A 71,288-nucleotide genomic window follows, 5' to 3' on the forward strand; every position below is an offset into this window, starting at 1 on the left:
GTTGTAGAGCCTTTTTATAGGCAACTGAGGATCACCGTGTGAGCTGAAGATAACAATATCTCTCATTCAAATTCAAATTTGAATATATGATCAAAGAAGCAACTAACTCATATTCTCAGCCTTGAAATTCTGGTGGCTTTTGTTATCCTTGTTGGATAGATAATTTAACATCTCTTTGCTTGCCGTTTGAAACCAGTCAAAGCTTTGAATAGCAATATATCTCATCTGCTTGCTGTTTGAATTTGGTCAAAGCCAACCAAACTTTGAATGGCAATTATCTTCATTCAAAGCTAACAAACCGTAAGCTTATCAGTAGAGATATATGAATGTGTTCCCTTTTCTTTTTTTTTTTGGTCTCTCAACAGCTTGTACAAGCGTATAATTGTGCACCGACATTTGTTGTAATGGGCTCCCACTTTTCCGATTTATTTTGAAAGACCATCACCATGTAATTTTTAGACTCGTGATTTTTTTCAGTTTCAACATTAGGACCTAATACCACTCCAACACTCTTCTTCTACACTCCATACATTTCCATCAAAGGAGCTAGCTGCTCCCTTTGCTTTCCATCATCATTTTACACATCTTTATTTCCCTATATAATAAACTTATCTCCCTAAACGTAAGAACATCTCATTTCTCTCTCCATCTCCACCTCCACTTCCCAAAATCCAAACCCTCCCCATACTACTGTTAGCGCTAAAAGCAAGCGCGCAATTTAACCCTGCAAAATGTAGTTGTCAGTATAGATTAAGTAGGGATCGTTCTAGCCGGGGATTGAGGGTACACTTGTAATTGCAAAAACAAATAAAGAATTAATAAAAGTAAAAATTATTATATTTACAAAATTCAAACAAAGAATTAAAATATATACAAGTAAACACGAATAGGGGGTTTAGGATTATTAAATCAAAAATTAAATAAATAAAATAAATAAAAAGTAAAAACATATATACAAGAATGAAACGTAAGAAACAAAGATCAAAACCACATCCATATGCACGAAATCCAATTACAATTCCTATAGTTGATTTTCTATGTCATGAGAAAGAAGTTGACCATGTGAAACGTTAAAAAGCAAACGATTTCTCATATTTTACTTTCCTTCAAGTCTTCATGAGAATTTTCTATTAATTTCCTAGGAATTTTCTGCTCATACCACACAGCTTCAACCAATCAAATAATGCCACATCAGCTTTGCTATGTCATCCAACCAATGAGAAGCCTCCAATTTAGCACCTTGATTTAGGGAGATTATTTTTTGATTTATCTCCTCAATTTTGGCCAATAATGAATGTGGAAATCAAGGAATGTATCTGGACCTGTTTTCAACTTTTCTGCTTGTTGCAATCCCTTGAAATTCTCCTTCCTTATCTGTCGAAATCTCCCTTTGGCCATAATCATGCATTTAGGATTTAATTGAGATGTCATTATCCATATATATTCTTGAAATTCGGCCAAAATCAGTTTGCATCTAATACGGACCCAAAATCTGATTTTTAACCATCTTTTCTTGCCAAAAATGACTCCCAATCCATATCACCTTTGTAGAGGACGTTTTGAGCTTGTTCTTGGGCTCTCCTAGTCCACCCAGGTATCCTATTCTCATCAGAACTCCTAGTCCAACGAGAATTCTTCACATGAAATGTTCTTGAACCTTTCAGAATCTTCTTTTGCTTTCCTAGTTCAACTGGGACTCCTTGTGTCATGAGGATTCCTTTTCCTGGCAGGAGTAGGTTTCCTAATCGGACCAGGAAAACTCCATTTCTTCATTTTAGGACATTTATGCATCCCTTGTGCCTTGCCTTTGTCATCTCCAATGTTTTCCTAGCTTCTCTTTCTCCTTTCAGCTTATTTCAGCTTCATTCCCTCCATGAGACCTAAAAATAGAAACATTTATTAAAATTCCTAAAAATAGAAACATTTATTAAAATTCCTAAAAATAGAAACTTTCTAAAGATAGAAACTTTCCTAAAAACTTTCCTAAACAAGAAGGATTTATTTAAGGAAATAACTAAGTAAATATGAGGAAATAACATTTAAAACGTCGCAGAAAAATGCTCCTATCAACTAGTCCATCTCTTCCACCAACACCACCATAACCACCATTTTCCACCACCACTACTCCATCACTGCTACTTAAAGTGAGCCAAAGGAGCACCATATCTTCATCACCATTCCATTCATCATCACCAACAACAAGTTCATAATCCATACATTTCACTATCAAGGAGGATCCAAGAAGCAATCAAGGAGGACAAGGAGGAGCTAGCCATCAATTTGTCAAACTTCAACTAGTTCATTCTTTCCTTTAACTCTTTAATTTACCTTGATGTATACTATCAATTTGATGCTAATTTGTATGATTATGAGTGAGTAGCTACGTACTTTGTTGAGGCTAGGGTTGAAATCCATAAAGAATCTTGTATGGATAGATGATATAATATGATGTGATATGAAGCTTTGATTTACATGCCTATATGCTAGTTCAAAAGTTGAATGCATATGCTTTAGAATTTACCACTTTGAATTTGTGTATTTGCCATGTCATAGTTTAATGTTTAGAGCTTGATAACTTTTGAATGTTAAAGTATGAAAGCACACTAAGCGTGCATGTAGGGGTTGTGAATTACAATCACTTAGAGATAAGCTTGGTTGGTTTGCATGATTTCTTTATCTCCAAACTTTATACACTTATGGAAATGCACTAGATACCTTCCGGATTGAAATGCATAACTTAAGTGGTTAAGTACTATTCCTGAGAGGGGTTGCTTGATATCACAAAATGAGCATGTCCCTTGTCATACCAGAGAGAGATGCAAGGAAAGAAATAAGTTAAATAACTTTGCATCATTCATATCGAAATGCATCAATACTTGCAAGGGAGGTTAGTGGTAGACAATCTAAATCCTAACTTTCATCCATTGATCACTAGTTTAGTTTAGAGTAATTTAGTTTACATTTGAGCCTCTAGTTGTTTTCAATTCAAAACTATATGCAAAAACCAAAATCAAATAACTACTCCATCTTGCACATACTCACCATGAGCCTAGATTTTCTAGTGATTCTAGGTTCATGATTGTACATTTGCATATTATAGCTCTCCTTATGCTCACACCTTAACTAGTCAAATGAATCCAATCCTCGTGAGTTCGACAACATTTCTTAAATCTTTATACTATTACTTGTATTCTTATACTTGAGGTGGCTATTTGGCTGACATGGAGCCAAAAGTAGATTTCAAGTGGAGCACTCGAAAGTTTAAAAAAAAAATTCAAAACTTCAAATATATCAAAACTTTAATAAAAAATAATAAACTAGAATAAGATTATAGAACGATCAATATTCTTTTTAAAAAATAAAAAAACTACATATTGTATCAATCAAATTTATAGTTTTTTAGATTTTTGAGGAACATAATTTATCTTTGAATTTTAAAACTATAAGAAAGAGTTGTGTTAATGTTAAAAATAGGAAAAAAAAAGTTAAGTCTAATGTTGGAAACATGTTTAAATTTTTTTTTTTTTTTCTCTTTTTAAAAAGAGGATCAAATGATTTCACTCCTACCCCCATGGTGACTCGAACCCATGACTTCGTACATAGGTAGTGGGTGCTCTAACCACTGAGCTAACATAAACAAGCCCCTACCACTACAACAAATTAGCTTTTAGTTATATTAGGAAACTTTAAACTCTTTATACACTTATCCCGTACAAAAATTTTAAAAATAAAAAATAAAATATCTCGTTGAGGCATCAGATCCACCATTTGCCACTAGTTATACCCGCATACGTGATGCTCGTAGTAATATAGTAGAAACTTGATTATTATTATTTTTTTTATTGAAATTGTATTTCTAACCCCACTCATTTTTTTTTTATCAGATAAACAACTCAAATGCTACAACTAGTTTTTTGTGAATCGAACTCACAACATTCCACTTACGAAGGAAAGCCTATGCCACTAGATTCAAGATGAGATTCTTTGCCATATTCATTCCTTCCTTTCAACAAAAGATGCTTTTGTATCCATATAGATGGAAGAATGTGTGGACATTTGTTCACACATCTAGACCTAGATGTAGACTCAAAAGAATTTGGTTCAGCAGACTTTGTGGATCGAGTACTTCTATTTCGTGGCTCTTCAAACATTCGTAAATTACGTCTTAATTTACAGTGATGGATATGAGGAGCATGCATGTTTCTTGCGTTGATTCTTGGATTTGCACTGTCCTTAGACGTAATGTTGCTGAACTTGAACTTGCTGTCCGGGCATGGGAATGGGAGTATGAAATGAAGTGTACTTTGTTTTGTAGAAGCCTTTTGACGTGCAAGGCGTTGGTAGAGTTGAAGCTTGACATAGGGGAAGGTGTTAATGCCATTACTCCTACCTCTGACTGTTTTCCAAGTCTCAAATTCCTCTATGTTGTCTTCAGATTCAATAAGCCTGATACGTACTGACACAATCCAGAGTCTCTTTTCTTGCTGCCCCGTACTTGAAGATTTGAGTGTGGATGTTGTAGATTATGAAGAAGCATCATTCTATTTCAATGCCTCTGCACCTAAACTAAAAAGACTACGAATGAGTTTGAACAAGAGTCGGTGCAATTTTTTTGCTGTTTTTGTTGGTGAAGATTACAGCAATAACAAAATTTGTATTAATGCTCCAAATACCAAAGAGTTTGACCTCATCGGGAATTTTCTGGCGAGCTATTATTTGAGCAATGCAAAATAGTTTAGCAAAGCCAAGATTGATGTGATGAGGGCAGCAAGTGAATCTCAGTGCTATAACTTGAATATCGCTCATGAGTACCGCCACTTTGTTCTTGATTCTGCTGATCGTATAGACAGGCTTTTTACAGTAATTCATAGTGTTGGATATCTGCTTCTTTCAGCTCCATTTTTTGGGGTAAGTAGGCTTTAACTTCTTTGGTGGCTGACTGCCTATTTCCAATTATCATTAGACATGCATGTGATATTTAATCATGTTGAGTCCATGAAGGATCCTGAAACATTGAGCCGATATCATCATCTACCTACGTTTAATAATTTGAAACAATTGGACCTACTTCTTGAAATCTGCTGCTCTTGGGAATTTTTCTGACAAAGTTGCTGGAGTTATCCCCCAATCTGGAGTATCTGGGCTTTGAAAATGTATGTATACATAGATTTCCCCTTATTCTAAATCACCACTATGTTCAATTTTTCCTCGATTTTGATTAATTTGTCATTATTCTTTAGAACGTTAAATTTTCTGTGAAGCATTTGGAGTGAGTCAGCACAAATGGTTTACACCGGTGCAAGTGCCTGTTTGTTTGACATCATGCCCCAAGACTATTTGTATGCGGGGATTTCAGGGGCGATCTGATAAGATAAAAATGGCAGTGTACCTCTTGGAGCATGGTGAGGTTTTGAATAAGGTAATGTTGATACTGGTGATTTTTATGCTGGAACTTTATTGGAGAAACTCTCAAGGACCCACCACATTGAAATTCAGATAAGGAAGTCCTAGGTTCTACAATGATTCCTTTGTCCCTGTTTTGTAATGGCTCATATCTTTGCGGCTTTGCCCATAAAATTTTGCAGTACTTTTGTTTAAACATATATACAATGTATATATGTTTTCTTTAACTTTAGAAGACTAAGATTATGGCTTTATCTCAACATATCTTAAGGATCATGCTCTCATTCAGACCAAAAAAAAAAGGATCGTGCTCTCATACCGTGATGTTTGTCATTAACACATTATTTGCATACCTAGAACATTACTTAACTAGTTGCCACATTGAAATTCTTAAAATGAAATCCTAGGTTCTACATTGATTTCATTGTTCTTTTGAATGGATCAATTTTTTGTCTGTAAATGATGTATTTGCAGTACTTGTATTTTTAATGTTTCTTGGCTTCTTTAATTTTAGAACTCAGTTATGGCTTTATTTTAAGGGACAATATCTTATGGATCATGCTCTGATAACTGATGTTTGGCTAGTTTTGAAGTATCCTTCCTACTAATGAAGTGATTACATGTTTGGCTAATTTTGAAGTACATATTTCGAGTAAAAGCGTAATGCTGTTTTGTTGGACCTACTTCTGATCTATACTTAGAGTTGTGCAAGTGCAATAGTTGTTTCTTCGCCTGTATCCGCATTGATGATCCTTATTTGACCACAAGCCCCATGTGTTCATACTTGCTTCTAGCTAGGACAGGTTTTGGGATCATAGTGTGACGACTGATCATTGGAATGATCTTAACCAAGAATTTTTCAATTCTCATCCTTTGTCAAATCCATTTCTACCATCATGTAACACTGTCCTTGTCATTTTGCTCATCATGCATTATTTGTTGAGTTGTTGTTCCTTTTAAGGTCGAAGTATCTTCTTCAAGCTTCATCTCTTGGTTCATATCTCTCAACAGTACGGGGTCATAGATATGAAGGTCCCTTCCGACGGTCTTGTTTTTTAATTATAGTGAAAGCTCACAAGTTTCTATCTTTGCCATTTGATACATGCTCATGGGTTTTACATGTTTCTCTATGAGCATCAAGTCTTGCAAAGTCCATTAGAAACTAGCTCAACTCAAATTGAATCATAGTATTTCACGAGGAAGAGAGAATTGATGTGCTTACACTTTTACCAAGTAAATAATTTAGTTTTAATGTTTTAGTGCGAAGGAAAGTTTTCAGCAGAGACGTGCATATATATCTTGTGGTGATCGAAATTGAGTTGTTAACAACTCGCAGACTCAGAGATGCTTTAAACTCTTTAATAAAGGCTCTCTATTGGAGTTCCAGAGAGATCGAAATCGATCAACTCTTTTCTTAGGGCTAAAGCAAAACGAAGAGCACGTTTACTATTTGTTCTTAATTATAAAATTGTATGCACACTTTAAAAGGATAGTTTATCCAGTTTTACATTATAAAATTGGTGAGTTGATAAAATGATAACTCCAGATTTAATATGAAATCTACTGTAATAATGTAATCATGCTCTTAAGTGGACAGTGGAGCCAATAGCAAATGAGGCCTAACCCAAATTTTTCACGTTTTATGTTAGTTGGATGATACAATATAGAAGAACTAGGTAACTAATGAGTAATCCGAACAATTTGTTATCATGGTGGTGTTAGGATAAGAAAATGGTGAAATACCTGAAATGCTTCTTTTTTGTTTTTATATTACAAATAAACAAAGTAACAAACACGAGATGAAATTCCTAGCACATCCTTCCTCCAACTGATCAAACTGGAGAGCAGCCGAGACAGCAAGAGAAAATTACTGGTTCTAACTAGAGATATCAAGAAAATGGCCTGGTATGTAGCAGCGATGAAACCAGCAGCAAAGTTGACTTCTCCGAAAATGTGTTTGAAAGAGATTTGTTAGCTTCTCAAATGCTACTTCGAATATTATGGTTTAAACAATTTTGTACTTGAACAAAAAATGACAATTTGGTATTTGTGTATCTACTCAGTGTCTCAGTCGGACCACTTGGTAGTTATACGATTTTTGATCAATTATGAAAGTAATTGTCATTTCAGACTCATTTTCATACCATCCACAGAAGATCTCCATCTCCCAAAGGATCTCTTCACAAATCATAGAAAATTCACAAATCCGTAATTAATCATGTAGATCTCAAAGAGTAAAAGATACACACACACACACACACACATTTATAAAAGGTTTTCTTAGACTATGGTAGAAATCACCGAAAAATGGAGAAAACCAATCGAAACCACTAAGAGTTTCCAGGCTTTGATTTTCCGTCATGAGTCACCAGTTAGACAAAAGTATACCATATCAATGAAAACTCTGCGAGACAAAGCTAAAGGCCACGCCAACGACAGTGGCCGGAATATGGAGATATTGTTGGGTCAAGTCAGGAAGGTGGTTTGGGTAGTCTGGTGGTGAGAATGGACGTCCGAAAACAATAATTTTTACTTTTTTTTTCGTCAGATACCAAATTATCCAAAACCACAATACTTTAATTAATATTATTTTTGGTCGAAATACTTCGATTAGCAGTTACCCTAACAAAATGAGGTACCTTGTAACCAATAACTAACAATATTTCTTTGGTCAGAAGAAGTCGATCCATTTCTCATTTATAAGATTGCAAGTGAAAGACTACGTACCAAACCCTTTATATTTAACTTCGCAAATTTTAATTTTGATAGATGATCGTTTATTCAAACATATTATTAGTCAGCATCACTAGTATTGTCCGAATATACGTCACTGTTAAACAAGCATGGCCAAATTTTCATCTACTAGGCCCTATATTGTTAACCAGAACATACTATTCTACCTCACTTGGGCCAATTGAGAATGTCTTTTGTGAATACACCAAAAATGAAACTTGTCTTTGGTGCTGTTTGTTCAAGAATGATTGGCTTGATCGTTGAAAACTAAAAGTAAAAATATTCATTCCGACAAGACCGAATAGTATACAGGTGCCGCGTTGAAACGCATATACTCTCATTTTAAGGGTCAAAGAGTTAGGACTTACACGAGCAACTCAAATTCCATGTTCCCAACTCAATCAAACAACGCTACAAAACAGCATTCCTGATTGATCATATCAAATCTCTAGCAATTCTGAAATCTCCCCTGCTGTTGTGAAAACGTTGTACCAAAAATCCATGCAGTTATCGTACATATTTGAGCCACTAAACCCAAAATCGACAGGAACTTCCACAGTTGCGTTCACTTGTGGATCTGCTGCTGCACCAATTGCCTGATCAAAATCGCAACTCACCGTCTCGTTGGAACAGTTCTGATCAGCTGATAGTACTTCTGACCAAAAGCTCTCGTCCGCTTGGGGTAAATTCATTTCGTAGTCTACTTTCATGCCCATATTAGCACTACAGGTATTGTTCTCACTGGTGGTGAATGAGGAGGTGTCATCAGCACTCGTAGTACATTGAGGTGGGGAAACCGGCCCATATTCGAAGCTTTCGGATTTTGCAAAACATGAAGTATTTTCAGGTTCGGGTTCGGGTTCGGATTCCTGACCTTGTGCTTCTGGTGTGGTAGAATTCTGCTTGATGCTGAGCTTCTTTTTCAAGTGGGTGTGCCAAACGTTTTTTATTTCATTGTCTGTGCGACCCGGCAATCTTGCTGCAATTGCTGACCATCTGAGGATTCGAGTAAGTAAAAATCAGATTAGGATAATGTTAAATATGTACATACACAAATGGCTATGAATTCAAATTGTATTGTTCTGTCACATGAATGATTATGTGCACTAAGCAAAATGTGATGTTGGATATGTACTACTATTTTTAAACGCTTGAGAGTTGAGAAACGTGTTCCTTTTGTTTTAGACAAAGTACTACATGAGAAAGTTATGCACAAGGAATCTGGCCAGTCCCACATGTCTCACTACTAAGCATGTACTTGGCCATCGCAACGTCGGCAGCACAACGACTTCATGCGACTAATTATTTTTACTCAACTTTAACTAGCATTTCGATAAATGATAATACAATTTTCTCAAATGAAGTGTTGGTATAATGTCGGCAATACAAGATTTACTTGCTAAGTAACTTCTTTTTTTACAACATTTTGTTTAGCAATAAAGTGTCGGTATATGTATCCGAACTTTAACTTCTCAGTTCAAGAATTTTTCATCTTGTAGAATCGAAACAAAGTTCTCAAACACTTTTAAAAAGAAAAGAGCTGTTTAATCTTGAGTAAAAATACTTCCATTCATAAAGGCTTGGAAATTATTGAAGAAAAATAAGCTCATAAAATACTCGATTGTTTGTACAAGATATTTTATCAAACAATTTACGTGATAAATCAAACAGACTAATCATCTATGGAGAACCATGAAAATGAAATCATACCCCATAACAGATCCCCCATTAACCATCTTCATGAACTTAAGAAAAACCTAAACAAAAGAAACTTGATCAATCATGAGAGGTGGGTCAAGTTCATACCTATTCCCCAACATTTGATGCAAGTTGATGATGGCCTCTTCTTCCTCCCTGCTAAAATTCCCTCTCTTGATATCCGGCCTCAGGTAGTTCGTCCACCGCAGCCTGCAACTCTTCCCACACCTCAACAACCCTACAAAAAACCCCAACACTCAATCAACCAGTTCAAACACTACATATCAGATCTACAATAACAGTGGCGCAACTTATCAGCAAGCAACTCACCTGCCAGTTTGGGAAGCGCCCTCCAGTTTCCATGGCCGTACTGCTGAATGTAAGAGACGAGTACGTGATCCTCCTCCGGCGTCCACGGCCCTTTCTTCAACCCCATCTTCTCGCAGCACGGAGCTCTCACCATTCTCGAGGGTTGTAAGATGTTCTTTGAGTTTCGCTGAGGACAATGAGGAAAGTAGAAGGAAGGAAGCAAGCTAAGGGAAATGGGAGCCGGGAGGGGAATATATATAGATACGGCGAGCCGTGTGACGTCCCCAAAGTTGAAAGTGCTGTACGAAACGAACAGTCCAAATTTAAAGTACGGGCATTAGCTGGATCCTAAAGGCGGACCCGACCCACTTCATACTTTTGTTCAGGAAATCTCATGTGGATGTCATTCCCCCGGGGGGGGGGGGGGGAGTGAAATTAGAACACGTGGGGAATATATGTGTTACCTGAAATCGATGTGAAAATTATGTGTGTGCTAGTCAATGGAGTGAGGAATATGCTACTCTTCTTTGCTCTTGAATATTCATCATTTCTGACTTTTAATCAAGAATATCTGTGCAGTTAGGTGGTAAAAATGAGGTGAATGGCTTTGGAATGATGGAATGCTAAACTATTGGGTTTCAAATGTGTGTTTTGTTTATATATCATATTCGATAATTCTGTCACATTCGGGTGTCTGTCATATTTAGATACTTTCATTCTTTAATTTGGTGAAGAAGTGAGATTGATGCTTTAGACTGCAATCTTCACAGAGTCGTGTACATTTTCTTTTGAAAGTATTGAAGATTAATAAAAATAAAAAGATAAAAGGTCAAAAGGCGCATTTACCATGAAAATCTAGAAGATATGCATAATAAACATCAATTAAAAGAGAAAAATTAAAGCAGAATAACCTAAGATGTATTACATCACTAGGTTGTCTGATTACAATGAATCTCACATCTAAACATTTAAGGATCGAGACATCAAAAGAGTACAAACATTGTCAATAAAAATTAAAAATAGGCATCACGTACAAGTAAATGTAAAATCTACAATATGCCAAAGAATATTTCGGTGCTACATGCATATATGCAATCCAACTGTGAAATCAGAACCAGAAGTACGATGATCTTCAGACTTTGTGCTCCAAGATAGGGAGAATAAGACTATAACTCTAACCGCCCTTGTGAACCATGTTTGTAATATGTCCCTAAATCAACAGATTTGATTCAAAACCATTATCATTAATTGTAGTAACTATTGAATCATATGATGGTTCTTATTCATTACTACGAGTCATTGTATATCATTCTTTTCAGAATCTATAGTTTATAACATACACTTAAGTAACTTAAACAGTTAAAACATGAAATGATTACAAGAGACGAGCTAATCATTTATGCATACGAATGGTCGACAGCCGATTCTAAACGAATATTTACATACCTTCACATTCAAAACTAGCCCTCCGACAACCTATTGATGCATCTCAATATCCATCTGTAAGTTCAATGTTGGAAGTCTATTGAAGACAAAAGTTTAAAGAGTGTAAACCAAGTTAACATGATTTGATTAGCTTGTTAATGTTAAGCAAAATGACAAACGTGTGTGGCGGCAAATCTTTGTGCTCCAAGATAGGGAGAATAAAACTATGACTAATTTCAGTTTACCCCCTTGAGGTTTGGGGTCGTGATCATGTTAGTCCCTCTAGTTTCAATTTAATCAGTAACACCCTTGTACTCTCCAAATTCATCAGCCGTGTCCAATTTTTGGACCTCCGTCCAAATTGGACGTTAAATCTGACGTTGGGGGCCCATTAAGGGGTAAAATAGTCATTTCAATGTAAAAAAAGTAAATAAATAAATTATAAAAAAAAATCCACGACAAAGAAACTCTTCTTCTTCTTCATCTGATCCGCCTCTCCTCAAAGCCCGAACCCTACTCTTCCTCTCCCTCCCTTTCTCTCTATCTTTATCCACTCTCGCCGCTCCACAAAAAACCTCGCCGCCACCTCCACGGCCCCACCAGGTGACGAAGCTCTGATTTACCATACCTACCACCACTCTCTCAAATCGTTCTCACTCTCTGTTTTGCCGACCAAATGAAACTCCAACACCAGCAGCAGCAATACCACACCAAACATCGATGACTCCCCGGTAACCATAGTCAACAAGATCAGCGCCTCAATTCTAATCTTCTCCAAACCCTCGTCGCCGTCGTTGATCCCTAAAGACACCGCACGTCCGATCTGATGACGAAAAGGCAAGTTGATTGACTATGGATCGGGTCAGACCTAGGAGGTAGTGAAGGAATGAGATTGTGAGAGGGCGGCAGACGACGGCGTCAATCCAGAACCACCACCCGACACGAACATAGGATCAACGACGCCTGGCCCGAAGATTTCCCAAAGCTCCGGCAAATCCATATGTGGTTGCCTCGGTTTAATCTACTTAGGCACTTTGATGGTTACCAGTTCGCGATTATGAACCCGATTGAATCTGCTCGCCGGAGTTTTGCAAATCCAAGCTTTCAAATTTTGGTAGTGGAGGTGTTTGGTTTGGGACTGGTTTAGTTGGAATTGAAGAGTAGGACGATGCGTAGAGAAGACGGCGTTGTTTTCCGGTCTTCTTCTTCTCAGTTCATTGATTTGCAATCGAAGAATGGGTTTAGATCTGAAGCGGGCGAAGTCCTATACCCGCTTATTTGATGTGTCTAATTTAGGGTTCTATAGCCACCATGATCGAGGTTTTGGTGGTTTTGTGAAGTGGGTATAATTATGTGATGGTTTTGAAGAAATTGTAGTGGGTGATTTGGTTTTGTGCTTTGTGAAATGGGCTTAATTCTGTGATCAGTTTCAAAACGAGAGAGAGTTTCAATTATGTGTTTTACTCCTTCAGGTATAAAGGAAGAAGATAAGGGTTAAAAGTGTAATTTAGCTCCTCAGGTGGGTCCAAAGTGGGAAAGTCAACGTCCACGTCAGCAATTAACGTCCAATTTGGACGGAGGTCCAAAAATTGGACACGGCTGATGAATTTGGAGAGTACAAGAGTGTTACTGATTAAATTGAAACTAGAGGGACTAACATGATGACGACCCCAAACCTCAAGGGGGTAAACTGAAATTAGTCCATAAAACTATAACTCTAACCGCCGAACCATGTTTGTAATATATCCCTAAATCAACAGATTTGATTCAAAACCATTATCATTAATTGTAGTAACTAATGAATCATATGATGGTTCTTATTCATTACTAAGAGTCATTGTATATCTTTCTTTTCAGAAACATACCCTTAAGTAACTTAAACAGTTAAAACATGAAATGATTTCGAGAGACGAGCTAATCATTTATGCATACGAATGGTCGACAGCCGATTCTAAACGAATATTTACATGCTTTCACATTCAAAACTAGCCCTCCGATGTTTATAAGAGGTTGGTTAAACACTAGAGTCCACCTTGCACGGTTTAGGCAAAATTTCTCTACTCTTTGTCCACTTTGTAGTATTGAAAATGAAACTATTGATCATCTGTTTCATAAATGTCAGTTTGCTTCTCAGGTATGGTCTTTTTCTTATCTAGTTAAGCCTACTCTTTGGCAAGGAAATCTTTTAGATTGGTTTGATCAGTTTAAGTCAGAAGAAGGAAAATAAGACTTTGTTATGTAATGCTTTACTTATTCTGTGGTCTATTTGGAATTCCAGGAATAAGTTTTTATTTCAACATAAACATATATCTCCTGCTACAACTTGGTTTGAAGCTTTCTCTTTTGGTTCCGGTTATCAAAAAGTTAATGGGAAGACCATAAAATACCCTGTTACTAGAGTTATTCAAAGAACTATTCGTTGGATACCCTCGGATACCAATTTTGATGGCTCAGTGAGGAATGATACAACAACTATTGAGTTTCTTATTCGTAATTCTGATGGTAATCCTCTAGTAGCAGCTTGCAGGCCGTTGGGTTCTACGACTACTGTAGTGGCAGAAGCTACGGCATTACGTGAGGCTTTGCATACTGCTTTCCTTCAAGGGTTCAACAATATTATTATCGAAGGAGACTCTAAGCTAGTTATTGATTGTGTTTGAGGCTCAGCCACTATTCCTTGATGTATCAAGACTTTAATTCAAGATATCAGAGAGTTAGCGGCAAAAATTCAGTTTATCATCTTCCGGCATATTTATCGGGAAACTAATTTTGTAGCAGATCATCTGGCTTCTTTAGCCTATAACTTTCATACTCCACTTGTATGGTTTTCTTGCTTACCCATTTCTGCGTTCCTAGCGTTCCATTTGGATCAGCTGGGAATGGGTGTTTCTCGGGGTTTTTTTTTGGGTTAATTACATATAAGTGCATCTTTGAATGTTATTTTAGCCATAAGGCCACCAACTAGTTTTTTCCCTCATAAGGCCACTAGATTAAAAAAGGTGTTATATTTTAGATATAAAAACCAACATATTTACATAAATGCCACTAGAGTAAAAAGTCAACAATCATTCTCTCTCTCCTCTCCGGCGAGGTCTCCGGTCAACTCCGGCCGACCTCCGGCCAACTCCGGCGAGTCTCCAGCAAACTCCGGCGACCACAAAAGCTACTGTCACTAACACCAAAAGCTACTGTGGCTAACAACAAAAACTACTCTGATGAGATTTCGGGCAACCTCCGGCGAGGTCACAAAAGCTATTATCACCAGCAACAAAAGCTATTGTCACAAACAAAAGCTACGCTCCCCAAAATCAAAAGTTACTGACATACGTACAAAAAGCTACTATATCACGTACAAAGCTACTGGACCTGTAATAAAAAACTACTGACATAGGTACAAAAAGCTATTATAAAACATGTACAAAGCTACTGGACTAATAATAAAAAGCTATTGACATAGGTACAGAAAACTACTATCACACATGTACAAAGTTACTAGACCAGTAATAAAAAACTACTGACATAGATACTGATTGCACAAAACCAACTGATTGTACATGTTGATAGTGTAACACAAATTCCAAACAAGAAATGCTAGAGATACGAAATCACAACAAGAAGAAAATTGAATTTCATTCAGAATCATGCTTTTCCAATTTGATAAGCCATTAACAAAAGACAACTTGTAATCAATCAAAATGAAAACAGAGAACCTACTGACATCAGCTTGAAAAGATACTAACATAAGCATAGAAAGTTACTATCACAGTGTTGAAAAATCACTATAACAGTTATTAAGAGCTACTAATTTGAAATTAATCAAAACAATAATAGAAAAGCTACTGTTATCAGCTTGAAAAGATACTAATGTAACCATAGAAAGCTAATTTCTTTGTATTAAAAAGACACTATAACAATTGTAGAGAGTTACTGACTTGAAATCAATCAAAATGAAACAGAAAAGCTACTGACATCCGCTTAAAAATATACTAAAATAGGCATAAAAAGCTACTATAATTGTGTTGAAAACCCATTATAACAATTATAGAGAGAACTAAACAAAATATGCACAACTGAAGGAAATTGAACGAATTGGATAAGTGATTTCTACATATTCGTTAACAAAATGCACAAACCACATAATTTGAACAATTAATGTTGTCAATTAATCTAAGCAAAAAGTACATTTAGTCTCACCTTGCTATAATTACCACTACTCGTTGCAACTAAAGGAAGCTCAGGAACTTCTTGACCAAAAACACGAATAATTGAAGTTGATACATCAGTTTATTTGCAAAAGCAACAAATGAGTTTTATGAACCATATCACAAGCAAAGTGCAAGATCATAAATCAAACAACTACTTTTTACTTGACCATCAAACTTTGCACAATTCATAACTGCTAGAGATACAAAATCACACAACAAGAAAATTGAAATTCAATTTGTAAGCTCCCTAATCATGCTTTCCCGAGGCCTGGAGATCCAAGAGGGAGCACGATAACGCAAGGCAACGTCGACGACGCTCGAATCTACACCGAAAACGCAATTTGGAAGCGCACCAACACCAGATTCAAAGGGCAGCAGCGTCGGCCTTGCACGTGACGGAGAGATCAAAGCCGCTTTCTTCATCGCCGGAGAGATCTGAGTTGGACTCCAGTGAGGTAGCTCCGATCGGAGCTTCATCGTCGTTGTCGTCGTCGTCTTCAGGCATGGCGGCGTCGTTTCAAGGTTTTGCAAGCTTTGATCCATTGGAATCTCACCAAATCGGAGGCAGTGTTCATCGGAATAGGGGCGGGGCGGGGCAGGGGTGGATGGAGAGAGCGTCGTGCCTTAATCGGCGATGGGGTGGCTGGGCTTTGGTCGGGTTTGTGTTGTGGTTCAATTGATGGTAACGGTGATGAGAGATGGTGGCCGGAATTGATTCTTTCCGGTGATTGCAGAGGGAAGAGAAGAAGAAGAGAGATCGGGGAAAGAGAGAGAGAGAGAGAGAGAGGAAATTAATTTCTTTTCGTTTTGGCCGGATGATCATGGAGTTAGTGGAAGGGTAAAATTGTCAGGTTGAAAATAATTTAAAGCTACAAGTGGCCTTATGTATACAATAAAACTTTGGTGGCCATTTAAGTTTCAAACTGACACTTGTATGTAATTTTTTTTTTTTGTTGTAAACTTTTTTCTAATCTTCCAAAAAAAAAAAAAACTGCCCTCCATCTGTAAATATCTATCTGTAAGTTCAATGTTGGAAGTCTATTGAAGACAAAAGTTTATAGTGTGTAGACCAAGTTAACATGAATATTTGATTAGCTTGTTAATGTTTTTTTTTGACTTTGTCAAGGGGAACCCAAAGATTTCCTAGGTCCAAGATAAACCCCTTCGGCGCATGTGAAATGCTCCAACTGTGCATTGCAGCACAGTGCCTGGCCAATTTGACAGCTTCGGGGTTCGAACCTAGGTTGGGGAGCACACCCAACGAGGCAAGAACCACTAGGCCACTTGCAGTGGTTTTAGCTTGTTAATGTTAAGCAAAGTGACAAACGTATGTGGCGGCATATATATATATATATATATATATATATATATAGAGTAGAGTGTAGAATTAGCTTAATTGGTTAACTTAATTAGCTACATTTTCATTTGTTAGAATGTCAAGAAAATGACAGAAACTGTAGAATCAATCAAGGATTTAAAGTTCTCCGAAATTGATTATTACTTGTTAATATTTGCCGGTGTTTCAGTCGATATTCAAAGTTTTCATTGAAATTTCTATAAATTCAGAAAACAGAAAAATTTCGAAACTGAAATTGCACATTTTGAAACTAACAAACCGTAAAACCTGCAAAACTTTATGAATAATAATATAGGTGTGGGAATGCCTCCCAGCTTGACTGGGTTCCAAACCCCATTTATCAAAAAAAAAAAAAAAAAACCTGTAAAACTTACTAGCATGACAGAAAATACCACCGATTAAAACATCCGGGAAATATAACTTAACATGCCACTACCTTCATTTTAACATATTTTACTAGGTTGGATTTCTATCTTATGTGCATGATTTTCAAAGAGGATGAGGTAGAATATATATTTATATATATATATATATAGTTAAAAACCCTAATGCCGTCTTTGAACATGGGACCAATGCCCGTATTTGACAATTACCAGAAATTTCAAAGATGGGATCACCGGCCAAGTTGAACTAAAATAGACCGGGCGAGAAGTAATTAGCTAGTGTAGGTTTTCCGTCAACATGGACTAATTTTAAGTAGTAGTGGTAGCTGATGATAACTATGTGTGAGTAGTGGAACTAGTTAATTAGTCAAATTAGAATTGAAAATAATGTACAAAAGAAAGTCCTGATTACTCACTAAGTGATGTCACTAACACTTCAAAGTTACACCAACTTTTGTTCAATTCCTAGCTTTTTCCACCTTACAGAAACATTGCAATTAGAAGTGTTTGGGTTCAATCTTTTGAGAGAGTTGATTGATGTTTTGTTGAAATCCATCGCTCCGTCGGTTTAGACATCTAACTATACTAAAAACACATAATCAGTATTCTGTAAATTCTAAGATGTACATACATATAATATAGGTTTGAACATAAATGCAATTCTAATCTCTGATATTTAAATATGTCTTATGATATTAGGTCATTCACAAGTTTTGATAATCAAGCTAATAATGATGTATTACTAGATCAAGTTACGAACCGATTATCGATCAAATCAGTCTATTAGAACTCTCGAAGTGCAAAAAACTGTCACATTTCAAATTAAAACCAATTGATGTACTATTTGGATCAAGCAAAAACCTTTAAATTAGTATATATCACCATGTGGATCACAATATCCGGGAACTAAATAGATATATAAATCATCATCACATACTCCAAATTAAAGCAGTCCATGCATCCTAATTAAGTAATTAACTCATCGGATGCTCACTCTGAAATCAAGGAGGAAGATGAATATTTCTTTTCTCTTTTCTTTGATCGATCTTTATCTTTGTGCCTCTTTGATAATGTAGATAGGTATGATTGATATGATTAATTAATTTACGAACATTAATCAACTCGAGCATATCGATCTTCCTCAGAGGAATTTACTTTAGCCTGACTCGATCTGAAGGAATAATAAAGTAGCTACCCAGTTTCAAACTTTAAAATCTCTTATCTTCTTCTTCTTCTTCTTCGATATTAGTTGCGTATAATATCCTCACGAGCACCATATTAAAATAAGATTGCATGTGTTAAAAACTTTGGCTACTCTCTCCTCCTGGTTAACTGTATTGAGACATAAATCTACTTGATTAAACATATCATAGCCAAAATCTTGAGTTCTTGACTCTAGTGACTGGTGTATGTCATCACTTTCCTTATACTTTCCTTTTGAATTTAGGGAGCTATGTGCCCTAAACTAACTAAGCTCATCATAAAATAGTTTTAAGACATGCACGCCCTCTCAAATCAAAGCTAGTCTATTCTCAAAAAAAAAAAAAAAAATCAAAGCTAGTCAATTGTGATATATCAATAGAGTCCCGTTCCCCTGGTCAGTAGACCAAGGATATACTTCATGACGTACTTACGATTGGCATTGACATATTGAATATGGTGTTCAACTTAATACTTATGCGTTGGTGATTTTCAGCATACTGTAACTATTCTGAGAGAGAGAGATGATCCAAAGTCAAGGACAATTCAGAACTAATAGGCGTTCTATTGTTCTAAATTCTAAATACCTGCTCTCTTTGACAGAAAATTGGTGTGCATGATTGCGTTCGATTTCAAAGAATTGAATATAAGATCGATGATCTCATTGATATATGTAATGTACTAATGTTACACATGCACGTGTGTTTATGAATGGACAACTTCAACTATTGATCAAAACCAAGAGACAAAATCAAACAATTTCAAGAATTATAATGCATACATGAAGAAAAGCTACTTGTGTCTTCCCTTTTTCTTGTTTTTTGTTTTTTTTTTTGTTTTTGGGAGAGATTCAAACTTTGAATGTACTACAGTTGAAAAAAAAATTAATACGAGTACGTAAGAACTAATATCTTATATATTTCATTCTTTTTCATAGTAGATTGACTCGACCGATATAATATGGAAAAATGTGGACAGAAATTTTGAGTTATCTTTAACACTTTTGTTCATCAAATATTTTACTCCACATTCTAATAATAAATGTATTGAGCTTCTCAAAGCATACTTCAACTCAACTAGCTAGATATTGAGAGTACACATTTATCTTTAAGGGACTGTTGAATCTTAGAGACCGGACGGCAGACGGCCGGACGCCATGACCCTATTGCACCGGTTCAAGCAACCCGTTGGTGCAAAAGTCGATTTTAAAGATAACTTTTTTTTTTTTTTGACTTTGTCAAGGGGAACCCAAAGGCTTCCTAGGCCCAAGATAAACCCCTTCGGCGCATGTGAAATGCTCCAACTGTGCATTGCAGCACAGTGCCTGACCACTTTGACAGCTTCGGGGTTCGAACCTAGGTTGGGGAGCACACCCAACTAGGCAATAACCACTAGGCCACTTGCAGTGGTTATTTTAAAGATAACTTAGTACTATGCTTGAGCGAAATTGATAAGCTGTCCTAAACTCCTAATTCATAATTCCTCTTACTCCATTTCTGTCAATGTTGTATCCTCTATTTGTAGATTTGTAGTTTCTTACATGTTCAACTCGTTTTCAGGGAGGCTGTATTTGTAATATTATTGTAATGTTTATATTGCAAATTCCAACAGGGTTTCCCTAATTCAAAACTCTCCCATTTCTATATTTTTTAGTTTCTGGCTACCTTATATATACATGAACTCAGTCTCCCCTCATATATAGGATATAGGATAGTCTTTGTTACCGAAGTGGATTAGTTGATCGTCACTGAGCTTGTTAACTCATTCAAAGTTGAAGAAGTCAAAATCCTTCAATTAGAAAATCAAGAGGTGGTGGTGGAAATATCCATCCATGTATCAGCAGCCAAAGCCAACCTGCTTACTGATAAATTCTTCAGGGCGGCTGCTATGCCAGTGGCACAGTACACCCACCAATCACAATCCACTCAATTTCTAAAATTACTCCCCACACTCTACCACACACACGTGCAACGGCGGCCCTACTGAGAAACTGCTTCTGCTTACTAGCTAGTACTGTTCATATGGGGTCCTTGTTCAAAACATGATCCGAAAGAATTGTGGCTTGGTTTTCTTTTCAAAGGTTGCCTTTACCTGAAAGTTTCAATTGCATTCTATATTAGACGTCGGCAGGTACCAAAAGATAGGCCGTGCAAAACCAAGGACACGTTTAAAGAAGAATGAAGAGCTTTAGCTTTAGTTTAATCATAGTGAATTAGTGATCGAGCATCTGCAGGGCCTGAAAGAGATTGCGATCTTCTTCAATAATATTATATAAACATAGAGCATGCCATTGCAGCCTTCAACTCGCACTTGATTTATAATTCTAAACAAAAAGCTTCAACCTTTTGATTAGGAGCATGACAATTTCTGAGATTCGAGTTCTCCAATCACTGATCTTACATTTGAAATTGTGACTGATGACAAAGTATTTTATAATAGTTAAATCATAGAATAGTGTAGAGAGAATGATGGGATGCTGATCATGATAGTACATCTCTAGGTTAAACCCTAAATACAACTGAAACCAAAGGGTCATCAAGTACAAAATGTCATAATAAGTTGCTTCTGCTTTTCTAAACAATTGTCTGATTTGTCTTCGAGTTCCTGTATTTGGATCCTAACTGTATCAAAGAATTTCTATATCTTGAAGAAGAATCATCTGCAATTATGTAACTACCAAGCAAAACGACTTCCTGTTCCGTCAAGAAAACGATCAGTGTGCCACCCCTTGGCCTGAAGTTCAGAAACAAATGGACCAAATACATCATTCATCTTCTCGTAAGCCTCTTCGAGTGCAGTTGAAGTTGGAACATGAAAAGACTTCTCCATGTCAGCTGCAAATCCGGCAACAAGCCACCCCCTCAAGGCATCTTCACCGGTAGCACTGTGCTCCAATACCATGTCAACCGATTTTTTTCCAGGATTCAGAAGAAACTTCTCGTCTGGGAATATTTGTTTCAATTCATCAAGTTTTGAAGGCTTAAAAACCTTGCGGAAGGACTTTCCCACTTTTACATTTCCAGCATCTTCTATGAGTCGCCCAGGAAAGAGAAGATCTTCTTTATACCTTAGGTCAGCTGGGCTTGATACTTTTCCTGTCTAGAATGGATTTAAAAGCAGGTTTAAGAGAGAATATAGAGATATACACAAATACGCCCCGCAGATAGAGAGTTTAAACAAACCTTGATGAAATCAGCCACAAGCATTGCGGTCCTCTGAGGATTCAGAGTGTTCACAGGAGTTGCCCGCATTTCTTCAATGACACAATATACATGTACGATTGAAAGAAGAGGCCCAACTACCATCTGCAATCAATAATTAGAAGCTTTTTCTTTAGCAATCATAGTAGAAACTCATGAGTACCCAATGAAATGAATTCTATTTTCTTTTCTACAGATCTTGAAGCATTCAAGTTGTAGATAAGATTACAAAAGAAATTTAACTGCAAAATTATATCATATACCTTTCCTTGAATTGATGAACAGATAGTAGATGCTAACTGGATTCCTAACCCTATTCCAAGAACATTGAACACAGTTGAGATTGCCTCCCCTTTTGCAAACAGGTCACTAAGATTGCCTTCTTTTGCAAAGGAGGAATAAATTGGTAATCTTGTTGCTCTTGCTGCAACAACTGCCATCCCCTGTTAAAGGTAACAAGTTTCAACACTGAGGAATCTACACAATGATATTTTGGAAGTCTAGAAGTGACTCAATTTATTAATTGCAAAGGAATAGAGAAAAAATAAATTACATGACAAGTTTATCTACTTCACATAGTTAAACAAAATGGAAATATAACACCTACAAGCAGCGAAATGATATTAAAATGAAATTTGAGAGTGAGAATACATGGATCTAATGCCTATAAGCTTGAAGGACCACATAAATGCATAAGTACAAAAACTGATACCTTTGCAAAATTGCCTAGGCCTGCAACTTGAAGAAAAAATTGTGGACATAGAGGAGAAAGAACTTCTAAGCCAGTGCCCAAGTCATAGAGTACATCAGCTGCAAAATGGAGGCTTGATTCAATCAGAAGCAGCTTCTAAAGCATTCAATATCACTTCCCAACACAATATCCAACTGCAGCTCTTATGAAGGAAATATGACAGATTGTGTGGCAAACACATAATAAATCAAAAGATGGAGAACCATAGTACAAACCCAAAATTCTCCAGCGTTTAGGCTCTGAATCCATTCTTGCACCCAAATTACTACATATGAGCTTACCCATGTGCTGCATCCCATCCTTTAGGACCTGCATGTTGAGAATGTATAGTATTTAGAGTCATGCTTTGGTTGCAACCTAGATGATATTCTCCAAACATTGACAACTTACCCAACTAACAACAGTTGCTTGTGCAGGGGTAGGTCGCAAGCCTGCAGCAAACAGGAGTGACTGCAAAGGAGTAAGAACGCAGACAATGATTTATAGCACAGTAGTCATAAAGATTGCATATACTGAGGGAGAGAGGAATAGAGGCGGGGAGAGAGTGAAAGAAAGAGTACAAGCATAATAGCAGTTTTTTTATGAATTACCACACATGAATTCTAATAATTAGATAGTGTATATGCATGCATTATATGTATACAAACACAAAACTCAGTATATTAAATATCCTATATTGCTATTTTTATACCACAAGTTTAGATAATATTTCAAACAAGCACTATAAACTTTATTAGAAGTTTCAATCAGTAAACCTGAGGGGAAAAAGAAAAAAGAAGAAAAAAAAAAACTCTGCCATTTACTCATCAATTGCTTTGCATGTGTCAGAAAAAACCTGAGTTGAAAGCACCGAAAGCGCTGCACTGGTGAAGTGTTGCAGTGCCCGAAATTGTGTGTACCTGAGATATCCCTCATTGACACTGCACAGGCAAAACTTGAAAGGTTAAATAACTGATACAATCGTTTCTATGTGCTGTTCAGTAAGAATCAATCATGAAGTTACCTATATGGATATCCTGAGGGGAAAAACTTATTGACGAAGGAATCTGCAACCCTACGGATTACTGGCCTCGAGTCATCAAGAATTTTCACCTGCAGAGAACCTAATGCAGTTAAAGTAATTTAAACAGAGCAATACTAAAATCCAACCGAAAACACACAAAGCCACATACTTTGTCCAGCTAGTTCAAGTAAGCAGCTTTCCAATCCCCAGACCCCGAATTTTGCACAGATGACATATAGCATTTTATCAGGCATTCTAAAACCTCGATGAATCAAAAGCTTCCTCATTTACATCCCACACACTATACCATTGTTTCTGCCAAATAAGCCTGGAAAACTATTTTAAGGCCATTCTTTGAATTTCAAACAGAACTAAACACCAGAAAGAACACGTCTTTCATTACCATTAGTTAAAACAAAAAGCAGCAACCTAACACTGAGTCACTAACTCACTCTGGCCTCAAACTACAACATCCCCAAACACTCGGGCAATAAAAAAAAAGAAGCCAAATTTAAGTGAAACCCATCTTGGGGGTGGGTTTAAGCTACACCAATTAAACCCAGAACCCAGAAATGAATACACACATAGGTGGTGAAGAACAGGGAAACTTACAGAGAGGTGACCGTGGGGTTCAAATTCACAGCGGTATGAGACTGCTTCAGAGGTTTCGATCCAGTACGCCGGCAGCTCAGGCGGCGGCGGCGCTTTATCTGGCTCCTTCTTCTGCATCTTTATCTTCTCCTAACCAATCAAATGAATGGTAACAATTGAATGTCGAGTAAGCAACAACGTAGGAAAGGAGAGAGAGACCGAGTTGCATATGCGCATGTGTTTATGTGAAACAGTGATGTAAATACTAAATACATAGAAACATACATACCAGTAAGTTCATAAGAGGACTAAACCAACAAGCAAAAGTAGGGGATGAGAAATTCGGCGGCAGAATCGGAGGGCCTCACCGCCTGCGCAATTGAGAAATATGGAACCAAAATGCAACAATGGGAAACGATGTCGTACTCCATTTGACCAATTTTTGCTTTTGCATAGGTATTACTCCAAACGACGTCGTCACACTTGAGGTTGTTCATAAGACCAGTGACTATGGTGTTGAACTTTTTTTTTTTTTTTTTTTTTTTTTTTTTTGAGAAGGATCATCATGTTTATTGCGCATTACCCAGTAAAATAAAGTTGGCAAATGACAATTTCAAATGATTTTATACCACTGTAACGGCAAAATGATTCTACAGCCATGCTGCTTGCATATCCAAAGTGCTTACAGAGCATATAGATCTATTCTTGAACATAACTTGAGCAGAAACAACTAATTTTAATCGAGGAGAAATCATTTACAGCCTGACATAGGGTTAAATTACACGAGTGAAAAGGGGAGGTTATGCTTTACTGAGAAGTTCTGCCACAACAAAACTTTGAAATAAAAGCTATATCTCTGTTTAAAACTCTAGCTAACTAGCTGCTCGTGAAGAGCTCGTAGGGAAACGTCACCAGACATTTCCTCGGTCACATCATATCAGGATCATCTTCATAGTCATAATCTTGTTCACTCGACTGCCTGATTCTCTTTGCATCTCTTGGAGTAGGTCTTCCTTTCTTCGGTTTTCCTCTGCAAAGCCATTTGTATATATTAAAACTCAGAATACTGCTGCCTGGGGTAAAACCTCAAAAATATGCTACTTTTGAGCCTCTTTTATACAAGGCAAGTGACTTTCAGCATAACATTTAGTATAGAGAAAACTAGAGGAGTACTTACTGCCCATTCGCGTATATACCCCCTTTAGAACGGCCGGGACCAAAGTCTGATCTCCCATCTACAGTAAACATGAAGGGAGATGAAATAAATATTGGGCACTTTTTCTATATATTTGTTAGTATGGGCTTACCATCTCGTCCAGCTGTAAGTTCTTCAGCCTGAAAAGAGGAAAAAGAGAATTCAGTATCCAGTACAACTAGAACCGTATGCTATGAATGAGAGAAAATACTATTTATCAGTATCTAGCAGCCTGCAAGTCTGTATTATACAAGTGCAAGTTTCTTTGAGCTATCTTTAGTGAAGTGTTTTAAACTGTTTGCTTCCACAAATGAACCCATAATTTGGAAAACACATTCATATATGAAGAAGAAAAGAAAGGCCACCAAATCAAGACATCAGGGTTGAGAATACTTACTGCTGGTGATGTCACGGAAGATAATGAGAAGAGCCTGTCTTCAGGTTGAAATTTCCTAGATCGCTTCAGGCTGCAACCAGAGAGTATTGAAAAATGCCTTGGCATTAATACATATGCATACCATAAATTTGGACAGGAGAAACTTTCAACACACACATATGTATAAAATGCCCAATACATCGATTTACATATAGATTACGGCAACTCACATGACGATTCTTGTATGCCAAAAGATAACAGACAAAGAATAAAGAGAGAGATTATTTGGAGGAAAATTATTGTGTAACAACCATCTATTTTCAAGTTGGAAGTACTCTGACATAAAGTAGCCCTGCCTAGTTATAAATCAAGAATTAAATTATTCCAAAACTACTAATATCATATATAGACGTAATGTTCCCAAATAGGGATTTAACTCTGCAGCAACCATAAATCCTTTGCCCTGGCTTTGGGTTGTTCAAGGCTAGGTGAACTAATACCTAACAATGACAGTTTTAGCTGTGAAAGTGTTCAGCGAATGAAATGACCTTGTTGTAGATGACAAAATTAAACTAATTCAAGTCAAGCAAATGGTGTCTTGCAAGAATGAAAAGTCGATAATGTAATCAGAACAGAACAGTATATTTGTTCTGGCATATATAGCCAGAGTACTTAAACAGTAGTTCTTCATAGGAAACAGAATAAATTTGTTTTGAATGATCAGAGTTCAACTGGCAAAATACATTACGCCAGCTTTGTAGTCAAACATTAATAGGAAACAAAAGTCCTACACATTCAGGCTAAGGAAGGAAGCTAATCTGATAATAAGAATCGAAGGAAAAAGTGAAGGCTTACAAGGCAGTGCTCTTTGATGAAGATAGAAACCCTTCAAACCCTTTTAATACATTGCCACATTGACTCGGGTCCTGCAGATACGTAGTCTCTAGATCATAGACCTGCAGTGAAACAAAGCATTAGTTCCAGAAGAAGAGATAAGACAAGCTCAGCTGAAACTACAGTAGGACCTCATCCATGGCTCCTGCTGCTGCATTTCGCTTCTAAACTATTGGGCATCTTTTGTAAAAGAAAAATGTAACAAAGAGTTGCTAAAAGCATTTTAAGCACAAAAATCACATGCCTTTTAAGAACTAATCAACCCAGAAAGAAAACAAAATTAGTTTTAAAAGAAATATAAAAAGCTTTCCAACCCAGAAACCCAAATGCATGCCTCAAAAAGAAGAAGAAGAAGGAAACACCTGTTTCTCAATTCCTCTGAGTTCGTCTTGAAGCTTGGTTCTCTTACTGAGGAGTGTGGCAAGCACTTGCGATGGATTTTGCGCTGCCAAAATATATATAACAAAAGTACAAAGATCAAACCTTTTAATTCAGAAAGAAATCAAGATCCAATTTTTTTATTTTATTTTTTTCTTTTTCTCCTGAAAACCACGTACCTTCCGAATCCATTTTCACACCCCGAATCGTTTTGACAGCTGCCCCCAAAAACCCAATTTTAAGCACAACCCAGAAAAAAGCCCCAAATTCGGCCAAAAAGAAACCCTACAATTTTCAATCGAAACAAACAACTCTCTATTCATAAAAGAGGGAAACGACGTGTCGTAGGAAGAGGGGACGTGGCGAACAGATAACGCAGATGCCGACGTCACTGTGGTCCAATCTGACGACATCGAAATCCGTCCCCGAGTCCACGTCCGGGTTTGAATACAAATAGGGTAAAAAGGAGCGTTAGTCCTACGCACCGTCGGACCTGTAAAACAAGAGCTGTAGGCACACTCAGTAAATCCGAATCTCCCCTTCTTTCTCTTTCTCTTTCTCACCTCACAAATAAAGATTCCTGCTTTTCTTCCCCCATTCCTATTCCCATTCCCATCTTTCTTGTGCACCCCATTCCCATCTACCATTTCAGCTTGTAACTCTTTTGCTCTTGTTTTCAATTAGCACCAGTTCTGTTTTCGAGGTTAAGATCTTTTGTGCTGCAGTGGGCAATGTCTTTCAGAGGGCTCAGTCGGGTATGTCTCTCTGATCTGATTTGCTTTTCTCTCTCTCTCTCTCTCTCTTTGCTTGTTTGATCTTTGTTGGTTTGGTGAAGAGTTCAAGATTTTGTGTCGAAGCCCATGTTACCCAGCTGAGTTTTTCAGTATTTACCTGGTTACTGTAGAATAAAGCTTAAAGCTTTTTCGTTTTTGTTCTTTGAGCTGACATTAAAGCTTAAAACTTTATGATCTATTGTTTTCTAGGTATATATTTGCATGATCCAAATTGTGGCTAAACAGATAATACATGTCTTAAGGCCAAGTAACTATATAGGTTTGATTGGTGTTTGGTGAAAGGAGTTTAGATGGTGCTGTGTTTATATGACAGAGTTGGGTTTTGTTTGCAGCCGAATGCTTCGTGTGCCATGGCTGCGGCTGAGCACAGCAAGAACACTTTCATGGAACTGCAGAGGAAGAAGGTTCACCGCTATGTGATATTTAGGGTGGATGAGAAGAAAAGGGAGGTTGTGGTTGAGAAGATTGGTGGTCCGGCTGAGAGTTATGATGATTTTGTGGCGGCTTTGCCGGAGAATGATTGCCGATATGCAGTATATGACTTTGATTTTGTAACCTCTGATAACTGTCAAAAGAGCAAGATCTTCTTCATTGCTTGGTTAGTTTTGGTCTATATAATCCCCTCACCACTGATATTGCCTTGTTATATATATGCACTGTGATCCCTGTTGCAATTTTTTGAAAACTTCAGCCATCTTTTGTTTAAACCCCTTTTCTTTTAGTAAGGCGGATTTTGATACCAATTCCTTAATCGTGGATAATTTGCATTTGTACAAAGATAACATGTTCGATATTCATGTTTGAGAAGCTCTTATATGATAGGAATGATGCAAAATGGTTTGGTGCAAGGTTTGGTCCTGATTTCATGAATTATTGTTCAGTGAAACATGTCTTGCAAATCAAGTTGCTATTGGAACTACAAATTATAAAGCAACTTTCTCAACTTTGTTTATCATGCTTAACTGCATTACCCTTGCATACCCTGTTATTTTAACGTCTTGTATTTCAAACACTTGTTATATCATGTATTGGTGATGATTATTTGCATTATAATGATCAGGTCCCCTTCAACCTCTCGGATCCGTGCCAAGATGCTCTATGCCACATCGAAAGACCAATTTAGGCGGGAGCTGGATGGTATCCACTACGAGATTCAAGCTACTGACCCAACAGAGATGGATCTTGAGGTGATCAAAGAGCGTGCGCACTGAACATTGTATGCAGTAAAACATATGCATCTCCCTTGGTCAGTCAAAATCCCAGTGGTTCTGTAAGGTTGTTCTCCTAGCATCATCATGTGCAGAATCCATTACTGGCACAAGACTACTACTTCGCTGAATAAACTAGCATATTTGCTATGAAAAGTATGGTCTAATGTTATCTGTTTGATGTGGAATTCAGTTTCCTAACAGTAATCGCTGAATAAACTAGCATATTTGCTATGAAAAGTATGGTCTAATGTTATCTGTTTGATGTGGAATTCAGTTTCCTAACAGTAAGCTTACTTCCTAGATGAAAACGAATTTGTCACTTGGTAATGTTGTAAACCCTGAAATGTCTTCCTATATAAGTTTCGTTGCTAGTTGGATCTATTATGTTTGAGGAGCAGAAGTGCAACCCATGTCTTTTTAACTAGTTCTTGTTAGATTCTATTGATATCTGCAACAATTTGATTCATGAGGAGAAAATAGTGATGCAAATGAAATAGGGTTCAAGTCTTCAAGAGACTGAGAGAGGTTTCCTAAACCAGCATAGACAAGAAAAATTACAAAATATCTTCACTATAATAGATTAACTACAAATCAATAAGCAAAGAATCCTGCTACTACTTGAGAAACAATAAGCAAAGAATCCTGCTACTACTTGAGAAACAATAAGAAAACAAAAGATAAAAGTGCAGAGGAATGACAACAATACCGAAATTCCTACTACGTTTTAGAAGAACTACACAAGCTCTCTTGGCTGCTCATACGCTTCTACTTCCCTAATTGCTTTCTTCATTGCCCTCACCTGACATTTCCTCCAAAGACTTCCCTTTCGATTCAGGAACAAAGAATGTGAATAGCATACCCAATAAGTTGACCACACCCAAAACAATGAGTGAATTCTTGACGCCTATACCGGCGGGGAACCCTGCTTCTGCTTTAGTCTTGTCCTGAGGTTGAGCCAAATACAAAAACCCAAAGGCACCTACTATTGCCCCTAACTTTCCTGCTGCTGCCGATACGCCATGGCAAGTAGACCTCAGCCTAGCTGGGAAAATCTCAGCTGGTACCACAAATGTAGTAGCATTGGGTCCGAAATTTGCAAAGAAGAAAGTCAGTGCATACAGTATCACAAACCCGATCACATGATCCTTATCGGACCAGTAATCGTATGGAATTGCCAATGCAAACATGAACACTGTCATGAAGAAGAACCCCATCAATTGGATTTTAAATCTTCCCATTCTGTCTATGAAGGCCACAGTGAACCAGTAACCAGGCACAGTGCTGCATAGAGCAATAAGAGTTTGCGCCCTTGCAATTTTATAAACTTCTCCAATGGCATTCATAGTCTTGGCATTAGGAATCCATCCAATGGCACTGAAAATGTCCTTCTGGAACAGATTTTGACTGTAAAATGCAATGTCAAGCAAGAACCATGTGCTTGTGGTTCCGAGCAAGTGAAGTCCATGGCGGCGCAGGAACTCCTTAGAGAACAAACCAAAAGAGACGGTGGGTTGCTGAACCCTGGCCGGTTCAGATTCAATGTCAACCTGCATAACTTTTGACATATCAGCTGCTGCCTGGGAAACATTGTTGGCAACGAGCGCTGTGTAGCGAGCAGTTTCAGGCATCTTCAACCGCCAGTAGTAGGTTAGTGCTGCCGGAAATGCACCAACAATCAGAATAATTCTCCAAAGGTAGTCTGCTTGTGGGACAGTTGAACCAATTGGATCAACTTCATAGGCTGGAGCCTTGAACTTGGCCTCAAATATGAAAGCTGCAAACATTGCAAATAACCCTCCTGCTAAAATTCCAAAACCCTGCATGGCAAAGACCGCGGCAATGAAGGCACCACGAGTCTTCTTGTTGGCGTATTCAGACATGATGGTGGCTGAAAGAGGGTAGTCACCACCAATACCAAACCCAAGCCAGAACCGGAAGAAGCAAAGGGTTGCAATCACAGCTTTCGGGTCATGGCTGAAGGAGAGACCTGAACCAATGGAGCAAATGACCATGATCATCAGAGTCATGCCATACACCTTCTTTCGCCCCATTTTGTCACCGAGCCAGCCAAAGAAGATCTGCCCGGACAAGGTTCCACAAAATGCAACACCATTGACAGCAGCAGACACATTCGGAGGCAATGTTCCGGGCTTGGCTGCACCATCAACATGATAGTATATGCGGCCGAGCAATTTGGTGACAAGGGATATGCAGAAGAGATCATACGCGTCGGTAAAGAATCCCATTCCAGCAATGATGATTGCAGTGAAATGATACCATTGTGTTTTTGCGGTGTCAAGTGCATTGAGCACCTCCAATTGTTCCTTGGCCATGTCTAGCTTGCTTTGTCGGATCTCTTTTTCTCTGCTCCAAAAGGAACACAACTGGTAAGATTACACATACATATATATACCAAAGTTAAACAATAAATCACATTCAGACAGTAGAGAATAGGAAATCGAACGAAAATCTATGAGACTTAATGAACAAGAAACAAGAACATGAAGTATATATGATTCTAACCTGGATGTGATCTCTCAACCTTAATGAGAGATATGAAGAGAGAGATCAGTATATGAGAGTTTAATGGTGTGTGTATGAGATGCACAATTTATATGGGAAGTCTCTGAAATGAACCGGAATATTATAACGGATTGACAGTATATTCCTACCTCCATTTGCGCTAGGCAATGCCTACTGTAAACCAAAAACCAAAATCTGTTCAACAGATTAAGTGAGATCTTCACTGGGATATTCCCATGCCTAAATCTTTGTAGTAGCAGCTAGCAGTAACCAATTATACCACAAAAGCTTTCATTCCCATGTATTGCCACCACAAATAATTCCATGTATGAGTGAAGGTATGTGCTATATATGGAATAGGGTTTGTTTTAATTTTCGAAATAACTTTGGTAGTAGTTAACTGACATTCAGAGTATTTATGCTATAATAACGGCAAGAATATCTGAGGGCATGGAATATGTGTACTAGCTGGCTGTGATGAATTTGTGTGGAGGAGTTACCTCAATTTTGATTTGGGAGAATATTTTGCAATTAAGGTGAAATTAATTGCCTTGTTTGTAAACATGTGGGCCATATGGGAAGCTCGATCCAAGGTAAATGGTATATTCATGTTTATTGAGTTTTGTAAGTTTGTGACTTTTTTAGTCTTGCCGATCTAAGCAAAGCATGATAGGAATTGAGGGGGGCTAAATTACCCAAATGTTGCCAAGTTCATTCTTTTATTGTTTTGTTGTGCATGTATATTACGAATATTGCTCTGAACTAGCCATGGAATCTGATTTGGTGGTGGAATTAAAGGAAGAGGAGCCGATTCTCGGGGGAAAAAAAAAAAAAGAGGAGTCAGAAATAGCCATAGCAAAAAAGGAATGATATCGCGTCGTTGATTAAATTTTTAAGATTCTAATACCATAAACCTAATATGTAATTTGGATGAATTGTCATTTCACTTGTGAGGGTTATCAATATAGATCATTACTAGAGTTGTAAAGGCACAATAAAACTTAAAAAATAACCTCGCTAAACAGAAGCTCAGTTGCATATATCTTCATGTAGAATGTGCAACGCTTATCACTTATTAACAAAACTTATCAAGATTGTAATGGAGAAAATTGGATAGTAAATTGTGATGATGGCTTGGATAATTGTTCATTATCTATTAAATAAATAAATAAATATTGGAGGTGCTAGGATGTACAAAACACCCTTGGTTCCGTGCCATAAGGCCATCTCTAACCCACAAGGCTAAGACTAAATTTCAGCCCTGATTTCTTTACTATTCATCGATGTAACATCAACCGTCTCCAACCCTTCAAGGTTAAATTATAGCACTAAAATATATTTTAAAATTTTGAATATGTTTTATATATATATATACATATATATATATATATATGTAATATATTATAATATGTTCTTCCCTGTTATCAAATTCTTATTTATATTAATTGAAATCATATTTATGATAACAAATATTTTTTCAATTGTACTTTTGTAATAAATAAAACAAATATTGAAAATATGACACATTGTTTAATGCTTCTATCAAACATTTATTTCATAATAACTTAAAGTTACAAGGAAAATTGAATAAATAAAATTATATGAAAACAATCATAAAGCATATTAGATTATAACAATTTATTTGGACAACTTGCACTTTAACTTTAAAGGGCTATAGGGCTAAATCAAGGGGTATATTTAGCCCTTTAACTTGCATTTTAGCCCTCAAAAATAGCCCTTTAACCCTTAACTATTTGGGTTGGAGATGAAATTGTCAAATTTTGGTCATTTGGCCCTTTAACCCTTTGAGTTGGAGATGGCCTAACTACGTACAAATATAAGATTCTATGGAACAGAACTAGAACTAGGAGTTTGTAAAATAATTTCAAAGACCCCTTGAGAAGTGGACTAGCCATGATCTGTTTCTTCACGGAGACACAATGGATTATACAATTCTAGAAGTAACCTCCTCTTCAACATTCTTAGCTTATTCTCTTTGAGATTCCATTTCATTGGTTGCAGTGGAATTGCGGAACCTTGCGATGACAGTCCAACTAGATTCCTAGAACTTATTAAAATACATGAAGACAAAGAGAAAGTGAATTGGGTTAAGCACATTTCAAACCCAGAAGTCAAATATGTAGAAAACATATGTCCAAAATTAGTACACTTTAGGTACTCCAGGTTCAAACCATAAATTGGATTCACACTGAGAACTTGAGAAGCATGAGATGGTAGAAAGTAACAATGACAATGGATTATAAACTTGTAGATACTCACAGGACAAGAAAAATGAACAACCAGGAACTTCTCCATAATATTTGGCTCAAGTTAAATATAGAGATAGAACAGAAAGAGATTGAAAACTACAGCTTCCCCTAACCAAATGACCAAAATTAACTAAAGGCTTACAGCATTATTTTTTTAACACTTGCTTAATCAGTTACACATAACCTAAACTGGAACTGTCCTGTTGTTGCCATAACCTGATTGCTGCTCCAACTCCAACGCAGATTCCGGTTCCTCTTCATTCTCGCCTGACATCTCCTCCAATGACTTGCCATTCGATTCAGGCACCAAGAAAGTGAACAATATCCCTAAAAAGTTAACAACACCCAACACAATGAGTGAGTTTTTCACTCCAATGCCAGTAGGGTACCCTGCATCAACCTTTGCCTTGTCCTGGTTCTGAGCCAAATACAAGAATCCAAATGCACCAATTATAGCACCGAGCTTCCCTGCTGCTGCTGAGATTCCGTGACATGTAGACCGGAACCTAGCAGGGAAAATCTCAGCCGGCACAACAAATGTGGTGGCGTTGGGACCAAAGTTGGCGAAGAAGAATGTCAATGAGTACATCACCACAAATCCAATCCGGTTATCCTTGTGAGTCCAGTGGTCATAGGGAATGGCCAGTGCAAACATAAATACTGTCATGAAGAAGAATCCCATCAATTGAATCGCAAACCTTCCAATCCTGTCGATGAAAGCAACTGTAAACCAGTAGCCTGGGACAGTACTGCACATAGCAATAAGCGTCTGAGCTCTTGCAATTTTGTAAACCTCCTCGATAGCATTCATAGTCTCAGCAGCGGGAATCCATCCAATCGCGCTGAAGATATCCTTTTGGAACAGATTTTGGCTGTAGAATGCAATGTCAAGCAAGAACCATGTGCTTGTTGTTCCAAGCAAGTGAAGTCCGTGGCGGCGCATAAACTCCTTAGAGAACAGAGCAAAGGCATTAGTCGACTTCTGATCCTCAACCTTTGCTGTTTCAGCTTCAATCTCAACCTGCAGAACTCTTGACATGTCTGATGCAGCCTGCTTTGCATTCTTGGCAACAAGGGCAGTGTAACGAGCAGTCTCAGGCATCTTCATTCGCCAGTAGTAAGTCATTGCAGCCGGGATTGCCCCTACCATCACAATAAGTCGCCAGAGATAGTCTGCTTGTGGAACAGTTGAGGCATCTCCACTGACCTCATATGCTGGAGCATCAAACTTGGCTTTAAACGCAGATGCAGAAATGATTGCAAATATCCCACCAGCCAAAATTCCAAACCCTTGCATGGCAAACACCGCAGCAATGAAGGCGCCGCGAGTCTTCTTGTTAGCATACTCAGACATGATGGTGGCCGAAAGAGGGTAGTCACCACCAATACCGAAACCAAGCCAGAACCGAAAGAAGCAAAGAGTAGATATCACAGTCTTGGGGTCGTGCCCAAAAGAGAGACCTGAACCAATAGAACATATGACCATGAGCATAAGAGTCATGCCATACACTTTCTTCCTTCCCATTTTGTCACCGAGCCAGCCAAAGAAGAGTTGGCCGGCTAATGTTCCACAGAAGGCTACACCATTCACCGCAGCAGAGACATTGGGAGGCAATGTCCCAGGTTTTTTAGCACCTTCAACATGGTAGTATATGCGGCCAAGCAATTTGGTGACAAGGGATACGCAGAAGAGATCATATGCATCTGTGAAGAATCCCATTCCAGCAATGATAATTGCAGTGAAATGGTACCATTGTGTTTTCGCAACATCAAGTGCGTTGAGCACCTGTAATTGTTCTCTAGCCATGGCTTAGCTAGCTTGCAGCTGCCCCTTTCTCTGCTCTCAGCTCCACACAAAAGCTTTCTATCTGCAAATTATGAACAGGACAAGAATAAGAACATGAACAAAAGACAAGAATGAGCACATGAACTGCTACAGATAGAAATGAGAGTATTACTACAGTATTGATGAGTCAATCTTCAACAAAACAAATTGAACAAAGCAAGAAGTCAAAGAATTGTGCATAGAGACCAAAGGGCTACAGTATTGATGAGTCAATCTTCAACAAAACAAATTAAACAAAGCAAGAGTCAAAGAATTGTGCATAGAGACCAAAGGGCTATACAAACTTGACTTCATATGTAACAGGAGGTGTGAACTCCCTGTCTTATAGGCAATTGATCTTCCTCCATAATTGGTCATATTGAATTTTATTTTTTTTAATAGCCTCACCTATAATTCCAGGACCACCAGACAATGTACTCATTTTTAAATGAAAATGAAGACAAACTTTTCAACATATGAGGGTGTTTTTGGCAAACCAAGAAATCAAAAGATCCAATAGTCAACTATTCAACGTTTTATTATTTCTGACTTTTTGGACAATAAGAGGGTCAATTAGCTCACAAGTGCGTAGCAGCTTCAAAAACAAACAACAACTAAATCTCATACAGAATGAACAAATATATATTTGCTGGCCAAGAAAGGAAGAACAAATTATATTTGGGTATGAAAAGGTGAAATATTTTTCTGGAAGCTGAAAAGGCAAACAATCTCCGTGACTAGAGGAAAAGAAGAAAAGAAAAGACAAATACAATGACCAAGGACAATCACAGGCCAACTACTAACCCACACAACCAGACAAAACAGATACCATCGATGTAGGATCCTTCTAATTAAGTTCTAACAAAGACAGATTTGTTTATTCAAACCAAACAAATACAGAAGAAAGCTTAAGCTTTACTGGAAAAACTGCTCAAAGTCTCAAACTTTACAGCCTCTACCCTCTTAAATTAACAAAGAAATATGAACTTTTGGCGGAAATTGCATGAGAAAAGATTTGAAAGCCACAATCTATGAAACCCCAACACGGAACAGAGTTGAAAGTCAAAATAATAATAATAATTAAATGGGTGAAACTGTGAAAGTACCTACAAGAAAATTATGATTTGTAAATAATTGACTCTTCAAAAACAGTGTTCTGGGCGAAGAAAAGTTTCCTGGTTTGTTGAACCAGATATCTCTCCCACCGAAAAAACAACCACCAGTTTATTCAAACAAAAAAAAGCACCGGATTTCTTGAGCTTAAATTCAGGGTTGAAATCACAATAATACTTAATTGGCTCCAATCAATATTAACTCTCTTGCTGTCTACAGATGTAGATGATAATGCAATTATAAAAACAGCTCAAATAACTGATAACAAAATTAATAGGTTCATTCAATGCAATATATTATAACACCCAAGAGATGCGAGCAAGATCTCTAAAAATCAGATATAAAACAATTTTAACTAAATTACTAAAAATAAAAAAATGCTAATCCCAAATCAAATTCTGCCCCATAGGCGTTAGCTGAGTCAAAACTTTCCAACTGATGTTCATCTAATCCCCAAAGCGTTTCCCAAGTTCTGAACTTTCTAACTCAAATCTTGCTCAGGACCCAGAAAAGGTAATAATGAAAGAAATGAAAAGCAGGGTGCTTTAAGGTTAAATCACAAAACTAAATTCATATAGGGAAGCTAATCTAATCATAAGACCCATGTAGAAGAAAAGCTCTAAATTGTTTTGTTCCCACTGAAAAGTCACAAGCGAAACAGCCCTTTACACTTTTTACACTTTATACTTTCCAATGCATGCATGAGAGTACATATATAAACCAAGAGCAATCACAACATACAAAGAGCAAATAGCAACAACGAGAGAGATAACTAGGCATAATTTGAGAAGATTAATTACAAACACTAACCTTGTTGGGCCTTGCTGAAAAGCAAGAAGGAGAGTGAGAGAGAAAGAAATGGGTGTGTGTGGAAACGAATGAGGGGGCAGATAGATATTTATAGAGAAATGCAGCTTGAAGTGGTTCAAATGCTGCCGGCATATTCGTTCGGAGGTCTCCCTCTTTTAGTCAACCACAAACACCCTTTACGACACCACTTTGGGTGTGGGGTTCTCTACACGTCTTTCATGGACGATTGTTTTTCCTTAATCTTAATATTTTGTTTCTAATTAAGAACTAAAATATCGTCATTAATTAAGAATAATTGTTGTTTGTAATTACGCGGCACGGCGTCGTTTAGGATTTGTGGAAAGCATGGGAAACGAATCGGTTGGGTAAGGAGGGTCATCCGGTAAGTTACCACTGTCCGATCTCAGGTGAGGCCCAGGAGGAAAATGGCCGTCGATTTCATTTGAGAAAACTTGTGGCTTTCACATAGATAAGAGGAGGACAATAAGTGAGAACATAAAAGTCAAAGAAAATGGTTAAGAAATGTTTGTTTTTTGTTATCTATATAGCCAACATAACCAAAGCATCAGTAACACATTACAAGTACAGAGGAAATTTCCAATCAGATTGAAACAAAAAATAATTTGCAATTACAATGTGATGAGTCAAGTATATGATTAAATGATTGTGAACCTTGTATAATTACAGCAATTTAATGGTGGAAGTTAGCCTACATTTCTTTTCCAAAACTACTAAAAATCTTGTCATAGAAGAAAACTACTAAAGTCCAAAAACTTACATTTCTTTAAGCTTAACCACAAATGTCTTAATCAAAAATCTATCAACAAAATAATAGAGTTGGGCGTTTTCACCCGAGAGACCGAGAAACCGGCTCGATCCAGACCAAAACCTACCATTCGCGTCGGGTTGAAAGCTCAATTCCTCGGTTCGGGCTAAACATAACCGAATACATCGTCAGGCAGGTCGGGCTCGGTTTCAATATTCGCCGGACCGATTAGGACCGATCCAAACCGATAATTTGTACTTGTATACATGTCGAGTTTTAATTGATTCTCAGACAAGTCTATAGAGGATACCCTAAGCTCACTTGCAGGCAATCACTCAATTTCATTTCGAGTCTTCGACCTAAAAACCGCATTCCAAGCCGTCCTCTTCATTTCGAGAAAACGATCCTCTTCTGTTCTTCACTTCTTCTTCACTCTCAAGTGTCAATCACTCTGTTTATCAATCAATCACCCATGGATAGGGTTGTCAATGGGTCGTGTCGGGTCAATGTATTTATCGTGTCACAAAAGACAAACCCAAACCCAACCCATTTAATAATCATGTCAAAAATGTAAACTCAAACCCAACCTATTTATTAAACGGGTTACCCATTTTCAACCCGCTTAACCCATTTAAGAAATATGTCGTGTCGTATTGGACAAAATGACTCATTTAAAGGTTAACATTGCCACCGATTTAACTAAAAAATTACATAAATTGATTAAATTCACTAGAGAATTTATAGTATTAATGGTGAAGTGGTAACTCTAGTTTAAAGTGAGAAAAATACTTATTCAACCTATATATATATATATATATATATATATATATATATATATATATATAATTATTATTAACTTTTTTAAATGGGTCGCCTACGCGGGTTATATATAATATATAATTTGACTAATTTAATAAACGGGTTACATGGGTTCATTTCGTGTTGGTAGGTTGACCCGTGGCCAACCCGTTTATTAAATGGGTCATGGCGGGTTGACCCGTGGCCGACCCGCTTTTTAATCGTGTGGGTTCAATCCGTTTTATTTCGTGCGGGTTTCGAGTCATGTCAGAATTGACAGCCCTACCCATGGATTCCTCCAATGCAAACACACCACAAACCCAATCCCAAAGCCATTCCGAACCCAATTCAAATTCTGATTCGAGTAATGCAAACTCCAATTCCAATTCCAAGTCCGATCCCGACACTGAAATTGTCGAGAATGCTGTCGTCCCTGCAACTGCAAGTATTGGTACTCGATCTTCTGCTGGAACCCCATCTACGATGACATCGTCACGGCCACCAAAACCCAGAAAGAGAGCGAGGAAGAGTATATCCACAGGGTCGAGGGAGCGTTCAATGGTATGGGAGCACTATGAGAAGATTGACAAGCCACTGTATAGTTCAAAGATGGAAAGAAGGTCCAGGTTCGGACTACCAAGAGGGCCAAATGCAGGTATTGCTCTACAGACCTTGCTTGTAATCCATACGATAATGGTACCAGCAGCTTAAAGAGGCATATAGAGGTTATGTGTAAAAAATACCCTGGTAGGATAGATATGGAAGAGTTTCAGCAAATGTTTGTAGCTGGTGGGAAGTTGAATGAACCTTCTTTAAGTATGAGGGCATTTAGTCAACATGCTTGTGTAAGAGCTTGTGTTGAGATGATAGTAATAGACGCGCTACCATTTAGTCACCCGGAGAAGGAAGGGCTTCAAAGGTTCTGTAAAGTTGCATAGTTTGCTACTTTCAATCTTTCATATTTTGCAACTTTGCATAGTCTGCTTTATCTGTTGTGGGACATGAATTAGTCATTTCTGTTGTACTGAGGCTGAAGATGTCATCATTGTCATGTGGCATTCTGAAAATTAGAAGCAGTTTACCTAAACAAGGAAATCTGGAAAAATAGGTGTCTTGGCCCGAAAAACCTGACCGATTGTGTTCGGATCGGTTTCTCATCGGTTTTAACTTGCTTAAAAGACCGATCCGGACCGAACCGACAGTGCTGATTTCGGTTTCGGTTTTCAACTTTTTCAGACCGGACCGATCCGAACCCAGCCCTACAAAATAATAATAATATCACCCTGGTATTAGCGAGCTGAGAGATTCATCCTTATGTCTATATTATTAGCTAAACAAGAATACGTACATATGAAACTGCCAAAAGCTCTATTCCAAAAAAAGTCATAATATAATTTGAAGGGTACTCCTTAGGTAGTATTGTTTCAACAAAATATCATTCCAAAAAATCAAGCACATAAAAACCGATTGCATCCAAAAAAGAACTCAAGTGCCTTAGAGAATTCAGTTGGTCGTTAATGATATTCATACGTTAGCTTCGACCTTCCAATCTATTATCTTCCGACATGTTTACAGAGAGGCGAATTTTGTAGCGGATCGTCTGGCAAAATTGGCTCATCAGAATTCTAATCCTTCTGTTTGGTTTTTTTGCCTTTCTCTTCTTGTGTCCCCAGTGTTCCATTTGGATCAGCTGAGAGGGGGTGTCAGTCGAGGGTTTGTGTTGTAGTTTTTGTTCCTTTTTTTTTTTTTTTAGTCATCGAAAAAAGCACATAAAAACCTATTTAATCATTTGATTGCTCCGGGCCACAATAATTTCTTTTCTCTATTTTCTCTATTAAAGAATGATCATATGATAGATAACATTAAGAAGAAGAGAATCATATTTCGTTGTCACTCAACAGAAAATCAAGGATCACAGACGAAAATCTCACCTTATTGACCAAGATAATATCTTACCGGCCTTGGAACACTTTGGAAGGCTGATTTTAATGTCAATTGCAGTCCTTGTCCTATAGGTACGTACTCGGATAAGCCATCTATCTTCATGGAAACCCCGTTTTCATGCTTTCCGTTAATTCTTTTCTCTAGAAGGCTGAAAATGTTGCCTAGCAAGTACCAAATGCCATACATTCAAAATTTGACTCAATTGGGTCCCCTTTTTTTTCCTTGTTTTTTTTCTGGCACCTTTTAGTTGGTGTGGTTCTTGATTTTCCTGGACCATCGATCCATATAAACCATTGTCAATATATGTGAACTCCCTCTGTTTTAACTTGCTTGTACCACATCGAAAATATAGAATGATCGAATATTGCTACTGCCTATCAACATGCTCGCCCATATGTCCATGCTTGGAAAAATTGGGTCATTGACTCTCTTTTGAGTCTGTGGACTGACTGTGACCGTCTACTTGCTCGTAAATTTAGGGTTTGATCTAGATCGATGATGGTGACCATTGACTGGGAAACTCCATGTGGAGTTGTGGACACCCCAGCCGCTTAGCTGGGTTTGTTTCAGTTGACTTCAGCCATTATATATATGTTTCTTAAGCCGTGATCTCTCAAGTCTCCGCACGCAACGCATCTCTTACGCATGGCCGCATGGGTGATGGAATTTCTAGCCTTTTGTTTCAAGAAAAACGGCTGTAGTTTCCAACTTAACACCTGTAGGATCAACGTTCAAAATAATTATTATTTAAGTCAATGAATAAAAAAAAAGTAAAAAAAAGAAAAAGAAAAAAAGAAAGAGTGATTCGAAGTCTTAACTTTGATGTATAGGTGCATATGTGCACAATCATGCATGCTATGTGCTATATCTCCGCAGTATTATTGGGGAGTTGTTCCTTTTATGCTTCAAAGTAACTCTTTGGACACAAACCACTGCAAGTGGCTTAGTGGTTCTTGCCTAGTTGGGTGTGCTCTTCAACCTAGGTTCAAATCCCGAAGCTGTTAAAGTGGTCAGGCACTGTGCTGCAAGTTGGAGCAAGTTGGAGCATTTCACATGCGCTGAAGGGGTTTATCTTCCCCTTGATAAAGTAAAAAAAAAAAACTCTTTGGACACACACATATATAGAATATTTCTAGTGAGAGATTCTCTTTTTTGATCATTTTATGGGATTGCTTATTGGAGCTTATTAGCCTAACTTTTTAATAATAAATCGGCATCTCGACCGTTCAGTTTTTAGGAATCTATTAATAGATCATTTTTGTAAATTTTTAGAAAAATTTTCGAATAGCGGGTCCCACAAACAATCTCTTAAAATGACCAAAAAAGGATCTCTTAGTGGAAGGGCCCTATATATTATATATATATATATATATATATATATATATATATATATATGCATTCGACTATTTAGTTTTTATAATGTATAGATCACTTTTGTAAATTTTCAGTCAAATTGATGATCGTTAAGGTATCGAACTAGATTAAATCAATGGACGAATGGAATCTATCCAACTTGAACCATTCATGTTTATAATTGTAAATCGCAGTTATGAATGCCTTAATGATTATCAATTTGGTTGAAAATTTGCAGAAGTTGATCTACTCATTAGATCTATAAACTAAATGGTTGAGATATGGAAATGTAATTGAAAAGTGAGTCTAATAAGCGATCCCTTAAAATGGCAAAAAAAAAAAGGATCCGTCACTAGAAAAGCCCTGTATATATAACGAGATTGGGCTTCTAAGAGCATCTCCAACCATTTAGTTATAAGTCATTTTGACTTTGGCTTTTTGGTAGAAGGATCTCCAACCATGCTCTTGCTTTAGCTATTTTGACTCTTGAGCCATAACTGGAGTCAAAATGACTCAAGTTTGTAGAATGAAAGCCAAATTTCTTTGGCTGAAAAAATGGTGGGCCCCGCTGCATGTGCTGCATATTGTAGTTAATTAATTCTCGAAAATGATTAATTTATTAAATGACTTTGGCTTTTGACTAAAGATGGTTGGAGATGCAAAAATTGAATGAATAGTGATGACATTAGGGGAGTCATATTTTGCATATGGCTTTGGCTTTTGACTAAATGGTTGGAGATGCTCTAATGAGAACTTCATGAAGACTTTCTAATTAAAGTTTGTGATATCCACTTTTCAATCACATTTTGACAAATTAACCGTTAGCTATTTAAACCCTATCTAACACGTGCAATCCACATTACTTGGACAAAGAAGCTTAACACAGGGTCCACCCACATTGTTGTTGGTCCCCTTTTCTTTCTTTTTTTTAACAAACCCTAGCTAATGTAACAGACTGCTCATGTATAGCTGAACAACTAGTATTTCATGCTTTTATAAAACGACAAAATACAAATCATTCAGGAATACTAGTTACTTTAGAAGCTAATTAAAAGCTGTATTTAGAAGCTAATTAAAAGCTGTATCCGATGGTTTAGGACTCATTAGCTAAAACAAATATATTCTATGGTTATGCGAAGGAAACTACGATGGTACCAAAACACGTTTATTTCTACCTTTTTCCGGCCGTCTAATCCTTATTCCCTAATTAGGGTTTTTAAGTAATAACAAAAGGCCAAGAGCACCATGCCAACGATCTGCATTTGTTTGGGTGAAGAAGTTGAGGACATTCATATAGGATTGTCTCCCTCGGAGAATAGGTGCAGACTAATCACTAATGGAAGTCAACAACGCATTAGCTTTAGTGATCATGTTAGCTATCTAAAATCTGCCAGGTGTTCCGACGTCCCTAATTATATAGATATAGTCCTCTAATCACGCAACCAATAAATATTATGCTTTCACATGACACTACATATGTATGGAGCATATATAATATAGTCTTGTAGAGCTTAATTAGAGGGCAATAATAGAGGAGGTTAGTGACAAAAACTATTAATAATATCAGAGAAAGGCCTAATGAAGAGTCAAACCATATATTAAACTAGCCTTAATTTTTGAACCATCATAATTAGCCTAATTTTCTATACATTGCTGATATAGTTATCCTCTGTACAATGTCCTCTTGTAATGTCCCTTAAATATTTCATCCGATAGTTTAATGTCATTGCATATGAATGATACCTGAAATAAAAGTTTTAAGGAGCTTATATTTTCAATGATAGAATGTTATTTAATTGTATTAGTTTACCATATGTATATCATTCACGATAAGAATTTGATTCTTGAATATTCGGCATATTTTATTTTTTTAATTATTAAATTTTGTTTAAATTAGAAACGGGTGTCTCAAGTATGCCAATTGCATTCACATGGTTTTCAATGGGGTTTGAGCGTCTCACAATTCCATAAGCTACTCCCTTTTTTTTATGGCAATATCCCAGATTATTCTCAAGTTACGACAAAATTCATAGTTTCATACAATTATTGTAAATAATCATGGGTTGGGTGCAAAATATCAAAATGATGGATCAAGCTGAACAAAAGTAAGAGATACTTTGAGGACAAGTTACAACACATTTTTAGTACAAATGTTGTGAGGCTGATGTGAAGTACTTTAGGCTTAATTTCGAAAAACAGCCTAACCAAAAAGAAGAAAAATTGATCCCAAACAGGATATTTATTCGAACTTCGAAGTATGCAAATTGCAAAGTGATGATGGCCTTTAAAGTGGGAATGGGCTACTTTTGGGGAATGAGAATACTTCTTTTGCTGGTGCTTTTTCAGTTTTTTGAGTTCTTCTATTCATCAACATCAAACACCCATTTTTATCGAGTCGCAGCGTCTCAGAGATGCAAAAGTAAGGAGGGAATAATTTCTGATGGGCCAAAGCAAGAATTTAATCAAATGTACAATCAAGGCGGTCGGTCAGTATTGATTAATCTCTTTATGACAGTATTTTCCTTAATTTTATATATGTTTCCGTTTCTTTTCTGGTTAGGCCTACATTGTTTTTTTTTTTTGAACAAAGGTTAGGCCTACATTGTTGAATTGTCAACATATATGAAGTCCTTCAAAAAATTTATTTAGAGTAATGATTTATATTAGCAATCTAAGAACGAAACCATATCATTTGATAGCATAAATCTTATCTCTACTACTATAAAGCGAATCCATCAAAAGTTTCACCATATTTTAAACTACCTTAATTACTCTTATTGTGTTAATTGAAAATTAAAAATAAATAAATACAAGAGTTATTATAGTAATAACCAAAAGAAATAAACAAAGAGATAAAAATGGAAAAGAGATGTGGGTAGTGAGAGGAGTATAAAATAAATAATTGCATTCATTTTAAATTCTCACGTCTACAAACAAGTGAATAAACTGATAAACTAAAATTAATCACCAATATGGATATGTGAAATATGTTTCAAATCTCGCCAAAATGGAGATCCATGGAGTTGATGACTTAGTGTAGAGCTATGGTTGTCATCATGTGTTGATTTTTGTTAGATACAATTGGTTTTTATGGAATCACACACCGTAATGACATTGCGTATTTAAACACATCAACCAATGTCCGCAGGACAAACAAATAAGATTTGAATATTATTTTGAGATTACTTATTGTTTAGATAGTCCGAAACTTCAAACCTTGCAGTGGTAATAAGAGGCCAAGGTTCCATCCCATGTCGCAATCAAAATGGACAGGCGGGCATCTTTGCCTATTTGAAACCCTAATTAATTTGTAAGTTGTGACCATGATGATCATATATATTCCCAATTTCGAAAAGCAAAAAAAAAAAGGTAAATAATAATGGGGGGTGAAATTTGCACACCCTAATTTGCAAACCACACACCTTTTCATTTTTTTAATAATATTTCATCTCACTCCATTTTGCACTTCCTAAAATACCCTCGACAAACTCTCTCTCTCTCTCTCTCTCTCTCTCTCTCTCTCTCTCTCTCTCTCTCTCTCTCTCTCTCTCTCTCTCTCTCTCTCTCTCTCTCTCTCTCTCTCCCCCCTCTCTCTAAAACCACGTCCTCCTCCTCCTCGTCACCTTCCTCTTCATCCACAGCGTTCCCCAGAAAGTCTTCGCCACCCTCTGCCTCCGCCTCAAAAGCAAATCCGGCATCTCTCTCTGCCCCCCCCCCTCCTCCCCCAATTCCTCAGCCCCAATCCTCCTATACGGCCTCACACTATGCACAACCCCCTTGGGAAAAAACCTCGCCGACGGCAGGTCCTCCATTGTCCGAAACAGCTCCGGCCTATCCCTCTCGGTCCACAAGTCAAACCCTCCCGGCCTCTGGAACCGATCGGCCAAGACCTTAACCTGCTCATCAGCGCTGACGGAGAACAAAGTGTGAGGCTTCTCGACGGTCTCCCAGTGGCGCTCGAGCTCCGACACGGCGACTTCAGCGGCAGCAACGGACTGCCGCCGGGGTACAACCGAAGATACCCCCCAATGCAATTTCAACTTCTCGTCGTCGCAAGACCCGTCGTCGCAGTTCGATTCTTCGGAGCCCTATCCTCCCAAATTGAAAAGGCCCAATTCGCGAAACAACGACGTTTTGAGGAGGCCGTTGAAGAAGGGGAAGAAGGTGGCGGCGGTGCTGGCGACGACGACGTTGATGGAGGCGCAGGAGTTCGGGGAGATGATGAAGCATGCGGACGAGGTCAATTTCGCGTTGGATGGGCTGAGGAAGGGTCAGCTGGTTCGGATCAGAAGGGCGAGCTTGTTGTCATTGTTGGGGATTTGCGGCATGCCGCAGCAGAGACGGCTTCTGAGGACTCAAGGGTAGGTTCTTGCTGGGTTTTCAGTCTCAAAATTTGAGCTTGGTAATGGGATTCTGTTGAACTTAGTGAATTTTTTACTGTGTGTAAATGGTAATGTTGGTTTCGGGTGGTTCTTGGATAAGTGGGGTGTTTCAATTTAATGAAGCAGTTCTTGATTGGTTTCCATATTTCGAGCTGGTTTTCGAGGGATCTTGATTGTAGGGGAATGCATTGTTTATAGGGTTGCATGACAATTTATTGGAAAATGTGAGTGTTGATTGTCAAAATTTGAGCTTGGGAATGCATCGTTGGTGAAGTTTTACTGTGTGTAAATGGTGATGTTGGTTTCTGGTTGTTCTTGGATAAGTGGGGTGTTCGAATTTAGAGATGTAGTGTGAGGAACGTTCAAGAAGGGGAAGTGCTCGTCGCGGAGGAGAGCAATCAGGAGGCCGAGCATGGACGGCGAGGAGTTCATTAACCTCCTGCACAGCTCGGATCCGGTCAAGGTGGAGCTCAATCGCCTCGAGAATGAAGTCAGAGGTGTGAATGCGGCTCAATCTACTGGTTTTCTTTGAGATTTGGAGCTCGTATTCGAGAGTCGTTTAACGATTTTTGGCCGTCGTTGTGTGAGTTTTGCACATAAGGACCGAGAGTTGGGAGAGGTGCAGGCTCATATCAAGGCTCACAAGCTCTCTGAAAGGGCCAGGGAAAAGGCTGTTGAAGCGTTTATTTTCACCATTTTCTGTTACACTGATTTTCCGAGCTGTTTCGGACCATGGAGGATTGGGACTGAGGAATTGGGGGAGGAGAGAGAGAGAGAAGACCCAAAAAGAAAAAAAAAGAATCTGTCAAGGGTATTTTAGGAAGTGCAAAAGGGAGTGAGATGAAATATTATTAAAAAAATGAGAGGGTGTGTGGTTTGCAAAATAGGGTGTGCAAATTTCACCCCATAATAATATATAACCTTAGTTTGTACTTGGTGTGACCTATACCTAATGGAGTATATGGTATAAGAATGATTAAATTTGTCAATACAAAGTACAAGAGAAGAGCTAGCAATTAGTATGATTCAAAAGAGGAAATTATAATTTTTTATGTGAGTGCCATGAAAGTAGGCTAGCTTTTTTTAATTTCTAAGAGGAGCTAAATATCATGACCTTCCCGCCCCCACGATTCCTGTTGCGTTCCACTTGGTTGTTAAACAATCTGGGCACCCATGAAAGTCATTCTGGGAGGCCATGGTTTAAAGTAGAGAGCAGCTTCCTGCATCTTTCTCAACTTTGATCATTCTTCATCTCATATTGACTCAGAAACCCTACTACAGTGAAAAAGTAGTTTTGCCAAGAATCCAATACCTTTATTCAGAGAACTATAGGCTTCCTTCATTGAAAAGTTTCCTTCACTGTGTGTAGTGTCAAGGCATATACCCCAAGATTCATGGGTTTAGTGGGGAGCATAATCAAAATTCAAAAGCAAAACCCAACATTGTCACACCAACTACCAATAATATGCAAAAAAAATTCCAGAATTCCTACCATAGCCTTCATTAAATTTGCCCTTTTAACAAACCTAGTGGACACGCACTGGAAAAATCTGAGAGCATCCGGGGTTCCTCGAAAGTCCCTGAACGTGCATTAGATGATAACGATGATTTGCCCAGTGGATTGTGCTTGGTTTATAAATGTTCCACATGGGTTGGCTAATGTTTTCAGGTTTGGTTTGTGAAAGATGTGCACTGAATTATGATCCAAAAGTTGTGAGAAGTGTCATATGTAAACCAAACCACTAGTTATTGTCTGTTCCACAATCTTAGCAAGAGATCAGTTTGATAACCTCATGTACTAAGGAGGACTGCATTCCCAATTCATTTCACTCAAAGTTAACTGAAATCACTGAAAATGGGAGAACAAAATTATCGTCATCTAACAACAAATGAAATGTACCCTAATTATAATGGGATGAATTCTAATAGAGTTTATTGAGAGTAGTATATGCAAGATTGGAATATGAAGTCTTGTTTTGAAATACTCTAATTTCAAGATTGAATATGAAGTTGTTTAATTTAAAATTCATGATATTTTGGCTTCTTTATCTACTCACAAAAGTTGCTTTTGAGTTGGATGTTTTAATTTTAACTTGATTTGGATATTAGGTCTAATGAGCTATTGAAGTGTCTTGGGAGCGAGAGTATTGTTATCTTGATCGGAAGATACCTACCAACCGTTTGTAATACAGGAAATTTATTATAGACACCTAACATATTAATGATACAAAACTAGAGTACCGATAACAAGATTTATACTTTGCTAGATATAGTGGAACACTTTGAGTTGAACGAGCGTTTAGCAAGTAATGTTTTTGTGTCAATCCAAATGTCACTAACGTCATTCTATATAATTGATTCACGTGTTCGATTAACTAAATCTGACCATATGAGGATGTGGTCGAAAAATCAATGAGTTAAAGTTTCCAGTTCTAATATTGGTCATCAATATATATGACTTGAGTCACGCCAAATGCAGTATCATTTATTTATTTTTTCGATAGGAAGAAACTTCATTGATAACAAAGATTACAATGAGAATAGGTATATTGGTTTTCTATCATCTCCCAACAAGGATTAATAGAAAAACCCAGCCCACTAGACTTTAAGATTCGAAGTCCATACTGACACACTAATGGAGTTAAAGAGGCCCTCGACTCCAAGTAAAGAAAATGTTGACTAACTTTGAAGGCTTTCTTTAATAGGCGACGTGCAACTTTATTGCAGTATCATTGGAAATGCAAAATTTTTCCTTACAATTTATAAGAATTTATACACACGTACACCTATTCAGCTCTAAAATCGTGAAGGCTTGAGTTTTTAGACGAGAAGAAAGACGGGACCCCCTCCCCCAAGCGAGACCCTCTCTCTCTAAACTGTAGAGAGAGAAAGTAGATCTGGAAAAAACCCCCTCCCCCTTCTCTTTAGCCCAAATCTTAATCCCTTGGGATCTAGATTGAAGGCCTAAGAGTTGGGGGGAGGTCGATCTCTGTCAATAGGTGGTGGGTTTGGTTATCGGAGTTTGTGGCTAATAGGTTTGCTCTTGCCTGGGTTCCAGTTGAAAGTGGCGGAGGCACAGCAGGACGGTTCGTGGCTGAAGGAGGTGACCGGTTGCGTGGCCGGCGTTCGCATTCGATCTGGAGCTTGGGTTTGTGGGTGGATCCGGTCGGATCGTGTGGCTGTCGGCGACGATGAGAGGCTTGTTGAAAGTGGCGGAGGCACAGCAGGACAGTTCGTGGCTGAAGGAGGTGACCGGTTGCGTGGCCGGCGTTCGCATCCGATCTGGAGCTTAGGTTTGTGGGTGGATCCGGTCGGATCGTGTGGCTGTCGGCGACGATGAGAGGCTTGGTACTGGGTCTCTGCCGGTGATGGCAGTTCCTCGTATCAGACCCTCGTGGTTTGGGGTTGTGGTGGTGGAGGAGGTGATCTGCCGAAACTCTGACGGAGATGGTGGGTCGACGGCTGTCGGTGTCCGAATGAGGCGGCGGCGCGCTGGTCTGGGAGACGCTATGGTGGCTGCGCCGACTGTGCCCAAGTCGTATTGGGCTGGAATCAAAGCTTGGGCCATATTGACCACTGTCCGATGGTGGGCCTATCAAGGCCTGTTAACTGTTTACTGCTTTTTTGTTTGTCTTTTTTCAGTTATTGCTTTGTCGGTAATAACCTCCAACCGTTTTCCGGTAGGAGGCCGTGGCCTGTGTGCCAGTGGCCTGTGTGGCAGTCATTGCACCTTGTGTGCCTGTTTTGCTCTAGGTAGGCGGCGAGTTCCTTGCACGTGCAAATGGTCGCTGCCTCTTAGTAGCAGAGGGAAATTATGTGTCACTGGATGTAGTGTCCAGTGGCATTATGATGGGAAAGCTATGCGTATGGTAATTATGCTTTGCTGCAGTCGGGTTGCAAATCAAGTTATCTTTCTGTTGTATCACCGCTGCGTTAATGCAGTTAAAGCAAATAGAGTCGCCAGTAGAGCGCTCTTTGCTAATTGGTGCTTTGTTGAGTACAAGCATTTAGTAGAGACTCAGGATAGTATTTCAGGATGTTCTACTTATTGTAATCAGGGGTTTAGGCTCATTGTCCTCCCCTTGTATTCGACAGTTTCTTTAATTAAGGCTATCAAGGCTTGAGGGTTGCCGCACCGCCCTTTTCTCAAAAAAAAAAAAAAAAAAAAATACACACGTACACCTATTTCTATATAATTAATTGTTGGATAAAATACTTTAATTATTGTGTGTATCTTTTTATTAATTTTTTTTTTGTGAGAACCTAATGTAACGTCTGGTATTACTTTACAATTTCTGCACTTTTGTGATTAAACGAATATAACATGCAATTTAGAGAAAGAAAAGTTCTCGAAAGATGAGAGTATATATATACTCGATATTGGCAAGAACCGTTCAACAATCAAGTCATTTTTATATTCAGCTGAAGGTATATATAGGCTCCAGTTTTGTACCTTGCCTTGCCTTGCCTTATAGCTCCAGACCTCCAGTTACATCTGGCCTTGTAGGGTTTAGATTACTTGTTCTCTCAATATATTTGTGGAAGAAGCCTCACCGACTCAGACTCTACAAGGCCGTTCCCACGCATGTTGACTTTTGCCAAAGACACATTGTAAGCCCGAGCCTCACAGTTATATCGAAAATGCGCGCACGTAGTCTTTATTTATTTGATAAGGTAGGATTAGATTATATGGGTCTGTTTCTGAAACAGAAAGGCACATGAGCAGAGATGATGATTGGTGGCACTAATAAGATTAGATTTGCCTAAAGATTATAGCTAGAAAGCCCAACTGTTCTGAAGCACCGAGGTTGATGGACATGATCAAACAGTATTGAACTATTGTTAATGGATGGGATGGGATGGGATGGGATGGCATGATTAGGCAAAAGACAGCAAGTAGCACTAGACATACCGGGGCAACATCCATATGAAAAAGTAGGAATAGTTCATAAATGATTGCTCCGCCACTAATGGTCAACATGACAACAGGGTTGGGCCTTGGGCTCCACTTTCGAATTGATACTTCTGGGTTTATCATCCAGACGACCCAATAAATGTAGTTTCCACCGCCTGTCCCGGGTTTCCGGGATTAGGGTTGATATCCAAGCACTTTACATCTACAAGGAATACTGGTTATCATAACATAACAAATGATATTACTTAATGCAAATTAATGTAATAACGAAAATTTCACTAATTGTTGTGACACAGTGATAAAAAACAAGTTCTTCTAAACACTAGAGGCAAATAAGAAATTATGCATGATAGTAATAAAAGAAAATTCAATCATTTAGGACTCCCGTTTTCTAAGAAAACTAGGCCATCGAAGCCTCCAATTGGAAGTCTCATCCGAAGATCAAAGTGAATATGTTTAATGACGCCAATTTAAAGCCATTAATTACAGAGGACAATGAATGCAGCACACGCTCAGGTTAATTTGCCCTCTCAAGCTGTCCCCATCATTGTCCCATTCTCCTTTCAGTTCTGAAATATGAGAATCCCTGTTCCTTTATTTTCTTTTCTTCTTGTAGGTAACTGCATTTGGTCATTCATTTTATCTGTAATAGACAGAGCTATATATCTTCAGTTATTTCTCACTATTCAACTTGTCTTGGACTCTTGGCTATGGCGATTCGGAATTGTACACCTTCCTACATGTTTACTCGATCATGCATGCTTGTTGACTCCTCATAAGAAGAGAGTGCACAGAGCCATAGAGCACTGATTTCATTATCGTGGAGGACCCAAATATTGATTACACCACCAATGAGCCCGGAAGAGGAAGATATTTGCCGGAACCAATTCTTGGGTCGCCCACTAGCTTGGGCATTGGAGTTGTTTGGGCTTAGACCTGTCTTCATTTGTGGTCCATGTTTAACCTAAGCAATACGTAAGACGAAGTCTTCGTCTTTAGGTATAGAAACGAGTATGCTCTCAGAGTCTAAGCTAGCTCTATCAATCAATAAGTTAGTTGTTAGAAAGGCAAAGAACTAGCTAGTGGGAGTGAGTAGTGAGTGAGTGCATCACAGCATCATACATGGTCATCTTTTGCCCCAAAATATGTGGATCGATCAAGAATGACAACACAAGTTGTTTGAATACTAGTGGAGGATATATAACTTCCAAGGTTCAGTTGCTGTCATATGCGTGTGTGTGTATAGGCCTTCTATGCTAAGGAGGTCCTTAATTTAGCTTAAGGAACAAATTTCTATATTTTGGCCACTTTTCGATCGTATATTCACATATTAATTGTTCAGTTTTTATGTAGGGTGAGGATCAATCGACACATTATTTGACACACTTTTTTACACTTCATTTGAGCCCTCATATATAAAGACATTTAATGGTCATGATTAATTATGGCAAATGATTTGGCATAAAATTTATTCTTAACAAAAATAAAATAAAATTACGTAAAACTTTTGTAAAAACAAAAATAAAATAAAAGGTTTAACAAAAAATGATTAACAACTGAGAATACAGTAAAAAAGAACAAAGAAAAAAAAAGCAAGAACAGCATAACACGATCTCAGATTCTTGTTAAATGGAAGATTGATAGACCAACTGTTCAGTACATCAAAAGAAAATAAAGAATAACCCAGAAACATTCATCGAGGAATCTCGCATTGAACATAAAGCCAAGAAAACCACAATAAGTAGAGAGAGAACGAAGATGATTGATCACCACAATTTTGATTCTCAGTTACAGGTTAGAGAACAATTAGAAAACCATATCCATCAAAATTATGGTTGTAGGTTTCTCTTTATTGCATGATTCAGGTTTTGAGATTGGGGTTAATTGTTCTTAGGCTTTGTGAATTGTAAATAGTTAGAGAACATATACACACAGATATAAACAACATCTGGGAGAAGATCAACAAACCAATTTTGTAATGGAACGATTAAAATTTCCTGTACCAAAATATGGATTGTCAAAAGAATTCTTATAAAAAAGAAAAAATTGTGAAGAACTTGTGTTCGCAATATTTAGGAAATTTCCATTTGTTTCATCTTTATTACTTTGCCAAATAATGAATGGAAGAATGGAAAATGGCGTTCTTGTTCAGAAAATGAGTTCTTGCTCTTTTGATCTTTCATTTTTTTTTTCTTTTTGAACGTATTTTTCTGTTTTCAATATCTTGTTAGACTTATTATTTTATTTTAGAAAAGAATTTTTAACAAATTTTATGTTTTTGTTTTTTTTTTTTTGATCCAGAAGAAACTTCATTAATAATGAACTGGTTACAATGAGTTTTGGGCAACATCTCTTACACAGAAATGGCCACTGGACTTCACACTAGAACACTCCAAAATGACTAACTGACAGAAAAAACCTCGACTCAACTACAGACTTAAAACTTGCACAACAACTAAAAGGCAAAGACAACATGCGCTGGAGCAGTGAATCTCAAACTCACAACTTTGTCAACACTAACTGGCCACCCAGAGTCCTCCTGACCTGCCTTTAATCGACCAAGTCTACACTCGTTGTGACTTCGAACCCGACCAAAAGAAATGCTGGACCATCAGACCTGAGACTAAACTAAACCCAACACCATTGCCACCTTAATGTCAACACCGACAATCCAAAAATGCTCCAAATCGCCATCACCTCCGAACCGAAACCAGAAAGGAGCGACCCACTAGAAGGCCAAGGATGATTGTCTATGCTAGTATGACACAGCCAGACATTTTCGCCACCGCTACTGACCCAACTCTAGAACCGGAACGACCCTCTAGACCGCCGAAGAGAAGATTGTCTATGCCAATAATTGCAGTGCACCGACCCAACAGCTAAAACTTATTACCGAAAAACAAAAACAAAAAAAAACCAAGCCCTAAAAACTAGTAATAACCCAACACACATAACCCAGCATCAGCATGCCTCGATCCCGCAAGGTGTAGCCACGACAACCCACCACCGACAGCCAATCCGCCACCTCTCCATCCTTCCACCAAGGGCCCAACCCACCACCGGCGACGTCGCCACCTCCACCTCACCGCAACTTCTCGCCAACTCTCGCCTCCATGGCAAACAATTATTATCAACAAACACAAATGAAAATTATAGGCAGCCAATAATGGCCCAAAGGTGGGGCCCAGGACCACCAATCAGCCCAACCAATCGGATCCCCTCGGCCTGCAAGCCTGGTTCCGCCAGCCCTGCGTCTCCCCCACACCACCGTCCCCTCGCCGGCAACTGACGACGACTAAACTCCACAACTTTGAAGCCCAAAAGACTAGGATAGATCTTGGTTTGGGATGCTCCAACACCAGAACTATGTCCACAGTCTCGTTCATCGCTGCACGCGCGTCAAGCTGCCATAGACACTGACACATACCGCCAAGGAAATATTCCACCAACCCATGCCTAAACGCCGAGCACCACCGCTCACCATTCCGCAACCCAGATCGGATTCGATCTGAGTCATCTGACGTGGATCCCCAAACCGTCAATCCACTAACCACTTCCTGGTTTATCCTACTACCTTTGAGCACGTCGCTCAAACAATGAGCCGCCCTTGACACAAGTCCCGTCCGGCCACGCTTGTCACACGCTGCAGAGGCCAGCGGCCGCCACAGGCATGGAGGCGCAACCGGACGAGGAGGATTTCTCTCTTAGGGTTTGTCTCCTGGTTTCTCTATATTTATTTTACAACTCCATACTTTGGGAGAGGATCTTGATAATTTTATGTTTTTGTTGGGAGGAAATTTAATAGCATGTCATTTTCCATAACTAATCTTGACCATTGAATGTGTTAATATCTAAGGGTTAACATAACGTGTAAAAAATTGTGTCAAATAGTGTGTCCATTGATCCTGACCCTTTTATGTATATATGAGTAGATCACTTATGTAAATTTTCAGCCAAATTGATGATCGTTAAGGCATCCAAAACTGCAATTTACACGAACGGTTCAGGTTGGACAGATTTGGTTCGTTGTGTAAATTGCAGTTTTGGATGCCTTAACGATCATCAATTTGACTGAAAATTTGCAGAGATGATCTACTCATATTTTCCTAAAAATTGAACGGTTAAGATGTGAATATGTGATCGAAAAGTTGTCAAAATATGAAAATCCATTCCTTAAGCTAAGTTAAGGACCTCCTTACAGAGCAAGATTCTACACACACACACACACATACATGCATACAATGCTTCTTTGCTAAGGACCTCCGCATATATTAAAATATGCGGATTTCCTTGATATACTCACTTTTCGATCGCATATCCACATTTTGACCATTCAGTTTTTAGGTCCTAATGTATAGATTACTTCCATAGGCCGGATCAGAAGAGGACGTCCGCATAGATGCCAAAGTGCGGACATCCATCCTCAGGCCTCGATCAGGCGTCGATGGTGGCATTGCTGTTGCTGGACGAAGACTCTGGACATCCCGGAAGGCGTCGCTATCAAGGTGAAGGCTCAGGTGATCGAATTCGAAGGCATGCGCGGGGAGCTCGCTGAAGCCGTAGAAGCACCATCAAGGTCGACTTCAAACTCTTCATCGATGAGTCTAGAAGAAAGAAGAGGTTCGACATCGAGGCCGCCCGTCGTCGCCTGATGCATGTGTAAGGATGAACGTCCGTACTTTTTTTGTTTTGCGGATGTCCGCTTCTGAATTGCTCCATATATATATATATGTGTGTGTGTGTGTGTGTGTAAAATCAAATTAACACAGTACTGGGTATAAACAAATTCATGCATTAGCATAGTGGAAAGCAATACATCATTTTAGTTTCATATATGAAGTTTATATCCAATGCCAAATTAGCTATATATCAGGATAATACCATTGTTATCGATCTCTTTTGTTTATGACTCGATCGATGCAGATGAACAATAAAGATGAGCTGCCAGTTTTGACTGTAAAAGAAGTATTCAGTAGGTTGAATTAGCTAGCTAGTAGTTTTAATTTAATCTAATTAACAAGGAGATAGTGGCTCTGAACTTTTGATCACCAAGTAATTAATGTCAAAAACATTTTGGTTTACAGACTTGTTGTAAACAGTACAGTTTGATAAAGTCCAAAACCAATTGACAATGGATGCAGTGGCCCAAAATCTTATAAATTCATATGCAAGGTCGCCAATTTCCCATGTGAGATTCATACTTTCAACACGCCCCCGCACTTGTGGTGAATTTTCATGTCATATACGTGGACAACTTATATTGGGTGACGTGGAGCTCGTGTGGCCGCGAAGCATGCACACGTGGGATAACCTACTCTGATACCATGATAAAGTAATCTGGGGTTCACATTCAAAACCAATTAACAATGAATGTAGTGACCCAAATCTTTATAAACTCATATGCAATATCCCCAATTTCCCATGTGGGATTCATACTCTCAACACATACAGTCTTACTTCCAAATATAGATCAAGGGTCCTCCATGTTATATTCAAAAACCTCTATTTTAAACTTCAATCATTGAGGCAAAGAAGATAAGTGATGCATATGTTTAATTACATTCCATCATTTTCAACTTTACAAAGAGGAAGAAGGCGCGATTAATTAATAGGATTTACTAGGCCCTAGATGACGCCCTCAGATCTTAACTAGGATCTTTGATTTAAAAGGTTGAAATAAAGATATAAAAGAACAAGGTCAAACCGACCAAAAAGTGAAAAAAAAGAAGTGGTACGTAGTTACCCGAACAAAAATTAGCAAGAAAAACTAGCACTTTCACATGAGCTTTGATACAAAAGCTCCTCCAAGTATTCAGCACCCAAATCCTCTAATACCACCACATTTTGCGTTACGACGTTCTCTTGCGTTTTATTCTTTGTTACTTTGGAAGGAATCGAACTCTTGACTTTTTCTTGCTCTTTATTACAACTATTCTTTTTGCACAAAGACTTTCTTCTCATCGAGTGCCTCCTCTTGAGTGCCACAATTGGCGAGCACCCTTCGTCATATCTACACTTGATCTCTTGAAGTGACTCCCTCACAACTTCAACCGGAAAATTGAGCACAGCCAAAGGACCCCTCAGTGCAAATGCAGCTTGGTCATAGGCCAAAGCAGCTGCCTCGGCACTATCGAAAGTGCCAAGCCAAACCCTGACTCCATGCCTCGTCGAGTCCCTTATCTCAGCTGCGTATTTCCCCCAAGGCCTCCTCCTGACCCCTCTGTACGACTTTTCCTTTCTGGGTTTCCCTTCAAACACTTGGAAGGCATTGGAATTGGAAGTGACCTCCTCTTCCTTTACAGCTCCACCAAACCAGTGCGTTTCTTCAGCCACTAATGCTGGTTCTTTAGCCACAGCATCGAACAGCAACAAATCTTGAGGCTCATGATTTGTGTTAAATGGTGGAAAGTTCAACATATCGTTGTTGAAAGTATCGAGTAAAGCGTCGTCCCATGATAAAGAATCTAGCGACGAACCGAAGGAGGATTCAGGTGAGAATTGAGAAGGGTTTGAGAATTGGAAGAGAGAGTATGACTCCATTTCCATTTGTGTATATGCTTGGAATTTGTGTGTTGTTCTTGGTTTTGTTTTGTTATATTTCCAATAGTACAACAAGCCCTATATATACCCGAAGAAAATCGAGACTTTGAACCAGAATGCTGACAATGCAAAGTTTAGAATAATGAAGAGGATAAAATATAGCCAGGTGAAAGGTACAGCTTCTGGGTAAGGAGGATGTTAGGATTGTAGCACCAAAATCTAGTGCCAACTAAATTATTCAATCTTGGCTTTTCCTTGGAACCGAGACTAACATTTCTAGTTCATTTACACACGTGGGTCAAATGAGGCAGTGAGGCACGGCGGCGGGGTTGGACCCGAGTTATTTACGATTATAAATAATAGTATAATATATACCAGAGAAATAGACAAACCCCAGTTGCCGTGGCATGATGGAAACCCTAGCTAGCAAGTTGCAGTGGGGCCATTAAATAAATAAAACTATGCCAAAACCAAGCTTAATTATGATAACTAATAATAATCTGGCTAACTAAGAAACCCTAGTTGCTGGCGATTAGCCTGTAAGACAAAGTTTAAGTTTTTTCTTGTCGGACAACACATCTAAGGCCATGTTTGGTTGACCGGAAAGGAAAGGAATCACTTTCCTTTCCTTTGGGAAAGTGTTTCCGGAGGGGGGGGGGGGAGGGAACCAAATTCCTCCACTTTTTCCTTTGCTTTGGGAAAGTGTTTCCCTTCCTTGGCTGTCCCCAAACGCAGGAAAGGAAAGTATTTCCTTTCCCAACACCCACTTTCCGGGAAACAAACATGGCCTAAGGGTGTTAAGTAATCGTAATGTTCCCTGATTTAATTAAAATCTAATAATTGTAAGAGCTTTTTATACAGTGAGACGGATATTTTTTAAAAACAGTGTTGTAGAGGTTGCATGTGAGAAAAGAGAAAGATAATTTTAAAAATAAAAGTAAATTACTGCCAAACTGTTCTTTGGGTAATGAGGAATCAAAATGGACAAATTTAAGGGAATCGTTCAGGGAATCGTTCTATCCCTTGATTTAATTAAATTCAAGGGTTGTACAAGCTTTTTATACGCTGAGATAGATACTTTAAAAAAAATATAATTATGGAAATTGCATGTGAGAAAAGAGAAAGATAATTTTAAATATATAAGTAAATTACTGCTAAATTTTTGTTGGGGCAATGATAAAAAAGGTCATTTTGAAGTGCCTTATTATAATCCAGAACACACAAATGTCCCCATGATAATTAAGGTCACCTCTTTACAACCTGCCACTCAAATTAAGCATAATTACCAAAGCTGCCATTGGCAGATATCGTATCGGTCGTACTTGTTGCAGATAGCCTCGACTACGCTCATCTTCATCTTCTACCGGGTTTCTAATCGGGTTTCTAGTTTCCCATTTGGGATTTCTGATCAAATGGAGAAGGGATTTGAGACCTAAAATTTTTGAATGTAGAGTTATAAACGTGTATTTGGCTTTAAGGGCAGAATGGACATCAGAAAAATTAAAAATTGACATTTTTTAACATTATCTCATTATTAATAAGGACTAAATTAATATTACTAATAATTTATAGTGGACCTTTTTATCAAGTGGGAAACTAGGTGACCTTTTTATCATTTCACACTCTAATGTGACCTTTTCCATCATTTCCCTATTTTTCTTTGGGTACTAATTAAGGAATCAAAATGAACAATTGACCTAGGAATGATGATAATTAATGGACAAAAGCTTGGAGACAGAAAACATTTATCGGATTTTTTTTTTTTTTTGTCTTTTTCTTAACCACTTGTTGGTTTTTTTAAACTCTCATCATGTCCAATTATATATATATATATATATATATATATATATATATATATATATATATATATATATATATATTTTTTTTTCCCTTAATGTTTTTACTGCAAATAATTGGCTCAAATAATTTTGATTTGAATAATTCCTATATTGCATTTCTTCACCATTAGATGATATATACTATCTTTATGAAACTAAGGAATTAAATAAAGTACAGGCAGGTATTTTAATTAAAGCTATAAGAAAGAACATTGAGTAGTTGATTCATATATATGTCGATTCGGTAAATTAAGCTAGAAGAAGATTAGCACAGCTACTCTGCACTCTATGGTTGTACTTTCTTGGGCTATCTTTTGAACAAGAAGACTTATTAAGTTATTATCGTTCTGTGTGTTTATATCTTTATCCAAAAGTTCTTCAGAATTGGAACATTTTCAAGGTTCAGTAACAGAGCTTGTATCTGGACCGCACCACACAGCGACACTCAATTTCATGAGTCTTTATCCCTATCCAGTCAATTTCACGTGAAAAAGAGATCATTGAAAAATTAGGCTTGTAAATGTCATTTTCATTAACTTCCAGCTCTGTTTTAGTGTAATTAAAATTAGAGGCTGATAATTGCCTTTGCTTTATACTAGATTCCCACCACCTTCAAAGTTCTTTTCTCTTTCAATTTCTTTATTGCTCTTTGAAGAGGGATCGTTCTTCATGGCAGAAAAATTGTGTGACCATGTGGTGTGTATGGACTCAATGTAGTTTATAGAGAAATACTTGGTATATAATTTACATTAAACTAAATTATGACATGTCTTTATTTTAAAATTTCTTAACTAGCGCATTTTAAATTATAACTTAACTTGAACTTAAAACTCAACTCTTTCGATTGATCCATAAATTAAAAGTTTATAATCATTTTTAATACTTAACTTAGCCTGCGGGTCATATCGTGCCATGTTTGCTGATTAAAGATGTTTCAAAAGTCTTAACTCTTCTTGTTATAAGACAAACAAAAACTAGCCTAGCTAGCTAGCTAGAACTAGGTCATATTTTAACAGACTTCAACAAACCCAGAAAACCCTAATCAAGGGGAAGGGGAGGTCAGCAGCCAGATAGTTACACACCTTTTTGTCCAGTAAAAATGGTTCGATCTTCTCGGTGAAAGTTACAAATTTAATATTTGTAGCTACTTTCTTCCCGACAGTTATACATGAATCGAACTACAGTTGGAACTTGGAAGGATGAAGAGTTGAAGACGAAGGAGAAGTCTGTTTTGTTTTTGGTTTTATGGTAAAATTTAAGAATTATTACTTTGCATGGTCGGACCGTGGTTGGTCCACACTCCATCGTATCCAAAACTCAGTCAATTCAGTTTTGACCAGATTTGGTGCTCAATCAACTGCTCATGAAACTCTGGCCTACAATAGAGTTCCAATCTGGATTTGTGGTGACATACAATAGAATTTAGGTTAACTTTCATTTCTTTAATAGTTTTATGTCAAACCGCTTCTACAGTTCCATATGCATTTGCGACAGAAGGTAGTTGGAATCTAATTTCCGTTTTAAGTTTCTCTAGAAACCTGTCTGAATCTATTCTATGATTTCTATCAATCTATCATGCTTGATATTAATGCCTGCAGATGAGATTTTAGGGTTATGTTATTTAGGTAAAAATAACTCCTTTTAAGTGGTAAATATTAATTACCTTTACATTACGAATTAATATATATTAAGTATACTACTGTTATTCTAATGGGTGAACTATTATGTAAAATTTCACTCCACTGAAAAAAAAAAAAAGAATTGATTATACGGTATAACTTTTCTCTTTACTCTCAACTAATTTACATATTTATCTCATACTCCCCACCTGAAATTTTCAATCTTTTTTCCCACAAAACATAACGTGCCTGCAGATCTAGACCCCTTCTAAGTTGTTACTTTATTATAATCATATAATACACCACAAATTAGTTGAAAGTTATCCCACACGAGACCATGACGACTACCTTTTTTTTCATCAATTTTTTTTTTTCATGAAAATAATACCAACTTGTTCACCATGCACTGAACTGAACTGTAGTCACATGCCCAAGAAGCATTTTTCGCCAAACAAACCAAAACATACAGAATCTAGCTACCACAATCTAGCCAAACAAATCATCCTATCCTTTTGTTCACGTGTCGAATTAACTCGCACGTTCAAAATCTGCTGGTTTATTCCCAAAAAAAAAAAAATCTGCTGGTTCGAATCCAGTTGGGTTTAGATAATGAGCCAACTTGCAAGAATGCAAGTGAGTGCTTCAGTAATGGAGTGCCATATATATGTCTTTATTTCTGGGCGAGCTAGCTAGGTGCATGAACCTGAACACATCCATCACATCCATCAAAACTATGCAGGATGCATTAACAACGTCATGAGGTTTATCTTTTATCATTGTTGAAAGAGATCTTTAATCTAAATCGTACTAAGCTACAAAAGCAAATAGTGAAGCTTAGCTTTAAATCAAAGCCCTAGCTAAGCTAATTTCAATTTTAATTGGAGTATTATAGTTATATAAATCGGTCAATAGCCCTCGTGCGGTTTTGCAAGTTCATGTATCTTGTAAAGAACTGCATAAAGATTAACGATCTGTGGTACCTCGATCCTGGTACATAAGACAATGTGATTTGAACAAGATAGCAATATGTAATTAACTCCGTCTTTATCCTTTTTTTTTTAGGGTCCATAAATTCTTAAACTAAAAAAAAAAAAAAAAAGGTCCTCAAATTTCATTGAACTAGTCATATTGGTTTTCTTTGAAGTCATAAATTTCATTCTGGTGTAAGTGTGAAGTGGTGTAGTTGGGTAAGGTGCTCTCTTTTCAATATATGACCTAGCCGCTTGCTCTGCTAGGGTTTTCGCAGAAATTTTCTTCGACCAAAATTTCCAAACTTTTGTCTGGGTTCTATGGCACAGACTCCTACTGGTACTATGGCTGTTCGTCCTCCTTCGGACTCCGCAAGGGTGTCTTTGGGCGAGGCGGGGCAGGCAGCGTTGCACGACAACAACTGGTATATGGTTGGGCGACTGTTGGGGTCAAAGTCGCGGTTTCCTGGGTTCAAGGGCACCATTGCTTCGATCTGGCGTCTCAAGTCCGGCCTCTCTGTTCATGATGCCGGAAATCGATTCCTTTTCCAATTCTCTCATGAAGCTGATCGTAATAGAGCGCTGCATGGAGGGCCGTGGTTCTACAGGAACACGATGCTGTTGGTAGGGGATTATGATGGAGTTGGCTCAGTGGAGAGGGTTCCTTTGTGGAAGATGGAGATCTGGATTGTGGTCCAGGGTTTGCCATTGGCACTTCGCAACAAGCATGCCTTAACCCTAATTGGATCTGCGATTGGTCAGGTTATTCGATTTGATCAATCGGCTCTTCGTCGGAAGGAGGAGGAGCAGAGGATCCGGTTGGTGTTGGATACACGTCGGAGGGTGCGTACTTGGATGCTTTTTGAGTTCTCTCCCACGGTGCAGCCTGAGATTACTCTCATTTATGAGAAAGTTAAGGGATTTTGTAGGGACTGCGGTTTATTTGAGCATGAGGCCTCAGGGTGTGATGGCTTTTTGCTGACAGAGAAAGCAGAGATTCAGCATGGGCCTCCGGAAGCGGCGATGGCCGGATTGTCACTAGAAGTGGGTGCTCTCCCTCTGGAACCAATGCTAGCTCCTATGACGGAGCAGATGCCTTCTGCTGAGGTTGGAGGAATGATTATGGAGCTGGAGGCGCAACAGAATGGTAGGTTGCATGGTTCCCATTTGTTGGGAGTGGTGGAAGCCCATGCGTCACAAGGTAGTGACGTGCTGCATGGCTCCAAGATTGATGGAAGTAAAATCTGTGCATCCTTAGGGTTGATTGAGAATAATGGGGTAGGCTGGTTCAAGGATTGGCAGAAGCTAATCCCAGATGGTGCTACGTCAACCATACTTCCAACCAACGTTTTGGCTAAAGTGAAGAAAGGCCTTCTGAAGCCGGGGGTTGATTTGGGTTCGACTGGTTTGGTTGCTGTTGGTACCAAGAGAAAAGCAAACTATGATTTGCTCAATGCGGGTAAGAAGATATTGTCGCTTCCAGCTCCTGCTCTTCGAGTGGATGACAATATTGCTTTGGTGTTGCAACATAAGAATGGGCAGATTATAATCTCGCCAAAGAAAAAGAAGAAGTTGGGTCGTCCTCGAGGTAGTAAAAATAAGCCGAAGGCTGCCAGGACTTTGGATCCGGAGCTGCATGAGAGGAAATCTCGCAAATGGAAGAGTCATCTTGACTCTGGTGCTGTGACTGAGTCTGCAGCTAGCCTGTCCAAGGAAACGGTTATTGCTGCGGCTGAGGCATTGGATCCAGAAGGTGGGATGGAAGAGGAGGCTGCTTCTCCTCTTCCGGATGTTATTTAATTTTAGCTAGGTCGCAAAAATCAAGATCTCTGAGGGTTTTTTAATCTTGCTTCGGAGATTTTTGGTTTTTGTTTGCAATAAAGGTGCGTGAACTGTCTAAAAGGTGGGTGTGCTAGGGGTATATTGGGTTCTTGTTCTTGTTAGAATAGGAGTCTCAGGGTACTCTGAGGAACGATTCTTTCTGTCGACTCCTTAGGGGTGTTTCGTTTTTGTACTGCTTGCTGAATCTATATAATGGGCTGACCTCTTTTGATCAAAAAAAAAAATAAATTTCATTCTGGTCCACAAATTTCATTGAACTCACTATGTCTCCGTAGAAGGCATATTGGTTTTCTTTGAAGTACTTGACTTTAAATTCTTTGTTTAGGTCAAATAATATTTTACTTTTCAATAATTTTCCAGAAAATAGTATGTCCAACAGATAGCTTGTTTCACTAGACTCCAATATGATATGCAAACTTGCTTTCTCTTTATATTTACCTTCTAACACTACTCACTTACGTGTCAATATTTTTTCTATTCTTAATTTTAGCATTAAATTATCTCTATCATATGAATACTTGATTTTTTTTTAGAATAAATACTTGAAGAATATGGCAGTTGAGAACCACTTGGTGTGGTAAGGTTGGTCGAGTTGGTAGTATGGAATCTCCATGTTTAGAGTTCGAGTCCCAACTCCCACCAATTTGTGACCAACATATTTGAGGGGCTTTCGAGTTCCTGCGTCTGTGGCGGGGGATTAGTCTGGCTTTGCTGGGATACTCTCGTGGATCTCAGTCTAAATACTGACTGAGTGAGTGTGTTACTAACTCGCTAACGTAACCGATGGAGCTTGCTACCTCACTCCTGATAAAAAAAAATAAAAAATAAAAAAGATGGCAATTGAGGGTGCATAAAATGATATTATGTTTTTGTTGATGAGCAGTGGTGTTTTAATTATATAAAATAACCAACATCGTGAATTTATAGGTTCAAATCTACTCACATACAGGAAAATTGTTGGAGATGCTCTAACCTTCATCTCCAGGTGAGAGCAGCCGCCTCCTTGGCATTATTCTAGCATCTTCCTCCATGGCGGAGAGGGGGTACGGCTTTCACAAGGTCGTGTTTTCAGAGCGGGGTTTCTGGCCTTGCTTCTTAGCTACCGATCGCCCAAGGTTATCGGGTTTTTGCCTTTCATTCCAGCAGTAATAGTCTGCACACCTCATTGGTGGTCATATTTCAATGTCACGGTGCGTTGCTACAAGCAACGGCGGGCATCCTCTAGAATCTCGATCTCCGGGTTATGTCGTCAGAGGTGGTGGTCCAGTGGTACTACAGATGACGATATACAGTCAAGGTTGGGTGTTTGGAAGGCTAGTGAAGCTTAGGCCTGGTTCTGGGTTCATACCCTCTTCTGGCAGTATCACGTGGCGGTGCCATTGCAGCTTCTCGACTGTAGGAGAGACCAAGTTGTTGGCCTGGTTGCCCAGAGCAATTTCTCTTGGCTATGGGCTTGTGTTTTGGGTTTGATTGGTTCTTTGTGGGCTGGTGCTCTTACGTCCACTCACTTTTGGGCCCGGATTTGGGATCCTGGTGGCTTTTGTATTAAAACATAGGATCCCGCTCGTTCTTGGGTTCGTGTTCAGTTTTTATTATTTCGGGGAAACCCCCTCAACGTAGGGTGATCCTTGAAGTTTATGAATAAATTAGGGTTTGAACTTGACTGGCTTAGTTTATTGCTTAGTAGTGTCAGGTTACTTGGTTACTTGAATTACATTGATATCCAAGGCATCTTTACTTAGGATTTTAGGGCTCTTAGCATAAACTCATTTTTGACTCGCCCTTCAAAATGCGGGTTATTATGTATCATATGCCTCTTTCTACTTTTAACGGATTCACACTCCAATTTGATAAAAAATAAAAAAATCAGATCACATGATATCAGGCTTTTGTTTATTTTATGTTATGGTTATTGACTTAATTAATAAAGATAATAAATAACCAAGTTAGAAAAAGACAAAAAGTTATCAGTGAGGTTGTCGGGCAACTAGAATGGTTTGATCGTCCAATGAAATCCTGACACATATATAAATGAACAAAATCACATGTCACAAATAACCCCTAGTTTGCAAGAAAATATGTACCCTTGTATTTTGTAAACTAGTCGACGTAGTGATTTCCTAGTAGCGGCCAAGCCTATCGATTAGACAGTTAATTGAAGGCTTTTTCGTAAGTTAAAACTTGAGAATAAAAAATGCGCTGGGTTGGAACTAATTTTTCTCTTCTCGTCTCCACCAAAATATCAAATTTTCAATCCTACCCATTTGAGCGCTCCCATCTCCATTTCGGTTGCGGATTGGATTATCTGTCTTTTGTATAATAATCAAACGTATTTTTTTTGACAGGTAGAATGATTCATTTTATTAAGTGAATCAACCGCAACGGTTGAAATAGTACGTACACCAAAATAGATATAGGTCTACGCGCGCTTAAATTGGTTCAGACACTACTTCATGAACAATAACGTACAAAGTTTAAAACTAACAAAAGACACTTCGCCTTCAAAGGGACATATTGGCTCCCATTCACCTCTCATCGAGCACGTAATTGTGGTACGAAAGATTAATAGTACTTCTAAGAAGACTCATATAAGATCTTCAACTAGGCTAGACTAGATAAACTCGACATACTAGGACACCACTAACCGAAGACGGTGTATAGACTGGGTCAAGCCCATATACGTCACCATAGATAGTGGGACTAGTTAGAAAGACTAAAGAAATAAAAACTGCCTGACATGGCCCAAAGCGGCTCCAGCAAAGCTGACCCGGCCCAACTCCGATCCACCACCAACAACACGACCTGACACCAACTCGACCACCTTTGTTGCCTTTCCAGAGCCGCTATCATCCTCGTCGACGACGCCACCACCAAAGCACCACTAAGTACACATCAACTCGAAGTCTCGAACCCAACCGGGACTGAGTCGCCAACGCACCAAGCCGCGCTACAGGATGCCGCCATCATCAAGGAACCACCAACTCTCCAGGAAACTGTGTCGCAACCGCCTTCACCGCTAGTAAGATCGACAGAGCCGACCAACCCCTGCAAAACCTCCCCGACTAGCAAAGCCAACGAGCCACAGATGAGCCTAGAAACAAAACACTACTCGTCCAGCAGCTGCACTACGGATTAGGGCGGTCATAGGCCAACATCGAGCAGGCCACCGCCAAACGAGTACGACGCTTAACTTTGAAGAACTGTGTGGTTTTTTTTTTTTTTTGGTGAGAACTCGGCTCTGCTAGGTTTGTAGAAGTTGTGTTTGCAGATTTTATAATAATCGAATGTATTGCTTTAATATAAGTAAAAATAATATAAAAAGACATCTTGTAGCATATGTTTTTAATACAAAATAATATTATATAATGATATAAACATATAGCATATACCGAGAGCAGCTCTATTGCGGATCATATTAATGCGGATCAAATGAGAACTTTCAATTTTAGACTCAGCAAAGAAATGTTCTTGTCCCCCATGCTTAGCTATGCATATGGAGGCTGAGGCATGTAGGGCGGGTTTACAATTGCCTATTCACCAAGATTAATGGGTGGTGTTTGAATTAGAAAGTGATTGCTGCCATGTTCTGAGACAATGTGAACCTTATGAGGTTGGGTGTATTATCAATGATTGTAAGTCATATTTGAAATTTTTTTTTATTCATCTCAGGTTAGGCATAATTTTCGAGAAGTAAATAGTGTAACTATTATAGATTATCTCACCTTGCTTGTTTCAATTATTTGAATGATGTATGGTTAGGATGAAGCTCCTGTTATTATTTATGATGCACTCTATGAGGATGGTTGTGATGTTACTAGAGGTCAAGGTTCTATATCCCACTCTATGCATAGTTTTCATTCTAATATAACTAGAAAATGTCTACACACCCGATGGGTGTGAGAGTAGTGGGAAGTTAAAATAGCAATTGTGAGAGTGGAGAGTTTGAAATTGTTATTTTCTTTTATTTTATGTTTTTATTATTTTATTTTGCTTTTTACGTTTTTGTCCCTGATGTTAAAATGTAATCTATGATATTTTAATATTTGAGGGTTATAAAGGTAAAAAAAAATCAGTTTTGGCTAACAACACCTCTTCTCTTAATAATAGTATAGATAGGTCAGGCGTGTGGATGAGCCTCCCAACTTGGCTGGGTACCAAACTCCTTCAAAAAAAAAAAAAAAAAATTGTCCTATCTTCTTCCTCCCTTCCACGCCTATCTCTCTGCTATCCAAGTCTTGTCGTCACCATCTCTAATTCCACACCTCACAACCCCAACTAGTTTAGAATAACAGAGATGATTGCCAGGTTCCAAATCTCACATGCCCAAGAACTCAAATACTTGCATTGTGGCTTTTATGCTAATGAACAGAGCTAGTGCTCAAAGTAGTGTGCCAATTTCCATACACCATAACCAAATTAACATTCCCTGATACAAATTTTGGGCAGTACTACGCTAATCAGCACATTATATTAGGATATTGGATAAAATTGTTGCTACAAGTATGTTGGATAGAAAAGCGAGATTAAAATTCTACGCGATTCCATGACCACAACTGATTGACAGGGTTTGAGGTTTTTCTTGTATAATTATTGAGTCTTCATATCAATAAAGAAGAAGATGATTTGATTTGCTAAAGAAGAAATATGGAGCATAAATGTGAGCCGTTATTTGAATCTAATGGCTCCAATTGAAAGTCCCTCATTTGATTCGCATTAATGCGGTCATTCGCAACAAACACCCCCCTAAAAGTTCAATTTTCAAACCCGTATTAACTGGTCATTGGGTACCCGATTTTTGCAATGGGGTCTGTTAATTTAGTCCAATGCACCACATCAACTTCCCGTTCCAGATCGATTTGACCTCCAGGCTCCAGAATCATATTTTATGCACCTTGGCCTGAAACCAACCTGGATTAATATTAATTTAAGCATGTGTATTATATTACCAATTATTAATTGAGGTTTACATATATAGTTGCCATGCTTGAATTAAAATTATTTCTTTCCAAGAATCTCTCTCAATGGTCTCTTCCCTGGTTTCTGCTCAACTTAATTATTTTCAATAATTTCCATTAATCATATATTGGTCCTCTGAAACATTGGCGACCACAGAGACCGGAGAATTAATGGTGGACATGGACAGATCAGGTGACCATTTCCTTGTCCTTTCTCAAGAATTTCAAGAAATTACAATTAATTGCAACTTGCATGAAGAAGAAAAATGATATCCCAAGTAGCTATTTAGAAGCATGACAATTAGAATGTGGAAAAATCCACACGTACTGCTTGAATTTAGACCAGTTACCAAATTTGATCCATTACTAGCTAGTCTATTAGAGTAGGACTAATCTAGATGATCGAGTTGCTTTAACAATCTAAATTTCAATTATTGAACTGGGATGGAGAATGGTCGGTATTCCGGGATCCTTTTTGCCTTTAAAATGTAATGTTATTTGTTTTTAGTTTTCTGTTTTGGTCTGATCGATCAGCCTGTAAATTTAGATCCCTGTCAACGGATTGCCGGACCGGACATATTTGCAGTTTGCCCTACTGGTTTTCACCCAGTTGCGTTGAACCTGAATTGTGGAACACAATTCACTTAAGTAATTACTCAAGGTCTGAAGGAGTAAAAGGAAAAGAATTAGTTTCTTTTTGTTAAAACCTTAGTTGTGCTTCCTGTTTTTCCTTAGAAAATAGCGCCAAAGTGTGTCAAATTTAAGAAATTGTTTCTGGTATATATCCCTAGAAGAGGGTCATTACATATCCCTAATTACTACTTAGTTCTCCCTTCCACAAGGCGTTGTGCGCCCAGATTTGAATCTTAATAACTAAGCTGGTTGCTTTCGAATTTGGATTTGGGATATCTAAGCTAGTTCTCCAAATATGGACTTGAGATTTGGGAATCTGACTTTTATTCTTGAACTAATTTCGTTTTATCTCTTTAACCTTTACACGTTAAATCAGTTGTGGTCTTGTAATTTTAATTTAGGGTCCTTGACCAAAAGCCCAAAAATGAGCCAAAATTATCCCACTTACCCCAGCAACATATTTTTATTCCCACTAACCCAATTTAAAGAGAAATGACAACTTTGCCCTTCACCTAATTAAAAAACTACATGATGCCACTCTCTCATCTCTCTCCTCCCTCAGATCCGGTCTCTCTCTCTCTCTCTCTCTCTCTCTCTCACACACCAGACGTCTGCTCTCTCTCTCTCTCTCTCCTCGTCGCTCCCTCCTCGTCGGAATCGGACAGACGACGTCACTGGCCAGTTTGCCTCCGTCGTCGTCTCTGTCGCCGTCTCCGTGTCTTGCCTCCAACCCGATCCGTTTGGAAATTGGTTTTACGGTGTCAAAGATCCGTCTCCAAACGTCGGAGCTCCGTTTGCGTTCGCTCTCCACCAAGCTCAGATCACCATACTCGCTCCTTGAGGTTGCTCACACACGACGACTCAACCGGCACCGACCGAGCCAGTAGCTATAGCAGTAATAACTCCGTCTCTAGCGAAGCTGCACCACCCGGACGCCTCGTCGGAGGCCTCTTCGGAAGGCCGGGATTTCGAGATTCCGGAGTCAATCTGAGTTCAAGGGAAGCTCTGATTTCAAGGTTGGAGATGATTTGGGTTCGAGATGCGTCTGCTCCATGCGCAACTTCGCCGGGCTTTGCTGTCAGGGATTG

At 38.2% G+C, this 71,288-nt stretch overlaps 7 protein-coding genes across 8 annotated transcripts; 1 reads left to right on the forward strand and 6 right to left on the reverse strand.

Moving 5' to 3' along the window:
• Positions 1–8,389: 8,389 nt before the first annotated feature.
• Positions 8,390–10,414, reverse strand: LOC133738664 (transcription factor MYB14-like). Its single transcript, XM_062166243.1, has 3 exons — positions 10,165–10,414; positions 9,943–10,072; positions 8,390–9,132 (listed from the first exon to the last, which is right to left on the reverse strand). Exons 1-3 carry the CDS (start codon positions 10,295–10,297, stop codon positions 8,577–8,579), a joined length of 819 nt encoding a protein of 272 aa, XP_062022227.1. The 5' UTR covers positions 10,298–10,414; the 3' UTR covers positions 8,390–8,576.
• Positions 10,415–21,196: 10,782 nt separating this feature from the next.
• Positions 21,197–24,674, reverse strand: LOC133738208 (protein root UVB sensitive 2, chloroplastic). Its single transcript, XM_062165673.1, has 10 exons — positions 24,548–24,674; positions 24,280–24,408; positions 23,668–23,756; positions 23,500–23,584; positions 23,055–23,114; positions 22,880–22,973; positions 22,626–22,723; positions 22,177–22,356; positions 21,896–22,018; positions 21,197–21,812 (listed from the first exon to the last, which is right to left on the reverse strand). The coding sequence occupies exons 1-10, from the start codon at positions 24,557–24,559 to the stop codon at positions 21,387–21,389; spliced, it is 1,296 nt and encodes a 431-aa protein (XP_062021657.1). The 5' UTR covers positions 24,560–24,674; the 3' UTR covers positions 21,197–21,386.
• Positions 24,675–24,855: 181 nt separating this feature from the next.
• LOC133736799 (uncharacterized) lies at positions 24,856–27,440 on the reverse strand. The gene is made up of 7 exons (XM_062164398.1): positions 27,281–27,440; positions 27,086–27,168; positions 26,685–26,785; positions 25,851–25,920; positions 25,566–25,593; positions 25,436–25,493; positions 24,856–25,288 (listed from the first exon to the last, which is right to left on the reverse strand). Exons 1-7 carry the CDS (start codon positions 27,291–27,293, stop codon positions 25,186–25,188), a joined length of 456 nt encoding a protein of 151 aa, XP_062020382.1. The 5' UTR covers positions 27,294–27,440; the 3' UTR covers positions 24,856–25,185.
• Positions 27,441–27,582: 142 nt separating this feature from the next.
• On the forward strand, positions 27,583–29,490 carry LOC133736801 (actin-depolymerizing factor). The gene is made up of 3 exons (XM_062164399.1): positions 27,583–27,856; positions 28,228–28,493; positions 28,956–29,490. The coding sequence occupies exons 1-3, from the start codon at positions 27,833–27,835 to the stop codon at positions 29,104–29,106; spliced, it is 441 nt and encodes a 146-aa protein (XP_062020383.1). The 5' UTR covers positions 27,583–27,832; the 3' UTR covers positions 29,107–29,490.
• Positions 29,491–29,691: 201 nt separating this feature from the next.
• On the reverse strand, positions 29,692–31,918 carry LOC133736798 (probable inorganic phosphate transporter 1-7). Of its 2 annotated transcripts, none has more exons than XM_062164397.1 (2): positions 31,779–31,918; positions 29,692–31,470 (listed from the first exon to the last, which is right to left on the reverse strand). In XM_062164397.1, the coding sequence occupies exon 2, from the start codon at positions 31,437–31,439 to the stop codon at positions 29,880–29,882; it is 1,560 nt and encodes a 519-aa protein (XP_062020381.1). In that variant the 5' UTR covers positions 31,440–31,470; positions 31,779–31,918; the 3' UTR covers positions 29,692–29,879. The 2 variants fall into 2 exon arrangements, with proteins under 2 accessions (XP_062020381.1, XP_062020380.1); XM_062164396.1 differs by lacking the exon at positions 31,779–31,918 and adding an exon at positions 31,630–31,769.
• Positions 31,919–33,922: 2,004 nt separating this feature from the next.
• Positions 33,923–37,807, reverse strand: LOC133735587 (inorganic phosphate transporter 1-4). Its single transcript, XM_062162991.1, has 2 exons — positions 37,648–37,807; positions 33,923–35,767 (listed from the first exon to the last, which is right to left on the reverse strand). The coding sequence occupies exon 2, from the start codon at positions 35,704–35,706 to the stop codon at positions 34,084–34,086; it is 1,623 nt and encodes a 540-aa protein (XP_062018975.1). The 5' UTR covers positions 35,707–35,767; positions 37,648–37,807; the 3' UTR covers positions 33,923–34,083.
• A 19,495-nt stretch (positions 37,808–57,302) lies between these two features.
• LOC133739665 (ethylene-response factor C3-like) lies at positions 57,303–58,427 on the reverse strand. The gene has a single exon (XM_062167449.1). It carries the CDS (start codon positions 58,349–58,351, stop codon positions 57,560–57,562), a length of 792 nt encoding a protein of 263 aa, XP_062023433.1. The 5' UTR covers positions 58,352–58,427; the 3' UTR covers positions 57,303–57,559.
• Positions 58,428–71,288: the final 12,861 nt, after the last annotated feature.

Source organism: Rosa rugosa, chromosome 3 (genome assembly GCF_958449725.1).
Source record: "Rosa rugosa chromosome 3, drRosRugo1.1, whole genome shotgun sequence".
NCBI classification, from domain to species: domain Eukaryota; kingdom Viridiplantae; phylum Streptophyta; class Magnoliopsida; order Rosales; family Rosaceae; genus Rosa; species Rosa rugosa.

Coding starts and splice junctions, on each gene's coding strand:
- LOC133736798 (XM_062164397.1), bottom strand. CDS start 31,439: ATGGCCAAGGAACAATTGGAGGTGCTCAATGCACTTGACACCGCAAAA.
- LOC133736799 (XM_062164398.1), bottom strand. Junction 25,921..26,684: donor TCATCAAAGAGCACTGCCTT/GTAAGCCTTCAC, acceptor CTCTGGTTGCAG/CCTGAAGCGATCTAGGAAAT. Junction 25,594..25,850: donor CTTCCGTGACATCACCAGCA/GTAAGTATTCTC, acceptor TCCTCTTTTCAG/GCTGAAGAACTTACAGCTGG.
- LOC133735587 (XM_062162991.1), bottom strand. CDS start 35,706: ATGGCTAGAGAACAATTACAGGTGCTCAACGCACTTGATGTTGCGAAA.
- LOC133738208 (XM_062165673.1), bottom strand. Junction 23,585..23,667: donor CCCTCAGGATATCCATATAG/GTAACTTCATGA, acceptor TTGCCTGTGCAG/TGTCAATGAGGGATATCTCA. Junction 22,019..22,176: donor GTTCATCAATTCAAGGAAAG/GTATATGATATA, acceptor TATTGATTGCAG/ATGGTAGTTGGGCCTCTTCT.
- LOC133736801 (XM_062164399.1), top strand. CDS start 27,833: ATGTCTTTCAGAGGGCTCAGTCGG. Junction 27,857..28,227: donor CTTTCAGAGGGCTCAGTCGG/GTATGTCTCTCT, acceptor TTTTGTTTGCAG/CCGAATGCTTCGTGTGCCAT. Junction 28,494..28,955: donor AAGATCTTCTTCATTGCTTG/GTTAGTTTTGGT, acceptor TATAATGATCAG/GTCCCCTTCAACCTCTCGGA.
- LOC133739665 (XM_062167449.1), bottom strand. CDS start 58,351: ATGGAAATGGAGTCATACTCTCTCTTCCAATTCTCAAACCCTTCTCAA.
- LOC133738664 (XM_062166243.1), bottom strand. CDS start 10,297: ATGGTGAGAGCTCCGTGCTGCGAGAAGATGGGGTTGAAGAAAGGGCCG. Junction 10,073..10,164: donor GGCGCTTCCCAAACTGGCAG/GTGAGTTGCTTG, acceptor GGTTTTTTGTAG/GGTTGTTGAGGTGTGGGAAG. Junction 9,133..9,942: donor CATCAAATGTTGGGGAATAG/GTATGAACTTGA, acceptor TCGAATCCTCAG/ATGGTCAGCAATTGCAGCAA.